The sequence below is a fragment of the Amblyomma maculatum genome, chromosome 7, assembly GCF_055883805.1.
Source record: "Amblyomma maculatum isolate TAMU_Amacu chromosome 7, ASM5588380v1, whole genome shotgun sequence".
NCBI classification, from domain to species: Eukaryota; Metazoa; Arthropoda; class Arachnida; order Ixodida; family Ixodidae; genus Amblyomma; species Amblyomma maculatum.
This window is the reverse complement of record NC_139350.1, coordinates 16015007-16087095: the sequence shown is the minus strand read 5'-3', so window position 1 is coordinate 16087095 and position 72089 is coordinate 16015007.

Below are 72089 nucleotides of genomic sequence, written 5' to 3'. Positions count from 1 at the left end.
GTGCATGTAGAATAATAAAGGTGCAGGAAAAACTTAAGGTAGTTTAGTACATACTCGTAAAGCGGCACAGTTACTGCTGCATATTGGCTGCCAATGCTGCATAATAACGTAGTTTTTAGAGTAGAATTAGATAGTCCTTATTCATGGCACGGTTATCCATAGAATGGTTTTGTGAAAAATCCAGAAGATGCAATTAGCGGCCGGTATACGACGAATTACATGAATAAAAAGGTGCCTGAAATATAAGGTGAAGACGTTTCAGAGCAATTAAGCCCGCCTGCGGTCAATTTGGGGCCCATTGCGGCCTTTCACGGGCAGCCTCAGTTGGGCTTACCTTATTTTTACCGCATGGGACTACGAATATATGTTGCAATTTCCCGCAATTAACCTAAGAAATACCCACGTGGGCAGCGTGGAGGCATGCCCGCTTTTCAGTCCGGATGCAAGCCACGCGGGACCTATTCAGTTTTTGAGTGGGCAGCCCGATTTGGGCTAGCCCGTCTACTATTCGCTTTAGGCCCACATTTGCATCGAATGTGTCCTAAAGTGTCCCGTAAGAGACCGATGCGGGCAGAATCAGGAAGGAGCACTTTCCTGCCCCGCTACAGGCCATGCGGAAATTATCTAGGTTTTTGGTGGGCAGCCCCATTTGGGGCAGCCCAGGAATTTTCTCCCCTTCATGGATCACTGCCTTGTCGTGGCGGAGGGGCTTGCGAAACTCGATGAAGTCGTGAGCTCTGCTGTGTAGGGCCACCCAAGATAGACAGGTCACGGCAGAGAGTTCTGACAAAATGTGATTCACTGGAGAAGGTAATGGCAACCCACTCCAGTATTTCCTGCCAAGAAAACCCTATGGCCAGTCACAATACCATTATCGATATGGCGCCGGAAGATGAGCCCCCCAGGTTGTAAGGCGTCCCACATGTTACTGGGGATGAACAAAGGGCGATTCCTAGTAGCTCCAGGACGAATGAAGCGGCTGGGCTAAAGCCAAAAGGACGCTCAGTTGTGGATGTGTCGGGAAGCGACCGGAAAGTCCGATGTTGCAAGGAGATATATCACATAGCAACATGGAATGTAAGATCTATGACGCAAGGTAAACTGGATATCGTCAAGCGAGAAATGGACAGATTGAACATTGATATCTTGGGTATCAGCTAGCTCAAGTGGACCGGAATGGGAGAATTTAACTCCGGCGACCATTATGTCTTTTATTGTGGGCACGAATCCAAGAGAAGGAATGGGGTCGCTCTCATAGTAAACAGAAGAATGGGCAAAGCAGTGCTAGGGTACAACCCCAAAAACGACCGAATGATTTCACTTCAGATCCAAGGTCACCCTTTCAACATAACAGTTATCCAAGTCTATGCACCGACCACTGCTGCTGAAGAAGCTGACGTTGAGAGATTTTATGCGGACCTACAATGCCTTTTAGACCGCACCCCATCATCAGACGTCGTTTTTCTAGTAGGAGACTGGAATGCTAAGGTCGGGAGTGAAGAAATATCCGGAATTACAGGCAAGTTCGGTCTTGGTGAGCCAAATGAAGCTGGGCAGAGGCTAGTAGAGTTCTGTCAAGAAAACAACCTGACCATAGCGAATACTCATTTTCAACAGCACACGAGGCGCCTGTACACATGGATTTCACCCGACGGTCTGTACAGGAATCAGATCGATTATATTATTTGCCGGCAGAGATGGAGAAGCGCTATACAAGCAGTAAAAACAAGGCCTGAGGCCGATTGTGGCACCGATCATCAGCTTCTTGTTGCCTAAATTAAGCTTCGATTGAGGAAAACGCAGAAAACTAGAAGGCCTTTCAGGTATGATCTGGGTCAGATTCCATTAGAATATGCTGTGGAAGTGAGGAATCGATTTCAAGAATTAGATCTAGAAGGCAAAGAGCCCGAAGAGATGTGGACTGATGTTCGTGATATAATACAAGAAGTTGCTACTAAGGTAGTTCCAAAGCAAAAGAAATGCAAAAAAGCAAACTGGTTATCTGAAGAGGCTTTGTAAATAGCTGAGGAAAGGAGGATGGCAAAAGGTATGGGGGAGAGAGAAAGATACAAGGTTCTCAATGCGGATTTTCAGAAAATAGCAAGGAGAGATAAGAATGCCTTCCTGAACATACAGTGTCAAGCAGTTGAGGACAACAGCCAATTAAGGAACACAAGAGCTCTGTATAAGACAATCAAAGATATCAAAGGAAGCTTCTGTGCTAAGCTGGGCGTGATAAAGGACAAACGAGGCAAGGACCTCACTGAAGCCTCAGAGATAAAGAAGAGGTGGCAGGAATACACAGAAGAACTGTACAAGAAGGACCCGGATGTGCAAACCCAACATAGGACGGTTGTGATTACTTATCTCGAGCCGGCCATCCTGAAGAGTGAAGTTGAATGGGCCTTAGCCAGCCTTGCTAAGAACAAAGCTAGCGGAATTGATGGTATTCCAGCTGAGTTGCTTCAAATCCTCAACCACGACGCTGTTAACACACTGCATACATTATGTCAAAAGATTTGGACAACCCTGCAGTGGCCACAGGATTGGAGAAGGTCAGTTTACATCCCCATTCCAAAGAACGGCAGTGCCAAAGATTGTTCCAACTACCGCACGATCGCGCTTATTTCGCATACTAACAAGGTGATGTTAAAAATCCTGCAAGGTAGGCTGCAGCAGTATGTGGATCGGGAGCTTCCGGACGTGCAAGCTGGGTTTCGCAAGGGCAGAGGAACTAGAGACCAAATTGCCAACCTTCGCTGGATCATGGAAAAAGCAAGAGAGTTCCAGAAACCCATTTACTTCTGCTTTATTGATTATGCGAAAGCGTTTGACTGCGTAGATCACAGCAGATTGTGGCAAGCTCTCCAAGAGATGGGAGTTCCAATTCACCTGATCTGTCTCCTCAGGAACCTTTATGAAGGGCAAGAGGCCACAGTCAGAACTGGGCATGGTCTTACTGATTGGTTTCCGATTGAGAAAGGGGTGAGGCAAGGCTGCATACTGTCGCCCTGCCTATTTAACCTATATGCAGAGTGCATCATGAGGAAGGCCGGTCTGGACGAGTCTTCAGGTGGAGTGAAGATTGCTGGAAAACGTATCAACAACCTTAGATATGCGGATGATACCACTTTAATGGCAGAAAGTGAAGTGGAACTCAAGAGACTTCTGATGCGCGTACAAGAAGAGAGTGAGAAGTTTGGGCTTAAACTGAACATTAAAAAGACGAAGATCATGGCGTCTTGCCCTATCAAGTCCTGGAGCATCAATGGACAAGAAGTGGAAGCTGTGACAGATTTTCTGTTCTTGGGCGCCAAGATTACCTCGGAAGGAGACTGCAGCCATGAAATTAGGAGACGCCTGCTTCTGGGAAAGAGAGCAATGGTTAGCCTTGACCGCCTAGTAAAGAGCAGAGACATTAGTCTGCCAACCAAGATCCGTATAACCCGTGCTATGGTCTTTCCAGTTGTGATGTATGGATGCGAGAGTTGGACTGTGAAAAAGGCTGACCGCCGAAGAATTGACGCGTTTGAATTGTGGTGCTGGCGAAGACTCTTAAGAGTTCCTTTGACTGCCAGAAGATCAAATCAGTCGATATTGTCGACCATAAACCCTGACTGCTCATTTGAGGGTCAAATTCTAAAGTTAAAGCTCAGCTACTTTGGTCATCTGATGAGAAGAGAGGAGTCGCTGGAGAAAGATTTGATGTTGGGAAAGGTTAAGGGTCGCCGGAGAAGGGGTAGGCAGCGAACGCGATGGTTAGATGGCATTCTCGAGGCATTGCAGATGAAGCTATGTGATGTTAAGAAGATAGTGAGAGACCGGAAAGCGTGGCGTGACATGGTCCATAGGGTCACGAAGAGTCGGACACGACTGAACGCCTGAACTGAACTGAGGAATTTTCTGCATGAAGCCTACATTTCCGTTTGACCTTCTCTCGAGAACCCCTCAAGGGTCCTATGTAGGAAATGCGTGGGCATATCCATATTTAGTCCCGCCGCGGCACATGCGGGACCTATTGCGCTTTTGAGCGGGCAGCCCCAATTAGATTAGCCCAGGAGTGTTCCACACAAAGCCCAAATTTTCTTTGCATCGGCCCTACAATTCCCCGAGCAGGATCCTTCAGGGCCGGATGTGGGAAAATGTATTGAGTTGGCCCTTTCGACGCCTATATGATGCCCAGTTGAAAAAAGAAGGGGCAAGCCCATTTTGGGCTTGCCCACATGATCCTTATAGGGGGCCCTCATGGGTGTTATCGCGGTTGCCCAAGCCCAACTTGCCTATACGGGCCCCAGGTGGGCTACGTATAGTGTGCTATTTGGGAGGTCTTCGCCGAGTCCTCCATGGAAAAGTAGACATGACGCATCTTCGCATTCGCGTCCCAGGCATTAAAGGTGGCCACCCGGTTGAACTGGTCTAGCCATTTCTCGGCATCTTCATGGGGAAGACCATGAAAGCGATTGGGGTCTCGCAGGTGAAGCAGGACATTGGCAGTCACCTCTTGCGTGTTCGTAATGATAGTCTGTAGACCGTAAATCAGTAAGCAAACCGAATTCGGAAGATAGGCCACATAGTTGCCGGCAGCCTTGGTGAACAGGCGTTTCTACCCTGGGAGTGCGCCCTTGGCTGCAGTCGTGGCTTGAGAGGGGCGTCCGGTACATTAAAAATCCACCCAGCACCTCCACCAAATGTCACGGTAACACAGATAGCCCATGTTGGCGAAGTCCAGGGATGTATAGTTTGAGCGCGAGAGGGGCATTACGTCGTATTTGGCTTCTATTCATTGTATTCATTACACTGGTATCAATATGGCGTTCCTCATAGCCCGAGTCGTGTTTGGACGTGCAAAAGAAACATGAGTATCATATAAACTTACATTTAGAAATGTTGCTTTGTAATCCGCAGGACATCATTCCTTTTCTGCAGGAAAATATATACATGGAATAGTGTGTTATGGTTTTAGAAAGAAAATGTTGGGTGCTCGCCTAAGATTGGAAATATCACCGACATATCGCCAAATCTTCGACATACTATCAACAGAGCAGGACCAAATCTAAAGCACCAAGAACAATTGCACGCTTAAGGACTAAACGCTAACCGGGTTGCTTCCCCAAAACATGCCCTTGTAGTCGCCTCCCTCTTTTTAAACGCGTGGAGACTGTTCCGAGACTTTTTAATGGTGAACAAGTGCATTGGTGTTACATCGCTATAAGTTCCAAAGGGTGCAAAGATGCTCGCGGAATTTTGAAAAACGAAGTTGTTTTCACGAAGCGTGCATTGAAACATTAGGAGTGCACTTAGCTTCGCCTTAGCAGCTCAAGCGATAACGCGTTTACCACGCTATTTCAATATGCGAATTTTGATTGTATTGTATTTACCTTAGTGATATTTTAATATACTGCACCGTCGGTACATATTCCAAATACAAGTTAGCAAGTCATACACATCACAATGCGTTCACTCCGCGCTTTATGCCAACGACCCTTAGCGGCATATGCGCTGCGCGCCCGCCTGGCATTAGGCGGCCATTGTTTTATTTAATTACTTCTGTTTTCTTATTTGAATTTCTGAAATTTTTCCCGACGGCCACAGGACGACGACGCCGGATGTCTAGCAAAACACGATGCCTTTGCGGTCGCCTAATGTGATGTGAAGTTGTCAAACTTTGAATTAAATTTAGTTTCATGTTTGATACCTGCAGATGTAACCAAGGTTTGTACGCAAACAATTTAATAAATGACCAAGTTATTTGCGTGAGTTACAAATCATCACCGATTCTGAACAGAGGGCTCGCTCAAACGGCACATTAGAATTGCGTGAAATGCACTTTGTAGGCAATTACAAAATACAACCAAGATGAAATTATTAAGAATTAACAAAATGAAATTAACAAATCATTTTTGCGTTTATTTTTTTTATTAGAAACAATATTAATTTCATCATCATCATCATCATCATCAGCCTGATTATACCCACTGCAGGGCGAAGACCTCTCCCATATTTCTCCACTTAACCCGGTTCTGTGCTAGCTGCATCCACTTGACCCCTGCGAACTTCTCAATCTCATCCGCCCACCTAACTTTTTGTCGCCCCCTGCTACGCTTTCTTTCCCTTGGAATCCACTTTGTTACCCTCAGCGACCATCGGTTATCCTCGCTTCGCACTACATGTCCTGCCCATGTCCATTTCTTCTTAATTTCCACTAGAATGTCGGTAACTTAAGTTATTTCTCTGACCCACTCTGCACGCTATCTCTTAATGTTACCCCTACCATTTTTCGTTCCATAACCCTCTGGGTTGTCCTCAACTTAAGTAGAACTCTCTTGATTAGCCTCCACGTTTCAGCCCCATAGGTGAGTACAGGCAAGATGCAACTGTTGCATACTTTCCTCTTGAGCGATACCGGTAAGCTGCTAGTCATAATCTGCGAGTGCTCGCCAAATGCGCTCCATCCCAATCTTATTCTTCTTGTTATTTCCTTTTCATGGTCCCGATCTGCGGTTACTACCTGTCCTAAGCAGACATATTCGCCTACTACTTCCAGTATTTCGCTACCTAATGTAAACTGCTGTTCCTTCCCGAGGCGTTTGAACATTACCTTAGTCTTCTGCATATTGATTTTCAAGCCTACCTTTCTACTTTTCCTGTCTAGGTCATCAATCATTAGTTGCAGTTCATCCCCCGAGTTGCTTAGCAAGGCAATGTCATCAGCAAATCGCAGATAACTGAGGTATTCTCCATCTACCCTTAACCCTAACTGCTCCCATTCCAAGTCTCTGAATACTTCATCTAATCAAGTTGTGAATAGTACTGGGGAGATTGTGTCTCCTTGCCTAACACCTTTCTTTATGGGAATTTTGTTACTTTCTTTATGCAGAACTATGGTTGCTGTGCAGCCACTATATATATCTTCCAGCACTTTCACGTACGGCCTGATTTCGCAATGCCTGCATCACCGCCGAGGTTTCAACTGAGTCAAATGCTTTTTCGTAGTCAATGAATGCTGTGCATAAGGGCTGGTTATATTCCGAGCATTTTTCTATCACCTGATTGATGGTATGGATATGATCGATAGTGGAGTACCGTTTCCGAAACCCTGCTTGATCCTTTGCTTGATTGCAGCCTAAGGTTGTACTGATTCTATTAGCGATTACCTTAGCAAATACCTTATACGTAAGAGACAGTAAGCTGATTGGTGTGTATTTTTTAAGGTCCTTAGAGTCTCCTTTCTTGTAAATGAGGATAATGTTCGCATTCTTCCATGCTTCCGGTACCGTCGATGTCACCAGGCACTACGTATACAGAGTGGTCAGTTTTTCTAGCACGATATCCCCCCGTCCTTCATCAAATCTATAGTTATCTGATCCTCCCAGCTGATTTCCCCCTTTTCATAGTTTCTAGTGCTTTCTTGACCTCGTCCTTCGTCACTGGTGGAACGTCTGACTGTTTTTCTCTACCGCCAATCTCATTACGGTCCTGACTATATTGGCTACTGTAGAGACCTGTATAGAACTCCGCGGCTACTTTGACTATCTTGTCCATATTAGTGATGACGTTTCCCGCTTTGTCCCTTATCGCATACATCTGGTTGTTGCCTATGCCCAATTTCTTCTTTACCGCATAAAGGCTTCCCACGTTCTTTACAGCATGCTCACTTCTCCATAATATACTTTCTTATATCGGCCACCTTGAGCTTATTGATTAGCTTTGATAGCTCGGCCAATTCGATCTGGTCTGTTGGATTGGAAGCTTTCATACTCTGGCGTTTCTTAATCAAATCTTTCGTCTCCTTAGACAGCTTACCGGTATCCTAACTATCCTACCCCCTACTTCTACCGCGCACTCAGTAATGGTATGTCTGAAATTATTGTGTATTGCTTTTAGAGTAGTATCGCCATCCTCGGTTAGAGCTGAATACCTATTCTGTAGCGAGATCCTGAACTATTCTGCCCTCCCCCTCGCCGCTAATTCGTTGATGGGTTTCTTGCTTACTAATCTGTTGCGTTCTTTCTTCAGATTTAGGCTAATTCGGGACCTCACCATCCTGTGGTCACAGCATCGCACTTTCCCGATTACCTCTACAGCCTGCACAATGGCGGGGGTTCAACACATTATGAAGTCGATTTCATTTTTCGTCTCTCCGTTAGGACTTTTCCATGTCTATTTCCGGTTCTTCCGTTTGCTAAAGAAGGTATTCATGATTCGTAAGTTATTGCGCTCTGCAAACTCAACTAGTAACTCCCCCCTGCTATTCCTAGAACCAATGCCATAGTTACCTACTGCCTTGTCTCCTGCCTGTTTTTTCCCTACCTTGGCATTGAAGTCGGCCATTAGTACAGTATACTGCGTCTTTACTTTTCGCATTGCCGATTCTACATCTTCATAGAAGCTTTCAACTGCCTGGTCGTCATAACTACATGTAGGTGCATAGGCCTGTACAATCTTGAGTTTATACCGTTTATTAAGCCTAATTACGATGCCTGCAACCCTCTCATTAATACTATAGAATTCATCTCTATTACCCGCTATATACTTATTGACAAGGAAACCTACTCCTAGTTCTCGCCTCTCTGGGAAACATCGATAACACAGTACATGCCCATCCTTCAGTACAGTACATGCCTCATTCGGCCTCCTAACCTCACTAAGCCCTATGACATCCCATTTCATGCCCTCTAGTTCCTTTAACAGCACTGCTAAACTATCTTCACTAGCTAGGGTTCTAGCATTAAACGTTGCCGGGGTCAGTTTCCAATGGCGGCCTGTCCAGCGGAGCGAGGCTTTCTTAGCACCCCCTGCTGCGTCACAGGTCTGAGCGCCGCCGTGGTCAGTTGTACAGCAGCCGCTGGTGACTGAGGGCCGGGGTCTTATGGAGCTTACCATGAGAGGTGGCGGCCAATTACTGCACCAGGGTGGCCAACTCCTGTTCTGGTGAAGGAGTGCGTTGCCGGAGGTGTTCACCGGTATCAGGTTGCACCCCAAACCTGTTTATGCAATTCCATCGACACGCGGATTTTTTTTTTTCATCCGGTGGAGAATTGCGCGGCACCGGGATTTGAAGCCCGGTCCTCTTGCATGCGAGGCGGATGTTCTACCGCTACGGCACCGCTGCTCCCTGATATTAATTTGCGGGATCACAAATGTCACCAATCTCGAAGGTGGGCCGCGTTTGTAAATTTTAAATAGCCACTTTGCTTCCAAATAACCGATAACTAATAACGAAATAACGAACAAAGAGACATTCATACCCTCAAAACATCCAGGCTTTGGGCGGCGCAGCCACTAGTGCGTGTGGCATTAGTTAACATCAAACATCCCGCTCACGTATGCTTCAATAACTCTGTATGCTTTTTTGAATGATACCGCTGCTGTTCACTTTCGTCCTTCTATTTACACCTATTTCCGGACAGTTTGTCAGTTTGCTGTCACCATTGCTCTTTAGGTTTTGCGTTTCCTTTCGACAAACAACTTTGTACAGCGTTTTACATCATCTAAGTGCCCTTTCCGTATTATTACTATGTGCTATGACTTCCTTCCCCATATATTTTGCTTGCCCTTCCCTTAATGTATTTTTATCGTCAAGGTACTCTAAATAAACAAATAAATAATTATTATGATGCTAAAGGCTGTATCATCTCCGTGCTTTTTTTTCTTAAATTAGAAAGTTTATTTTTCTTTATCCACCCAGCCGTATTCCTAATTGTAATAGGTTTTGACCGCACAACGTTAAAAACTATCCGGCAGTGAAACACGTTGCTTTACACTACAAAAAGTAGCAATGCAATAAGAACGAATTCGCCCAGCCACGATAGCGGTTCCAAGATATGTGCGCCAAAAATTACATTCCCGCCTCTGCCCCGAAACATTTGTGTACAGTATGATGAAAGCAGAAAAATGGCCACAGCGCAAAAACCTGATGAAATACAAAAATTGTCAGATCACAAAGACAAGGTGCACGCAGACAGAGTAAAATATGCTGATAGAGAGAAGCATTCTCCCAAAAAGCCGTCGTCAACAACGGTTGTCCCTCAGCATCGGCAACGATCGATAAAACAAAATTCCCGGAGATGGATCAAAAAGCTACCGTAGGTTTCACCATTACATCCTTCATGCACAAATGCATCATTAGCTGCTCTAAAATCACATCTGAAAATTTTGAAAACAGAAGCGCCTACAGGAATCAACAAAATATTCCTAAATTTATCCTACACCCGCCACGTGGTATTAGTCTGGGTCCCCGCCCATTCGTACAATACTGTTAACAAGGCGTTAACCAACTTGCGTGAGGGTTAGTTGTTAACTGGGAAGTGCGCTGCCCAGAGCTGCTATTGACGAAAGATAGATCGGCATCCTACAATGCAACTACAATTCAATTCAAGAAAGACCCAAAGCCTCGTATATCTATTAGTAATAGACAAGTGAGCTGACATCTCCTCTGAACGGGTACTTTGTTTAATTCGTACAATTGTTCGAAATGGTTCCCACAGTAGTACAGTCCTGTCTGTTATTTCTGCGGACACTAAAGGAGCGACTTGCCGCGCATCCGACATTAAACTACTCAACGCAAACTACCGCTGAGCTCTCTGAAAAATCGCTGTAAGAAGCCGCGCTTCTCAGCTCAGTCATCGGCAAAGGTTCAACTCCGAATCACAGGGCGGGCCGAAAAGAGCGACATCGTCAGTCTGTTATGAGTCGGTTTTTTGGATTCCGGCTAAGAAGAGTCCACGGCGGGGACGGAAACACCCCCCCCCCCCACACACACACACATAGCCTGCCCCTAAAACCTTTTCCCCAGTTAGGATTTCCTCCTCCTCACTACCGTATACACGAGGCCGTCTATTTCAAGGGGCCTTCCAGCGCTCAACAACCTATGCGATTCAAATGTAATTGAGTCCTGCTGCTTGCGTACAGTTGAAAATCCAACAAATAATGCTCAGCCGAGCAACGAGGGCGGAATAGCAAGAAAGAAAACCACCACCTCTTCCAAAGGGCCATGCTCAGCATAGCTTCTGTAAAGAACTGACGTAACCACACAAGTGGCAGTATATTGTGCAACAGGTATGACTCTGAAAAACCCTACATGTTGGGGCACTTTTAACGAAGCCAATGCATTAAGAAAAAAGCACGCCTTGAACATTTGGTATATTTAGCGGAGCGGAGACATAGCACAGTCGGATACAACTCGCCTAAAGTCACTGCCAATAATTTTTTTTTTCGTGCGAACAACTAGAACGCCACTAAAGTTTTCTGGTAAGAGATAAAACGCTGAGCACCAGGCTAGGCTATAGGTTTAATGCTTCAAGAGCTAGTAGCTTATTTCGTAGGATCTAACATCAAAAACTCGATTGTTTTATTTTTCAGTGGGGTAATACAAACTCATAGCAGAGAAGTTTTAAAATTTTATAAGTCTATCCCACAGTGTAGACGCACACTGATTGATTGAACTCTGGCTACGCAAGCGCAATAGCCACAAATGTGCATCTAAGCTTGTGAAAAAACATGTATAGCAATGGGTGTCGTAATCGAATTCTAATCAGTATTGAGAGAGGAAATCGGTAGCATCCCATGAAACTGATCAAATTCTTTCGACTAAGTTCGTGCACGATTGACGTAAGCAGCGTTTTCGAGACAAGTTAAGCTGGAAATCAGTTCGGAATTGGTTCAACGATAACTACCACACCCTCCTGTGTTAGTGTGACAGGCATAATTTGTACAAAATTTCAGGTAGTGGAATTATGCGCACAACAGAAACTAACCCTTCGGGCTTCATAACCTTGAATAAGAGTACAAAGTTCGAGCTGACTGGACTTCTGTACTCTGACCGGAAGCAAGATGAGGCCTACGAGAAAACATTAGGTTGATTTTATCGCCTCTTATTCTGCAATTGCTTTCACTTATACCTCCTCGGCATACAGGGTGTGAGGGTAGATTTCATGTATTTTTAAATATACTGGATTTGAAATAAAATAATATCTCTAGGAAAGATTGTTTAATTCGACGGCGACAATATGCTGCTAAACCTATCTGATATCCAGATAAACACTGAGACCGACAGTTAGGTTTTCGTTTATCTCATTTGGGTGGTTAGTCCCAATGCGGTATTTCAAAGCCGTGAACAAAACGATGTCATAACTGTTTTTGCAGCGACGAACAAATTTCTAAAGCCCTACAGCGGATGAAAATTCGCGGCATTTTTCCCGTACGAAAATGTCTGCAAGAAATGCGCGTTGTTTGTAAAGAAACGTCGCCTGTTGATGAGGTGGAAACGGCTCTCAGTTTCAATTGCAAGCGGTATTGCGCCAGGTCAAGTATGTATGTACAGCCTGTCAATTCTAACGCCTGAGCGTCGACTGCCCGATGCAGCGGCTCCGAGCCTAAGCAGAGTGGAAATTGGGAGAGGAAGCGAACAAGGGGGCGTAATCATGCTGGAGCGGGTGTCGTCTGCTTGGCTGTTCTGCGCCGTCGGACGCATCCGCTTGAATAAGTTTCATTCCCGTGTACTGCGGGCGCTTGTTGCAACTTCTGTATGATTTTGGCTTCGATTGGTGCTACTTCTCAACGTTTCAAGTATTACTTGTCCCTGGTTCCATCTGCCGGTACTGTCGCGAGAAGGTTTCTTTTGCAAGTCACCAAGGTGACGATAATTAATGTTCTCGACAATAATTTGTTCTCAAAGTAACGTTAGCAAAGTATTATTGAGCATGTTCGGTTTTTTATTGCGGATGTGTATACTGTTAAGATATTATTCGCACTATATGCTCATAATACGGATAAAAGTAAGCAGTGACAGCTGTTTCTTCGGGCACCGATGCCTACCAACCGATTGTGGCAGGCGTTGCTTCGTACTAATCACAACAGCCTATCAGGCGAGGCTCCCTGCAGCAGCGGGAATTATGGGCATGCCATTGCCCAGCTTGCCTTCTCATTTTCTGCATTTTCCGGAGCAGCAGCGGCGGGCAGTCGACACTCGCGTGGTACTGTTTAAGAATTGACAGGCTGTACATTATTTCTAAATTCAAATTCAAATTTTATTCTGCAAACAAAAGATTACGTTAAGGACAGATAAAAAAGCTGTCATACAGAAGTGCAAGGCTACATTGTTCGTTAGTGATTTCATTGTATCTCATAACACTCATGCACCCTATTACCAGAAAGCTATAAATGATTACCTTAAAGGAGTAAATATTTAGTGTCGTGTTTGGGTCATGAATTTAAAAGCGTCCAAATGCACACAAATATCTAGAACGTGGAAGAAAGCACAATTAGGTTGTACGTAAAAAACAAATAGTTAAGAAATTATGCGGGTTCAAATATCTGTGCGTAGCAAAGGAGTCATGAAAGACTTGGAGTGCTCGGGTTTAATACGTTGTTTCGGCATCGCTAAAAACACTGCTTGAAACACCGCACCAGTGTCGTTAAACTGGCTGCGTAGAAAGTGATTCTTACACTGTTTCTTGAATACGCCAGTGCTGTACAAAAGGCCCCACAAAAAGGCCGAAATCAATTTTGCAAAAAGCCCTTGAATGTAATTATTTCTCTAATAATGGAATATGATCCAGGCTCCTAGCGCTGGAATGATTGCGAAAACTACATCCCTTAAAAACTTTGTTTATTAATATGAATAACCAAACATAAGTGGCATCCAGTACATCCTTTAGTTTTAGCATAGCAAAACATATGTGGTGCAATAGATTAAAACTATGTGTCGCTTATTCTTCTCGTTCTTTCCGAGCAGGATAGTAGAGTGGAATGCTCTAAACAAGAAATTTTAACCTGCCCTCAGCCGAATCTTTTGTTTTTGCCTTGAAATACTTGTAGTTTGGTTTGGTAAAACTATTTCCCACAGTAGGGGTCGTGAAGGACACTTGGCTAGGCGCCAGTTGTAGAGGGCAGCTCCCCCATTTGCACAGAGAGCCCGAAGCTCTCCGCCGCCACGCGAGCCTCTACGACAGCCCGAAGATGATCATATAGTGAAGCACTTTCTAACACTTTGTCCCAATATTCCCTGTTCTTCGCGTAGGCGTCGCTCGATGCACAACCACACAGCATATGATTTAAGTCTACACGGTTACTGCACTGTTCACACACATATTGTCCGTCGTAGTCTGGGTCGATGTGTTTCATGCGCCAGGGGTTGGGGTATGAGTTCGTTTGGAGCAAGCGTAACGTGACTGACCAGCTGCGGGTTAATTTCTTATCCGGGAGGGGAAATGCTCGTCTGCCAAGATGAAAGTGCTTAGTGATCTCGTTGTACGTGAATAATTGATCTCTGTACTCGATATGTGGAGTATCGGGGGAAACCGGAGGGACGCGGTCGATGAGTCCTCGCGCCACCTCGTGTGCAATCACGTTGAGATTCCGCCGGCCGCCTCCTAAGCTGCCCACGTGTGTTGGGAACCATACGATGGAGTGATCGGTGATGTTACTTCCGCCCAAGATCCGTAGCGTCGTCTTGTCTATCCCGCCCTTCGCGAAAGCTCGAGTTGCTGCTCTAGAGTCGGTGTATACAGTTGCGAAGTTCGAGTCTTTTAGAGCTAGTGCTATAGCTGATTTTCAGCTACCTCTGGCTTCTTGGTGCAAAGTGCGAGTGAGTTGCGCGTACGCCCGTGTCCGTCGACTACTGCTACCGAGTAGGCATGCTTTATCGGTATGTACGCTGTCTGGTCGGGAAACTGTGCCGCGTCCGCCACGAGGGCTTTGGCACGGGCGAGCCTTCTTCCTTAATTGTGGATCGGGTGTACGTTTCTGGGGAAGGGGGACACTGCTTCTCGCACGACTTTAGGTAACTGTAGGACCGTGTCCCAGTCTGCTATGGTGTTCAAGACGAGCTTGATAAGAATCTCTCTGCCCGCTTTCGTGCTTGATAGGTGTGTAATCTGTGCCATGTGCTGTGCCTCGATGATTTCGGCAAGGGTATTGTGCCCTCCTAGCTGGAAGAGTATATTCAGTGGAGGCATTATCGTTGAGCCCCAACGCGCTCTTGAAAGCTCGGCGCATGCGTGTTTCAACCCTTCTCTGATGTTCCTTTTTCCAGCTCAGCATTGCAGCCACGTTTGTGATGTGACAGAGTACAAAAGCGTGGACCATTTGAATGGCGTTGTCCTCGCTCAGTCCCCTGTGCCTATTCATGATGCCCCGAAACATTCGGATCACGTTTGCAATCTTGATCGTGATGCTGTCAAACATCGCCCAGTTGGACCCATTGCTTTGGAATATTAATTCTAGAATTCGTATTTTGTCGACCGTAGATATGCGGTATCCATCCCTGTTGTGAAACTGTATGCATGGTGTGTGGTGTCGGCGCCAGTCGTTGGACGGGCGCCCTGGTCTTGGGAGGGTGGTAGATGAGTAGTTCAGTTTCTAGAAGAGCAACAAAGTCCCATCGGGGCAGGATGGGCCTCGGTAACCGCTATGGCTTTTTGCATGCGAGCTTTCAATTCAGTATCGCTGCCACCGGTGCTCCAGATGGCAACATCGTCTGCGTGTATGGTGGGCTCCACATCAGCAATTTCACCCAGTGCGCGAGAAAGCTTTGTCATCGCCAAGTTAAATAAGAATATTGAAGGTACTGAGCCTCGTGGCGTTCCCTTTTCGCCCAGAAAAGCTACCCGAGACGTGCTCGCCTATCCGGAGAGTGGCGGCTCGATCCTCCAGAAACGCCTTGACGTAGTGGAGGCAGCGTGTTCCGATATTGTGGCCACATATGGCTTTGAGAATGGCTTGATGTTGGATGTTGTCAAAAGCTTGCTCCACGTTGAGTCCCAGTAGCGCCTTGGTGTCTCGTGTGGGGCGAACCAACCCGCTCACGCTGCCGTCCCTGGTAACCAGGCGGCTCACGAGCTAGCCCGAGCTCTCTACTTCCGGATAGCCGTCGAGCCCCCCGAACACTGGGCATACGACGAGCGTCTGCAAAATTACGGGGAAATCATCGAACATTATAAATTGGGACGTAGACTGGTACCCCCGCCAGATGTTAGACTAAGAAATAGAGAAGCTGTCGCGTGGAGGCGGCTACAAACTAATACGTTCATGAACCCGGTCAGGGCGTTTCACCCGCTACCAGACCTTAGGGACAATGATCTCTGCAAACACTGTGGGACGAGAGGGACCCTCGACACACATAATTTGGGAGTGCCCACAATCTCCAGAGATAGGGCAAAATATTACACGTAGAGAAGCCTGGGATATACCTGCCGCGAAGCGCGGATCCTGCGATCCAGCAACCGCACCGTCCATCTGGCGGAAGAGGCCGCAACAAGCCAAGGGCTACCTGCCAGCCTCTAATCCGCGGGCGCACGACTCCTCATTTCCGATGGAATTTAAAGTTGTACAACCAACAGACTTTTCTTGATTCGTAGTACAGCGTCTTGCGTTGAGAGACCTGGTCTGTAGACGATCATACTGTAAGGGAAATACTCCTTTTGTTCTACGTATTCCGATAGTCTATTCAGGATGAGGTGTTTGGCTAGCTTTCCTAGGCAGGACGTTAGTGAGATCGGCCTCAGGTTGGGTAATGCGTGCTATTATTTGTCACCAGTTCCTTTGACTTGTATGCATTGTGCACTGATGTGATTCTATTGTTTACGTCACTAACTGACTTATCGCGCTTGGGCTACCTACCGGGTCGTCCAAAATATTTGCGAACGTGGCTCAACGTGAACTCGCTACATGGAGCGTCAGCGCGGGCCTCATAGCAAAGTGGAGCAGGCGCACAGGGGCCTGAATGCGGTGCTCAGTGTCGTCTGCTAGAGCACGGAAGCACACCGTGCTTCTATTGTTACGCCATTTAAATCGTTCAAAATTTATAATAGCAAATTTGCAGCAAAAATTTGGAATTGGCGCTTTAAAATTGTCAGCGCTGTCGTTTGTCAGACGACGAACATAAGAAAAGACGTATAATAGATGAGGCTTTTACAGATCATCCCAGAATCACTCGCTACGACAGACCAGCCGCTCAGTTTGGCACTTATTTGTAGGAGATTACCAGCCTCGACTGCAGCTAAGAGATTGCCGTGTACAAGCTAGCATGATCCGCAGGTTGTTAACCTTCCATAGGACAGAACAACACGCTGCGGTGAGTGAAGCGCGGCAACGCAATAGAGGCGAGTTTGGGTCCTTCCAGCACCCAGGTGGGCTTCCGCGCGGCGGCTTGAATGGTGAATGCTAGGAGCGTCCCCTTTGAAACGGGGTGGTGATAGTCACCACTCAGCTCAACCTTTCATTTATGATTTTTAACTCAGATAATCCTTCAACTTTAACAACTTTCCTTTTAGTCCCGTGTTATATTTTTGAGTACCCGTGTTAAATTTCGGCATATCTTGCCCGCGTTTCCTCCCTGCAATTTATCCACCAATCTCCCAGACGTCTCTTGCTTACCTCTACCGACCATTCCTTAAAGCTTGTTTCATTATCTCTAAACCTTAGGATCTCGGCTAAAGTGAAAATGTCCGCGTCGACATCTGGATGCATACTGCCCCACTCCTGTATAAGATATTCAATTCTTTCCGGGCATTTAACGCACATAGCACAAGTTATATCTTCTCGATTAAACTTTCTTCTCTAGCTTCGGGTCGTGAGACATCTTGATCTAGCTTCAAAAGAAGAAAGGAAGGCCGCTGGCGCTTGAGTTGTCATAGAAGGTTTCCTTCTTAATCCGAGCTTTCCATTTTCTATATGTATCTAAGGTCGGCTTCTTTTCCACCGAATTAATCATTTTTATAGCCTCTGTATTGTTTACCTGTTGTAAAAATTACTTATTTCTCCGTCGAGCCTTTCTAACACTTACTGGTTAGCTTTCTGGTTCTTTTCCGCCACTGCGAGTCAATGATTTTTCGGTATAAATATTTAAGTACTTCTCCCGCCCACCTATTGTCTTCCATTCTCCCGAGGCGGTCTACGTACAATATTTTCCTCCGAGCCTCTCGTGGCTCGAAAGACGTCCAGTCCATGTCTCCCTGCACTTCTTCGGTTGTAGTTTTGCCGTGGGTTCCAAGTGCTAACCTTTCCACATATCTTTCATTTATTTCTAATCCCGACTGGGCTTCTGCCCTCAAGCACAAAACCGCGTTAACGAAGGCAAGCCTTGATACCGTTATTCCTTTCCAAATACCTTTAAGTACTTCATATATGTCGTTCCCCTACAGTGCCCTATGCTTCATTATCGCTGTATCCATTGGCCCTTTCGGCCTTAAGTCCTGTGCATGTTTTTTCATGTATACCAGTCCTTTGCTTATCCATATCCCGAGGTAATTATATTCTACTGCACTTTGTATCTCACTCCCTTGTATTGTCAGCTTTTTATCACTGAAATCATTGAATACCATCGAACCCGACCTAAGTGCGCTGAAGGTAAAGCCGACTACATCTCCCTCGTATTCACAAATATTACCCATTGCTTGTAAATGTCGCATCGTACAATAATCCTCAAACTGTTTGTTGTACGTCCATTTTCACTTAGCGTAAATACGAGATTAAAAGCAAGGTTGTCTTCTTCATATTCTTCATATATTCATAAACAACAGCGCTGATAGCGAAAATCCTTGCCTCAGTCCTTTGGAAACCTCGATCCAATTTCAACTTCATTATCTCTCTATATTTCCATTAGTAATTCATTTACTTGTTTATCGATGCCTTCTGATTGGAGCATGTTCCACATAAGTGCGCTGTTTACGTGGTCGTAGGCACCGCTCATGTCTGGAAAGCCCTGGCTATTTCTATGCATTGGGTAATTACGAAAATGCTGTAGTCTAGGCGCCTACCACTCCTGAACCCGTTCTGCAGTTGCTCGGCTACATTATTACTTTCTGTCCATGCCTGCATTTTTAGTTTCACTGCCTGCATTTCCAGCCTGTATGTCACTGACGTTATCGCGATCGGTATAAATTATTTAATGTTCTTCATATCTCTTTTTCCTTTACAGACTAAAATCCTCCTACTCAGTCGCCAATAGTCCATCATTCATTTGTTATGACTGGTTTCAATGCCTTTAAAAAGGTCTCCATGCTTCTTGGACCAAGGCCATCAATTATTTTACTAGAATTTCGTCAATCCCTATCGCTATACACAAAAAAATATTTGTCTCTACCATCTTACAGTTAAGATTTGTCAATTGTAAGTTCATTTCCTATATGCTGTCTGATACTGTTTCTTCATTTGGGGAGATTACCCCATAATATCGCCTAAATAATAACGGATGTAATATAGCCTATAGCGTCATAATCAGCTTGACCTTTTCCCTCGGTGTCCTCAATCTGTTTCTTTTCCCTATGGTTTCTCTTGCCCAGGCAGCTTATATGGCTCCATACGTTCTTTGCCGCCCTTTAGTTGAGTCGTGCACTGCAGCCATCCAGCGATCAGTGTGCTGTTTTATTTTAATCAGTACCAGTGTCTGCACTTGCAGATTCTTTTGCCGACAGGATTCACGGTTTCTATTCCCTCTTGAGATAGCTGCGCTTTCTTAGCTTTTCTATATTATGTGGAAGCCACCATCCGTCTTCGCTCCATTGCCTGTTTATTTTGACTATTCCACCAGCTTCGAGGAGTCCTACTACCCCTCCAACCATTTGACTCTTATTTTTCCAATATTTCTTTTGTTTGGTTTGTTGGGTTTAACGTCCCAAAGCGACTAAGGCTGAGATGCCGTAGTAGAGGGCTCCGGAAATGTCGACCAACTGGGGGTCTTTAACATGCACTTACAGATGAGTTGTGCTAACGTATTGTACTTCCACTCCTCCATGAGGTGTTTCTTTATTGTTCTCTCAATTCCCGATGCTATAAGCTCTAGTAGTTTGCCGGTTAAATTTTGATTTGATCTTTGTGCTTCCTGGGTTTTTTCTTTCGACCAAGTATGCCATCTGCAAGCTAGTACGTTTATGGTCACTAGCCAAGCCGTACGCGTCTTCCTCATCTATTTCCATCCTCAGGAGATTATTGTAGATTCCTGGTAACATCAAGCAGTAATCAATGGTTGTTTGTCTATTCCGGATTTCCCATGTGATCTGGCCTTGTGTTTTACATTTTATTCTCTTTTCACACGTTCTTTCTGAATTTACATTTCTTTCTCTATTCACAATAACTAGGCGAGCTGCTCACAGCATTATTTCCGGTTGTCGTTGGTGTATTTTTCTAGGTCCTCAATGGTGTCCATTAACATCACTCAAATATATTATCAAGGCCCCGTCTCCAAACCGTATGATATTTTTACTGAGACATTTAACTAGATTCCTGTTTTCGCGTTTGCATTTGTCACCTGTCCACAAAAGCCTACCCTTTGCAATACCATTTCACATGTTAATGTCCCTGAAACCCAGACATGTTCTTCCCAACGTGGTTTTAACCTATGCCAATTTGTCCTTTGGTGTATCAGCGTATTGCCCCGCCGGGGTGGTGTAGTGGTAAGACGCCCGACTACTGTGCCCGAGTTCCTGGGTTCGAACCCGACCATGGCGGCTGCATATCGATGGAGGCGAAACGAAGTGGCGTCCTTTTACTGTGCGATGTCAGTGCAAGTTAAAGAATCCCAGGTGGTCGAAATTTCTCCGTAAACCTCCACTAAGGCTCCCCTTTCTCTCTTTCCACTTTAAATCCCACCTTCTTCCCTTCCCTTACGGCGCGGTTCAGGTATCCACATAGCAATTGTGACAGATACTGCAGCTTTCCCTTCCTGTGAACCAATTATTAATAATAATTTTATTATCATTATTGTTATTATTATGAGCATACCGATCCCGCCCCCCTTCTTCATTGTTCTGTTGCATCCTCCCCAAACATAGTCTTGTATACCCGGTGGTTCTTCCAGGTCCCTGAGGTGTGGCTCGCACATAGCATATACAACGACTTCACCATCTCTTAACTGCTTTTATATTTCTACCCACTTCGCTTTCCTTCTGCCGCCTTGCATATTTGTGTAATGAATGATGGAGTTAAATGAATTTTTCTTAGCTTTCTTCGTGCGTCTTCTTCTGATCGATTGGTTGGAGTTTCTCTCTAGCCTGTCATTTTCTGCTTCACTGCGACGCCCTACGCTCGGAACTCTCGCGGACGCTCTCAAATAGCTACCGCACGACCTGCCAGGTGGCAGCCTATCTCAGCGCCCATCTTTTCCTTGAAATGATGTTTCATTTAGCATAAATTCCTTGCCAGGGCCTGTCCTATGTACTTTCTTGTTTATATCAATTACCTCGAAGCACATTTGTCGGCTTACCTATCTAATTTCCTGGTGGACCGTGGCCGACACCATTTCCGCGTTCCTTCCGGGCACCTCTGGTACTGTGCATACTACTATCTTTACACTTGGAGGTACTGCCCGCAACTATTCCACTTCCTGTGCCAACCGCTCCGCTACTCTCGCCCCATCACCGTACCAAACACCATTTATTCCTGCCTCTACAATGACCATCCTGCGCTCCACAGATTCCTCTGACAGCTGTAGCACTTGGCCTAAGGTCTTTCTTGGAAACACCCCGATCCCAACTCTGCTGTCTTCTTTAACCCTTTCCCTGATAGCTCGGCTGCACCGTTTCATGTTTGAGTCACCGCCGATGAATACAAGCTGGGCTACGCTTTATCTCCCTCTCTTCTTCCACAACCAGTTCGCGGTCCCCGTTCTGGCATTATTTACACGCCCCCTCACTAACTCTCCTCAGGACACATTTGAAGGGATCCGCCCTGCTATTGTGCATGTCTTCGAAAGATAACCTTTGTTTCGTCTGTGCCTTTGGGCATTCTGCCCCTATCCTGCTCCCTCTTTAGGCCCTTAACTACCCCGAGGCGATCCTAACCACAAGGAGAACGCTTTTTGTTTTCGAGGACGGGCTCTGCCGTTTTTTCCTTCATATCGGCCACTTGCCTCCTTAGCTTACCCTTTTCCACTGTTTCCAGCTCCAGTTGCATGCTGCAACCAAACATACACCAGCGAGGCATTCTTCCCATCTAGTCTTCCTGGGCGTACGCAGAGCACGCAACATCTGCACGAGAACTGGTTATCCGCCTCGTCTACCGATTTGCATCGGATGTCATCAAAAATCACCCACACCTTGAAATCCGTGCACTTCATCTGTTTCTTATTACCCAGTTACCACACAACATTAGACAGGAAATTATCAATAACGAATTTAAAACAATTTCAAACCTGCATCTTCCCAGCAATGTCGAGCAACCAGTTTAACCTAGGTGCTAGTGCACCTACTGCATCCTTAGCTTACAGCTAACTATAGGCAACTGTAATTAAATCAAAGAAACAACTCATCCATACGGTGCTGTTACGTTGGTCCGCTGTTTCAACCCACCTGGTCCGGGTCGCGTAATTCCGTTTTCTCAACGGTAGGGTCCCGCAACTTCTTTACCCTCATTGGTTGTCTCTCAATGAGTTAAACAGGGATTTTTGCTGAGGGGTACGTATCTCTGAACGCAACCAAAAGGTACGATACAGTCTCTGAAGGCAGGAAATGATTACGGTGAAGGCATTTGCGCACTGTAAACGTGGCAGTAATGCTACCTTCTGCCTCTGTTCGCTGCTCGTTTCTAGGCTATTGAGAATAAAAAACATCACATAATGAACCCTACAGGGGAACACACCCGAAAAAATATGTTAGCAACTTATTTTAACGTCCCGAATTAAAAAGATGGAAAAAATGAACTCAAAATATTCGAATATATATTTCAGTGCTGAGGTAAGTAGTATTAATCCATTGCGCCTATGAAGCGATGGGAACGGCAAGCTTTAAATGCGGTCTGATTAGTGTTCGCAATATTTCCGCTATCTGTCTCCAAGTGATGCTGCCCAGAGGACCCTACCGTTGAGAGGACGGAATCACGCGTTCTGATCGGCACGTGCTGTTTCTAGAGCGCCCCAATATCTGCAACCACATCGCGCGAAAACAAACTCCAGTACTTCGGCAGATGATACAATGCACTCCCTTCCGGCCCATGTGCGCCTGCGCCGATCTGCTTTGATGCGCAGCCGCACCGGATGATCTGAAGCTTCTTGGAGGGAGACCCCGCTAAGCCGTGTTCGCACATATTTTGGTCGGCCCTCTGCCTATACTAATATTTTTCTGGCTCATCTTGACATGAGGCGCAAACGGTTTTAATAGACTCACTCCTGCCGGGACTTATATGAGGCAAATTGGAAGCATCAAATAAATAAAAAATTTGCTGATGGTTCAAGAGTTAACCCTAGAGCGAAGCGAAAGATTCATGTGTGTGGCTGTGCTCATTGTCAAGCTTGGCTTAATCATTGTGCGTTTCACCAAATGTTCTTTATTGGTGTCTTCGGCACGCAGCCTTTTCAGTGCCTAATTCCGACAGCCTTCTTGGCGTCCCGACGCGATACTGTAGCAGGGTGTTCTTCCTCCTCAATCTTGCACAGTTTTGACCTAGGCAGGAACCTGAGGGCTCCCATTCATACAAGTATTGCCCTTATAAGCACCCTCTACTTCAACGTCACACTGACATCACCTCACAATAACCTTAACAGTGGTCACGGGCCATTTGGTGGCCTACGTAACTATGCCCCAAAGTCACCTTGCAATCACCAGGCTTAAAAACGAAATGAGAACTGCAAATCTCCTTCAAGGTGAAATCCGTGCATACCAGACGACTCGAGCTACCTGGCGTAGTAAAGCTTTCGCTTTAAAAATAAAGTGATTCATTTGCAAGCTGCACGTAAGTTACATTTAAAGGCAACGGAACCAAATGTGCGTGAAATGTGCCATAATAGCAGGCACGAATTCGAATTTTGCGTCATTGCTAGTGCTTGAGGTCATCACCGGATGTCGCTCCTGTACCGAACTTCCTGCTCGTCTAGCGCTGTTTCGGTTGAGGAAAACAAAACACGTCGAATTTCCTCGCGCTTCAAGACAGTAGAAATTGTTTTTACTTTCCAAAAACTTCTATGGCATCTTCGTTTTCAAGGCTTCGCACTCTCCATAGGTATTAACGACACAACTGCAATTATTAGGACGATAATCAGAACTGTTTAGCCTTTTTCAGATAATTAGAGCAATTTTAAGGAGTATTGTGCGCGTCACAGCAGAGTTTGTTCCTGGAGATATTTTTTTTCGTTTTGAACAAGCTATTTGTCAAATACTTCGCATTCCTTAAAACATCAATTATATCAGTGAATCACTCAAAAAGGATTCTTCTTTATTCTCACGAATCCCGAAGAGGACGCCGAACATTGCTATAATTCTATCGATTTTTTTATATATACCTGCAGATGATCCTAATATTATTTCCCCAAGAAAAACTAAAACTATACATACACATTCTGCGAGTTCATGTTGTATTTTCACGAGTAGCAATCATAACAAAACAAAAAAAAAACAGAAGCTTCATATACCCATATTCACCTATGTAATAGTGCTGGCTGGCATAACAAACTGGTGTAGGATCTCCTTAAAAATCTAGCGCTTTGGCGATCACTTTATGAGGGCGGTCTACACGGGTTCGCTCCAAATAGAATGATGTTTAGTATTATATAGAGAAAGCTTCTTAATTTGATAAATTTCATTGTACTTAATGAATAAATAACGAATATAACTTCAACTGCAGAGTCCCTTTTGAAGGAGGCAGGCAAATCCGTTTGTCCTTCTAAGCTATTCGCCTCAGTGCATGCAGAAAACCTTTCGATGCCTGGTGTGTAGGAGAATCGTGCATGCTGGTCCTGCCATAAGCCAGCCGTACTCACTTGGCGGCATCGGAGATGGCCCGCGTCCTCTTCAGGCTCTCCTGCTGTAGGGCACTCAGCCTCATATCCGAGCAGCGCAACATGTTCTGGTGGTGCTGAATTTCCTCATCGATGTCGCGCACTTGCATTGCCTGTGGCCGGATTTGGGCCTCGAGGTGATTTAGCGAGTCCTCTAGGGCAGCCACGTGGTTCATGCCGCTGCGTATATCAGTTCGCGCATGGCGTTATTGCTCCGACTGCTGTCAGAAAGTGGCTGGGCAAGTGTCATGGTTGGTGCGATTTATGGGGGTTAACACCTCAGAGTGACGCACGAATGGCGAGGGCCGGCTCAGTGCGAAGCTCCTGATTAATTTTGAGCACCTGCTCCACATCGCACACCACACGGGTGCATTGTGTTCCGCCTCCGCCAAACGCGGCCACGCAGTCAGGGGCATCCAATAAGGCAACCTTTAAAATTTCCCCTATGAAATACTAGGGCCCCTGTGCAACCATTGTAGATACTTTCCTGCCCCTTTAGATAGGCCACGTCCTCACCCTTGTTAGACAACTGCTGCTTACTAACTACTGTTGCAATGCAGGCGGAGTCAGTGATAACTCATTATTTACAAAGAAGGTACCTAGAGATTGGTTCTCTTCCGCACATCTCTATCAATTGAATTATCGCGTTAACGCTCTTGATTGTTGACTTGCTTTTCTTGAATCCAGCCTTGTCCTTTTGTTAACCGAATTGAAAAGTTAGTCTAACTCGATTAGAAATTATTTTAGGAAGTATCTTTCAAACGACAGCAGTTATCTAGTTTCTAGTTCACTTCTAGTTTCTAGAAGGATGCGTAAGAAATTTTCCAGTCTCTTACGCCCCCTTCTTTGGGATTAAGATTATGGTAATGTGCTTATAAACTCCCCTCTTTTATCTACGTCTTCAGCAACTACGCATACAGGGCATCAAATTTTCCAATTCTAGAAATCTGCATTTATCCTGATGCTCACCAGCCACTTTTCCCCTTTTACATTGTACGTATCTTATAATTCTCTATTTCATTATCGACTAGGTTTTCTGCTCATCTGCTTTACCGGATACCTCTATCAATAAGAATCTTGTCCTATTGGCTACTGTATATACCTGCGCAGAATTGTTCGGCTATAGATATACTCGTATATTATCCATGTTGGTAATGACATTACCCTCCTTGTTTCTTATAGTGTACAGGAGTAAGCAAAAGTTGAAAAATCATAAGGACGCTGGAAATAATTTTTCAGCGCTATCAGATGGTGCATGGATGCTGTCGAGATATGCTTCGCGCTCCTACAGAGTAATTCGCACTTTCCTATTCCCTGGAACTTTGGCACAGGCTTTTCGCTCGGATACAGATTTTGTAACAAAAAAGGCGCAATTGACCGTTATCCTCTTCCGCGGATGCAAGCTGTCTTGGTAACAGCGGCTGCACGCATGAGCTGTTACATCAGATACCTTCCACAACAAGCCACTACCTCGCATAACTCCTTATGATCTGTACTCTCTATAAAAGACACCACGACGTTGACTCTCAAGAGTGAACGCTATAGTGGGCAGTTTCTAGTTGAGTGTGCTCTCCTGCAAAAATGCCGCCGCCTAAGCCATCCAATCAATACTAGTTGATCTAACCGTGTGATATGTCTCAAAGGAGCAAAACTGGTTATCGCATCGATGTCCATGAAGTGTGTCGAGCCGGATTATTCTCTGCAGATAGTTGCGCCGAGGTCATGACTGGCGATAGTTACACTGAGAGAGACTAGTAAAGCAGCTGTCGCGCCTTATTCCGCTCGCCCCTACAGCCTGCAACTGGGAACGTCTTGTAAAGCTTAGGGTCTTTTTATTCGAAAAAGTAGCGTCAAGGTGAAATCAGTGGGCGCACAGGCCAGAAAATTAGGGAGAGCTCAATGGGCCTCCACAATATAGAGCAGGCTCTCACAGTTTTCGTCAATCCTCCACATCTATTTTCTTTTTGAAAGAACATTTTTTCACTTGTACCTGTTTGTCGACGTGATATTTCCTTCTAATATTTACTTCAGACCTGCTAATAACCCTATGACGATTTGTCTGCTTTATTATGTTAATGTGGTATGATTCTTCCAACTATTGGTGCTTCGTGATCGGGTTGTGCGTCTCCTGAGAGCTTGTCAGTACGTTCTCTAGTTATTATTTTCACTTCCTATTTATTTAAACCGCCTCAGGCAGGAAAGACCTTTTCCGCGAGATCACTACTATTGCAGGTCGATCTTCATTTTTACCGCTAATTGTACCTGCTCGTTTCATTCAGAGAACACCCTCCATGATTTCATGAGTCTGCGTAAAAACTGACTTGTGATGTAATGGTGGGCGGATGAGATTAAGAAGTTCGCAGGGGTCAAGTGGATGCAGCTAGCACAGAACCGGGTTAAGTGGAGAAATATGGGAGAGGCCTTCGCCCTGCAGTGGGTATTATCAGGCTGATGATGATGATGATGTGATGTAATGCACATTTATGAGACAATTTTTAACACCACGAAATGAACTGAACTGAATAGACGAGGCAGCCTCTAGAGGCAATTAATCACAACACATTTTCTGGACGAGATAGCATTAATTCTGATTTGAATTTTTTTTCTTGCAGGAATATCTGTGCAACATCCAACTTTGCTGGAAAACGAGAGTAATTCTCGGCAGAACACACACATGAGCGCGCGGATACTTCACATCTACATGCACATGCAAGTTTGGTTTATATTCATCTACACATCCCGAACACGTCCCGTCCATCTGTAAGGACGCTTTACGCGTCCTTCCTGCTCCGGCGCACGGCAACTTTCGCTAGTAACTATGCCGGTCAGTAGGGCGCCTTGAAGATTGCCTCCCCGGCGTTATTTCAAGCAGGTTGAATAATTGTTAATCTCATCAAAACGTAACTAGTTCGTTTCCAAGAAGAAAGCCGGTCATGATTGCCTTGAATTCAGGAACGCTCCCGACCATGATGTACTGTGCAGATGATAATCTACGCCTCAGGGCACATATATTTCTCCCAACTATAAACCAAGAACTTTTTTCATGCCTGTAGCCTCATTTCTATGAGCATTCCATTTTATAACGTTTCCAGATTACGCTGAAAAGAGCAACTGCTTGCGCAAAAAAGCACGCTAAGCGATGCCCCACTAAAGCCTGCCCTAAGAAGGTAATGGTTTGGTCCTGTGGGAATTCCCTCACCTTTCTTTAGTGATAAGCGCCGTCTGATGCTCCGAGTTCTCCCTGTGGATCTGCCTTGTGTCGTTTTCGTCTTCTCTCAGGGCGATCAGGTCAGCACTGAAGTACGAATTCTCCAGCAGTGTGATCGAGTACATCGCGTTGGATGTGCTTGTGATCCTTTCAATGCGGTCCAGGTTGGAGCGAAGCTCCGCCGTCACCGCCTCTTGCTTCCTGTCGGCCACGATGAGCTCCGATCTGGCTGCGGTCAGTTCCAGCCGCTCTGCCTGCATCTCGCTGCCATCTGCAAGCAGCTGACAATCTTCGCTGTCCACGAAGAGTCGAACGACCCGGTCTGGGCGGAGCTGATTCAAGCAAGTCGGGCAGTTCCAGCCCTTCTCCAGCCAGATCTGCAGACAGGCCTCGTGGAAGACATGGCCGCACACGGTCAAGCTCACTGTGCCGCAGTGGCGGCTCCTTGGTTCGCTGTATTCACTGCTGCCCTCCAGGACGATGCCTAGGCATATGCTGCAGACCGTGCACATAGCTGAGTGGAGAGACTGCAGGTGGGGCCGGCGTCTTTCCCGTGCAGTCAGCAATAACCAGCGGTGCTGTGAAAGGTGGTGCGCGGAGCAGCGCGTGTCCGCATATCCGAGGTAGCACGCACCCACGTGCCACACTTATGTTGTCTTCGCCATCGTTTGTGCGGCGCTTCTGTTCATGCGCTATCGTCTTTTCACTGGCGACTGATTCCTGTTGTTTGGATTAACAACATGTTTTCACGAAATTATTGTGCGCGCCTACCAGCCAATTAATACATAATAATTAATCTTACAGAGCTGGTTAGAAGTCTTCAGTGCCCGCTTTTCCAGCTGTGCAGTAGCTTTCAAGACAGAAAGCTGGGCTTTGTTAGTGTGTAATGATTATTAAAAAAAGACAAGCTCCTGGACAAGTGGATAACTGCATCATCACGCATTCACTTGCATTGCCAAATATGACAAAAACATTTACCTGAGATAAAGTTTGAATAATTTATCGCCTTATCGTATTCCATTGTGCGCATGCACCACTGTGCTGTATTTATCTATGTACATGCATTATCGCAGTAAAACATCAATGATGTTTAGCGCTGTTTATGTTTTTATTTGTCCTAGCCATGGCTGCTGTTGAACGACTAGAGGACGAGTTGATGCCCGCCTGCCAAAACTCCACTGGCCTCCCTCTGACGACAATGTGTCCCACTGGACAGCCGTTTGGAACATGTACCACTATACCGCCCACACTAACGTAGACCAGAGCAATATAGATCGGTTTCATTAATTTAAAAGCCTGCTCAGTGCAATGGTGGCGCAAACAATCAATGGAACGCAAGTGTCATCAACATCCCACGGCGACGCCATCAACATACTTAAGACCCACTTCGGTAATCGACATATTATTAGCCAACGGTACTTGGCCAACCTCCGGGCACTTAATCCCGTCAAGACTCCTGCCCCCGTGCTTGCGTTGTGCACTCTTCTGGACTACGTTAACATCAACATCAGAAGGTTGCATTCGCTTGGTGTGCCTGAGTCTGCCATGCTGGAAGATCCTTGGAAAAGTAAGGCCGAGTGAAGTCGCCATAGGCTACTACAAGCGGCGAAGCATCGAACCAAACTGCACTGAACTGCTTTCGTCAAAAGCGCGAGCTTCAATAGTTGCTAGAGGACTACGCATCGAAGTGGAATATCGAAAATAACTTGATCCATTGGACGATGGAGCAGTCAAGAGGCGGGTCACAGCTTGCCGGTCGTGATGGCACGTAGTGGTAAAGATAAAGCATGCGGCTGGCGTCGGAGCTCCTTGCCTTCGGCTTCTGCTCTGCACAGCGCCACCTCTAGGCAAGGCATGCAGTGAGTGCTTCTGCCGTTCGACGATGCACTCACAATGTGGCATGAGTCTGCCAGAGCGGAGTAGCGTTTTAGCCAGATCCTTTCATTGTTTTCGATGCACGAATCCAGGGCATAGATCAAAATAGTGACGTCTAAACATTCGCTGTTTGCAGTTCTGTTGCTGGCATGAGACTTCAGTGTGCAATTATGCCGATCATTCCCGGCAAGCAGCTAGCACTTCAAACGGCGTCAGCTTGCATGCCGTGGGTAATGGTGTAACGGCAAGTAACTTGAAAAGACAAGGGCTATTTATTTATTTATTACAGGGCGTTACAGATGGAATGGGTGCAAAAATAAAATAAATAGATATTAAAAAGGACCGGCAAAAGGCAAAAATTATTATTCAGATGCTTGTTCTGTGACGTACTTGGTAATAATTGCTTGAAAAATGACGTGTCTGCAATGCAGGCGATAAAGGGTGGAAGGTGGTTTCACTTAGTGCTAGTTTTAGGTAAGAAAGAAGTAAAAAGCACATTCGTTTTACAAGTTTTCATGCAACTTTAGGTAGCTGAAGAACACGTGATGACACGTAGGATGGTACAGAAGAAAAAAGGAATTCTGTTTTAGTGTCCGTTATGCAAGAACATACTGTGAAAAAGACTGCCGCATGAAATATTTGTAGGAACTGCGAGATTAGTCACGCCAAGTTTAGATTTCAATAAAGAAACACCAGACATGCGAAAATAATTGAAAAAGACGAAGCGAGCTGATCGATTCCAGCATCTTTTAACGTGAGTTGCGTGGGGTCCCATATTGATGACGCGTATTCTAGCTTTCGCCGTGTTAGTGTTTGATATAAAAGTAACTTCAAATGTAATAGAGCGGAGAGAAGTTTCTGCGTATGTAACCGAGGGCACGGTTTGCATTAACATATTCTGTGTGTATGCGTCAGATTATGTTGTCAGTGATGTGAACACCCAGATATTCAGAAGATAAAACGTTCTCTAATGAAGCTCCACTATTCTCGTAATTGAACGTTTTAGACGGGTTATACTGGCGTGAAATAGACATCATGTTGCATTTTGATGGACTGATAACCATAGACCATCCCTGCCACCAAATTAAGACGTTTTCAAGATCGGACTAAAGGAAAGAACTCTCGTTAGCGTTATGTATTACACAAAAAAGAGCCCAGTCATCAGTAAAATACTTAAGGAAAGCGTTAATGCCGTTCAGAAGGTCATTAATATATACAAAAAGAGTGTAGGACCGAGAACGGAGCCTTGGGGAACACCAGATGTCACGGTACATAGGGATGCTAGAGAGTCATTAGCTGATACAAACTAGGTACCATTAGTCAAGAAACATTCAAAACATTTCGGATTAGGGTCAATACTCAGGGAACTCATTTTAAGAAGGAGTAAGTGATCCGATACCTTATCGAAAGCCTTATCGAAGTCATGAAAGATGGAGTCGATTAGTAAACCATTATCTAAAGACGACGCTGTGATATTATTGAAAGGTAAAGTTGAGTCACGCAAGAAACATTTCGGCGGAAACCATGCTGACACGAGCTTAAGAAGAGTTACCTTCCAGAACAGAAGCGAGGTTAGAATACATTGTCAAGGGGCTAGTGTGTGGAACGCGAGGGCACAGCAACAACAGCGAGGACAATGAATTGTGTGTGGATCGTGTTGGGTGCCACTGACTTGAAGTCGTTCGTCTGCGGTTTTGTCAGCTAGCCGTCTGTCAATATCTGTAAATATATCCACTGTTTGTGCGCGGGCATCTACGTTACATTATTGGTAGGAAGTGCGGTGTACGTGATCCCCAGCCTCACCTTGGAGCGTCGATGCCATCCGTACGCCAGGACCATCGGCCGAGAGCCCGGGGATATTGCCGCGCAGCTTCTTTCCAGCCCTTCTTGCCCAGACCACACCAGCCTTAATTACCGCCGACCCGCCTCCAGCCCGGATCTGAAGACAAGGCGCACAGACGTGCCAACCAGAGTCGAGATCACAGTAACGCCCAGAAGGTCATGTAGGAACCCAAGGACACGTACACGCAACCCCCGCCCAGCCCCCCGACGCGACCTCGAGCCATCAGTCCCTTGGACATAGGTGGCGGATCGTTGAGGAGCACCAGGGCAGCCGGATCACCCAAACATCATCGTGGTCATAGTCATCGTAGTGGCACCCAATTCATTCTCTTCTATATTTTCTTCAACATCTTCACTGCCAAGTCATCGCCGCTTTCAACGAACCGATCAGGAGGATCGCTCGGCGGCGCCGCGAAGAGTTGCGAAGAAGATCGGCATTGGCACGAGAGAAGCCCTCACGCTAGGCCAGCCATAAAATCACCTTTCACCCTGTCACCATTTTTTGCCGTCTTCTTGCTTCTCGCCACGTAACAGTACAATGTGCTCTAGAAGCTTACAAGGAATGCTTGTTAATAAAATTGGTCGCTAGGTAATGGGAGAATTCGGATTACCTTGCTTGAAGACCCGCAATACCCTCCAGTCAGCTGGCATTCTGGCATGTTCGAGAGGCTGGGTGAAAAGGTGCGCTAAATATATGCTGGAATAGACACAAGTGTTCTTAAATAACTTCGAATTCTCGTTGTGGACACTGCAACTGGATGATAACTTGATGCTCTGGAAAGCCGCAAAAATCCATCACAATGGGACCTATCGTTGTGGAGCAATCTGGAAGGAACAGAACACGATTTTGCAAAGGCAAGTTTTAAGGCAGCACAACATTTCTTCATTAGAATTTTATTCCCAGAACTATCAGAAAGTTGCATGTCTGCATGGTCGTTCTTTGTGCCTGATAATGTTCCAGAACTTAGATGGGTTAATAGAAAGGAGGGCTGGCAGTGTGTTATTTATGAACACGCGCCTGGCTTCCTTGATAGCTATGTGGTAAGTTCGGAGAAATCGCCGCATGCGGACCAACGTTCAGCCGTTTTTGCATGTTTTGCAAAGAAAATAAGCATTTTTTATTCAAAAGTCGTTTCGTGGTGACGGTGAACCATGGTGATCATAATTTGTATTTTAAATTTGGTCGCACTTGTCGACTAGCGACGAAACTGTACGTTTAAATAGAGCCCACTTTTGTTCAACGTGTTTCTCAAAAAAGGTAGGCATGCAGCTATCTATGAAGAGCGCTAGTTCGCTGTTCATTGATGGGTAGTAACCTTTGCAATAATCTCTCTTTCTCTTAATTCTTCTAAATTTTAGTATTAAGCGCCGTTATTTTGAATGCAATAAGGTAATGATCACTTGTTTAGAACATGTTTAGAGCAGGGTTGATCAGAGACTCAGTCGATGTATATCAGTGGTGTGTTTGATAACAGGAGCCAACGGACTTTCATTAGAACCGACGGCTCAAAGACATTAGGACTAAAACAAGTGAAGACTATCGATTTGAACATCAAAGCTTTCGGAATAGCTACGGAATCACTGCCCTGTCATTTCAGTTTGGTGCGCCTACATATGCAAAACCAATCAAACACGTAATCGAGGCCGTCGAAGTTTCGTTTATTTGCGGCGCATTGGCTGAATTTCCTAGTGCCCACGTGTTTGTTAAACAGTTGGTGGGGGCAAAAAATATTCTTGCAGACACGATGGTTTTCCCAGGCTTGAATGGCGGCAGAGAAATTGATTTGCTTGTCGGGGCAGACCAAGTCTCCAAGTTCCGTTCTAATAAAATTTGCTCTCATGACCAGGAAAATATCCTAGCAGCCATCACAACGGGACTTGGTTAAACTTTGCAAGGCCCTGTTTGATATAATGGAAGTAATGTATCTGATGTCGGGATAGTATGCGTGCGTCGAACGGGCTCTGTCGATGCAGACGTTTCGAATACACTCCAACGTTTCTGGGGGCTGGACAGCACTGGCAAAGAGCGCTTGTCATGACAGTGTAGTTTTAGAAAGTTTTCCCAAAAAATCCAGCTAAGACACGTGCGGTATGAGAGTATTTGCCGGCCATTCAGGAGGACAACATGGCGCGTGTTCCCTCCGGAACGACTGGAAGCTCGTTTCTTTTGGGCGCAACGTAACTCCCCCATTTACAACACGTTGAGGCCTTTTTGCAAAGTACAGCTGATCTACTCCCCACTTCCATTTAAGTCGATTACCTCGTAACCAGTGTTTCGAGTTCCAAAGAAGCCTTTGAGGTATACAAAGAGGCAAACAATATCTTCAGCGGGGCTTGCATGACGCTACAAAAGTGGGCTACGAATGATCCCCCACAACAAGAACACATCGATAAGCATGCATCACCAGATTCACCTCCTGCACTCACGAAGAGGCTGTGTCTCTTCTAGAATACCGCTTCTTACCGGCTTCCCCTAATTGCTGACGCAGTGCTATAACTGCTAACTCGCGAAGAAAACACGAAGGTTCACGTTTTAGAGACTTTAGCACGACGTTTTGATCCGTTTGTGTGGTTATCCCCATTCTGCGTCAAGATAAAGCGCGAAGTAAAGACTCTAGTGAATGTGACCACTTTTAACTAATTCGGTTCCGCATTTTGAGCAGAACAATTCGAATAACAGCACGGATATCGCGCTACATCACTAAATGTTCAACGATCACTGGTCGTACCGTTCCCCTTGATGCGCAAGATCTGCGAGAGGCCGAGATTTTCTGGTGCAACTAATTTCAGAAAGATGTTTTTGCTGTAGAACTTTCTCCTGCTCACGAAGGAAGAACGCCTTGACCCATCCTCAAAAGTACGAGGTCTTCACCCTTAAATCGATGACGCCGCTATGCGCAGAATCAGCAGCGGGCTTCACAACGCTGCAGCAACGCCCACAGAAGTAACGCCCGTGTTGCTCCCTTGTGAAGACCCGTCAACAGCTTTTGGTGGTTCATGTACATTGCAAAGTATCCTCCATGGCGGTACAGGCGCCACAGTAACCGAGCTGCGATGAAGTATGCAGATGGCACGAGCTCGTGAGTGTGTTAAATGCGTCCTGGAAAAATATGTGGTGTGTACACGCTTTCTGATGAAAGCAGCTGCTGCTCCAACAGCACCTGTTCCACGCGAATATTGCAGAACGCTCGATCTTTTGAAGCCACAGGTGTTGATTCTCCTGGTCGGTCAAAAAATCATCTAGGGATGTAGCAAAGCATCAAATTTCTATTAGACAGCAACATGTGAAAGTCTACAGTGATAGAATTTTATGACCGAGACAGTTGCCTGTGGTGGAGCGGCAAAATTGATCAGAATCATAAAGATGTGCTGCGGAAAACGTTTCGAAATAGACATTTTGATGCGCAGCAGCTGGAAACATTACTATCTGAAACTGAAGCTGTTGTATATTAAGATCAATCACCTTTATTTACTACAGTCCTAATGAACCAGGTGTCCCTCGCATTTCTTGTTGATATATCGTCACTTGTCTACGCCAGAAAGTCGTGATGAACCGCAACAAACAGATGTTCTAAATCTGTCACAGTGGACAGTGCGCGATAGCTGTTTGGCGGAAAGGTGTTATCGTGTTATCGTGTAATGTATAATGTGTAAGAATAGGATAGCCTGCTCGTAACCAATTTGCTTACAGCAAAGATAGGAGGAAGTTAGGCCTATTTATTAACAACCCTGGGCCCGGAGTGTATTGACGATTTGCGCCTGACGCATGAGAAAGATCAAAAGGAAGAACCGAAAGAGAGTGGGGCTCGAGCAAAAGTGTGAGCGCCATGTTGGGACGTCAGTAAAGATCAGCTAGAATCAGCTGGTGTCCATTCCTTCTACAGCATGTGCATCACATAGGCGATATTCTTACAGAAATGTTTTCTCTAGCAGGGGAATGGCAAATGCATTACCTTCTATCATATTTCGGCAAACATTGTTTGGTGGTCAGTATAGTAAGTTTACGGGGCCTTGGCGTCTTCCACAAGAACAGTTTTATTCAAAATACGACATCTATACAACTGTTCATTTGGCCTACACCATCGACTTCTTGCTCACGTTTTTTCTGCTACTTAGTGTTGTTTCCATCATCGTGCATAAGGTTACCGATCGCCACACTGCCCGGACGGCCCCGGGTTGCTCTCCGCGCTAAACCCAAAAAGCTGAGACCCGGAAGAAAGTTGTTCATCAGGCCAAGCTGCGTTTGCCAAGTGACCTGATTTCCTTCTGCCCCTTCCAGGCATGTGATTGATCATCGCGACGGCTCCTTCGAAGCAGCCTTCTCGATTCACTTTTAGACTGGTTTCTTACAAGTGAACGGCGCGTCCCTTCCTCCCCGCCCACATTTCTCATCCAATTGAAAATGTCTCGGCAGTCGGTACGCGTCGCTTCCTTTCCTTTCTCACCAACAGCATATAGTATTTATTTTGCTCACCAAATCATCCACATGTCCTTGATGTAGGCAAGCGCTGCTTTTTACTGGAGATATTTTAGTTTTCCGTCTTTTCCACATCCACACTCACAAAGGTCAAATCGCTTTCAGACATCGGAATCTTGCTAGATTGCGGGAAGTAGCGCTGCAGAACTGAAAAATCAAGTTCTTCGAAGAGAGCAAAAGCAACAGGCAGACTCACCCCGCCGGGGTGGAGCAGTGATTACGACGCTCGACTACTGTTCCTAAGAATGCGGAATCGAATCCCGGCCTCGGCGGCAGCTTTTCGTTGGGAGCGAAAAGCAATGTGCCCGTGTGCTGTGCGATGTCAGTGTACGTTAAAGAATCCCAAGTGGGCGAAATTTTTGTAGTCCTCCACTACAGCGTCTCTCATAGCCTGAGTAACTTTGAGACGTCAAATCCCACAAACTAAACCAGGCAGACCCGCTGGAGGCTTGCGAAACAAGGCCTATACACGATATGGCTGGTTATCATGTATACAAAAAGCCGAACACCACGGCGGCTGCGTGTAGTAGTGTACCCAAGAACGCTATACCAAATTCCAGCCTCGGGAGCCTATTTCCGATGGAGACGAAGAGCGATCCGCCAATGTGCTACGCGAAGTCAGTGCATGATAAAGGAATAATAAACAAATAATAATTGGCTCAGAGCAAGGGCTAGGCGCAGTATCTGTCACACTTGTTTTTGTCGACGCCTTAACCGCGCCGTAAGGGAAAGACGAGAGTTGCGTGTGGAAGTGGGAAAAGAGAAATAGAAGCAGTAGCGGAGGTTTGCGGAGTAAGTTTGACAACCTGGGGGAACCTGGGGAGGACAACGCGCCCGCCAGTGTTAGGGACGGAACGCGCGTAAAGAAATCCAAGTGGTCGACATTTACTGAGCCACACTACAGCCGCTAGAGCCGCCGCGACAGCTAATGCACGTGCGTATTTCACAGTCTCAGTCACTTTCCCTTAGAGAGTAATAGCCATACTAAAAATGTACTTCAACTGCATTGTGTTTAATTTCTTATTATTTCGCATTTTTCTCCCCATAATTGAAATGCAAAATAAATACGTTGTAAATATATTAGGTGCACAACACTGCATATTTTTACAAATATGTTAAAAATATGCTTTTTGACTGTCGAGTATATTTCAACATGCATACATTTTCATTCTTGAGTTTGGCTTGTTATGCAGGGTTCACAAAATCTTCCACCAATAGAGTGATAATGTGCTTTCAAAGGATTACTATTGTACTCGACCTATTTTTCATGCTGGCAGAAAATAACCTTGGAACGCATTAAAAACACATAAAAAATAGGATGCGCAAATATTTTTTAAAGCATTACAAATATGTTGCCGTTATATTTTCAAAACCAAGAGAAATAAACTAATAATATACTAAAAGTATAAATTTATACCGTTCTCGGAATTCACTAAAGATACATGAAAAATGCGATGCGCTTATGTTTTTAATGCATTGCAAAAATGTTGCGAAAATGCACCAAAATATAGCTGTCAAATACTGAAAATACGTCCGACATTTTGAAAACTCGTTACCGAGAAACATAAATGAAGGGCAATACCGACAAACACCTCAATGCGACATTTGTGTCCATTGTCATGACCCTTTTTCATGCTCCTTGGTTGACAGTTTTCAAAAGTAAATGTTACTGGAGCTGACTTACCTTTATTTCCGTCCTTGTATTTTACCCACCCAATCTTATTATATGTGACACAACTTCCTTTATATCTTTATTTGAAGCATTTGAGTACAATGAGCCGCCGTGATGGTAATGTGGTTAGGGCGCTCGACTTCTGGGCCCCAATGATACGGGATCGAATCCCGGCCGCAGCGGCAACTTTTCGATCGAGGTGGAAAGCAAGGCACCCGTGTACTGCGCAATGTCAGTGCACGTTAAAGAACGCCAGGTGGTCGAAATTTCCAAAGCCCTCCACTATGGCGTCTTTCATAATCTGTGTTGCTTTCGAATGTTAAACCAAAAAAAACCAAACCAGTTGCACACAATTTGCCTCACGACGCATAAAAAGAGCATGAAAACCTGACATGGCTATGTCCCCTAGGCAGCACTCGTAGCTCTACAGCACTATCTGCCATACCATATCACACATCATTAGATCAAAATACGGTCCATGGAAAGGAAATACGCCTGTATCAATCAATATCTATTTGCAGAGCTTAAATATTCAAAAAACAGTGCTACAATACACAAATATATATAGTAACAAAACACTGATCTTGTGCTAAACCAAAGCAAGTAGAAATTCCGGACCACTTATCTGGATAAGTTCCAAACTTTGGACGCAACGTGGACTGAAAAGGAAGGGAACAGGACACAAATTAAAGAAGGCTTTTCAACATTCAAATTAGCAATCATATACATTTAGAAGCACTAGCCTTAGAAACTAGGTGGTTCGTTCCTTCCTAACATGGTTATTAATGACGACGAAACAAAAGTGAAAACAGCTGAGCTGGAGATGGAAACTGCGATGTCTGAAACGCAGTATTTGAAATGTAGACTATGGCAAAGCCATCAACATATTGTCACGACTGAAGTCAGAGGGAGCCGTGAAAGTACACGTAGCCGAGGACCCGAGAATAAGGTCGGCTTGTAGTTCCGAACACAGAGTCACAGAGTCCAGCACCAGCGCGCCGCTCGTGCCAACCACCGCTTCGTCGTCGTCGGCACCAAACACAGCTGTCGCGCGGCGCTAGGCACGTGGCATTATTCCCCCCCGTGAAAGAAAACATCGTCCCGATGACAAGGTGAGAGGAGAAAAAAAATTAGGCGTGAGGTGAACTGTACAATAACGCAAGGTTTCACTTGCAGGGAACGCTCAGTCACGCGAAAAGTACGGCTTTAAGCGCGCCACATGCACAATTTCAGGCCGCTGGCGTCGAACACTGACGGTCACAGTTCATCTGGAATGACTTCGTAATTAACGTTGTTTAAGCGGCGCAGGACTTTATAGGGTCCGAAATAGCGGTGGAGTAGTTTCTCGCTCAAGCCTTTGTGACGCACGGGGGTCCACACCCACACTTGGTCCCCTGGTTCGTAGTGGGCCTCCCTGTGCCGAAGGTTATAGTGTCGAGCGTCGGTGGCATGCTGCTCCTTGATGTGCAAGCGGGCCAGCTGACGGGCTTGCTCGGCCTGTTCTGCGAAATGGGCGGCGTCGGGTTCGACCGCTTCTTCCCCGCACGGGAGCATCGCGTCCAACATCGTGCGGGCCTCTCTGCCATATACGAGACGGAACGGCGTAAACTTCGTGGTTTCCTGCGGCGCCGTATTGTAGGCGAAGGTGACATACGGCAGGATCTCGTCCCACATTTTATGCTCAACGTCGATGTATATTGAGATCATGTCCGCCAAAGTTTTGTTTAGTCGTTCCGTTAATCCATTTGTCTGAGGGTGATACGCTGTTGTTGTGCGATGCTCGGTATGGCTGAGAGTTAAGGTGTCCCGCAGTAGCCGAGCTGTAAACGCCTTTCCTCGGTCAGTAATGATGGTCGACTGTGCACCGTGTCTGAGCACAATGTCGTTCATAAAGAATCGAGCAACTTCTCCGGCAGTACCTCGGGCAAGGGCCTTCGTTTCAGCGTAGCGTGTTAAGTAGTCTGTGGCGACTACGATCCACTTGTGTCCGTTCGAGGATAAAGGAAATGGGCCTAAAAGGTCCATGCCCACTTGCTCGAAGGGTGTGAGGGGTGGTTCAATAGACTGTAACATACCGGATGGCTTGAGCGTGGGTTTTTTTCGCCGCTGGCATTGTCGACAAGTCTGTACGTAACGTCTAACGCTCGGAGAAAGATGTGGCCAGTAGTAGTTCTGCCGGACTCGGTTTAGGGTGCGTGTAAAGCCAAGATGCCCTGAAGTTGGTTCGTCGTGGCAGGCCAGGAGGATTTCATGCCTTAGATCAGCCGGTATGACTAGCAGGTATGTTTTCGCACTCGACGTAGAATTCTTCTTATAAAGCACCCCATTGCGGAGGCAATACGACGACAACCCCCGAGCAAGGTATCGGGGTATTGTAGGATGGTCAATAATCAGTCGCAGCTCGCCGTCGGCACGCTGTTTGGAGGCGAGATCGGACGTAGTGACTGCTCCGAGGAAGCTATCGTCGTCGGTGGCATCTGATGAAGGAGGGCCGACGGGCGCGCGGGACAGGCTATCAGCATCGGTGTGCTTTCGGCCAGACTTATAAATAACATCGAAATCGAACTTCTGTAGGCGCAATGCCCAACGTGCTAAGCGGCCACGAGGATCCTTTAAGTTTTTCAGCCAACACAACGAGTGATGGTCAGTGATGACGCGAAACGGTCGGCCATAAAGGTACGGGCGGAACTTGGCAGCGGCCCATACTACCGCCAAACATTCTTTTTCAGTGGTGGAATAGTTATACTCAGCACGGGAAAGTGCACGGCTGGCGTAGGCAATTACTTTCTCGACCCCGTCTTGGTGCTGAACTAGAACGGCACCAAGGCCGACGTTGCTCGCATCCGTGTGTAATTCTGTGTCGGCAACATCGTCGAAATGTGCCAATATTGTCACTCGCCTACCTCCCGAGGCGCAGTATACGTGCCCATGTCACCTTTTCCCTCCCTTCCTGACGGCGACTACGTTGTCAACCCCATCACCGACGTCACTCTACAGCGCAACATCGTCCTACCTCATAACATTGTACACGTCGAGAATAACCTCACCTACATTCCTGTACTGAACTTAAGCATGTCTTCACAAGTACTCCCGGAGGGCATTTTCCTTGCCGAGCTGTCGCCTTTGTCCAGCTTTACTATTTCTGCAGTGCTGTCCGACAGTCACGCCGACGTACCTGCACAACCTGTTTCATCACATAGTCCGGAGGACCGCATCTCAGCCATGGTTGCCTCTGACCTGCGTCCCGAATATGCCAGTGCCCTTGACGGCCTTTTGCAGTCATGCAGCGACATATTTGATTTCGGTCACGGATCCCTGGGCCAAACGTCCGTCGTCACACATCGTATTGATACTGGAGATGCCCGACCTATTCATCGACGGCCTTACAGAGTTGCTCTTTCCGAACGCAGGATCATTCGAGAAGAAGTAGAGAAAATGTTGGCAAGCAACATTACTGAGCCGTCGAGCAGCCCCTGGGCGTCTCCGGTAGTATTCGTCAAAAACAAAGACAACAGCTGGAGGTTTTGCGTTGATTATCGACACCAAAACAAGATAACAAAGAAAGACGTGTACCCTCTTCCAAGGATCGATGACGCTCTCGACTGCCTGCATGGTGCTAACTACTTCTCCTCCATCGATCTCCGTTCTGGATATTGGCAGATCGCTGTTGACGAAAGAGACCGTGAAAAGACGGCTTTTGTCACCCCGGATGGCCTCTACCAATTCAAAGTGATGCCTTTCGGCTTATGTAATGCCCCTGCGACATTCGAGCGTATGATGGACTCCTTATTACGCGGGCTCAAATGGACCACATATCTGTGCTACCTCGATGACGTCATCGTATTTTCATCAACCTTTGAAGGCCATCTCCATCGTGTTTCGGCTATTCTCTGCGTCTTCCGACGAGCTGGCCTTCAGTTGAACTCCAAGAAGTGTACCTTTGGTCGCCTGGAACTCAAGGTCCTAGGACATTTAGTCAACAGCCATGGCATCCAGCCGGACCCCGACAAAATTCGCGCTGTAAGGGATTTCCCTATACCGAAATCTAGCAGCGACGTGCGTAGCTTCCTCGGACTTTGCTCATATTTCCGGCGATTTGTACCAAACTTCGCAGAAATAGCCCGTCCACTCACGCAGCTTCTGAAAAAAGAGGTCTCCTTTACCTGGGGCCACGAACAATCGGCCCTCTTCGTCGCTCTTATTGCCCACCTCATCGGTCCGCTAGCGTTGGCTCACTTCAATCCGTCAGCGCCCACAGAAGTACGCACCGACGCAAGTGGTCATGGAATTGGTGCCGTTCTCGCACGACATCAGCTCGGTTTACCTCGCGTCATCGCCTATGCCAGCTGACTCCTCTCTGCGGCCGAACAAAATTATTCCATCACTGAACGTGAGTGCTTAGCCCTCGTTTGGGCCATTACAAAGTTCCGCCCTTACTTGTATGGGCGGCCATTCACAGTAGTCACTGACCACCACGCACTGTGTTGGCTTTCTACACTCAATGACCCTACTGGCCGCCTTGGACGTTGGGCCTTGCGCCTTCAGGAGTACAATTTTTCAGTAGTTTATAAGTCTGGCCAGTTGTATCGAGGCGCCGATTGCCTGTCCCGTCATCCAGTCGACCCGCCAAGTCAACCTGAATGTGACAACGACGCTTGCGTGCTCTCTATTTCTGATTTCTCCAACATTCGCCGTGAGCAGCGCCAAGACCCTCAGCTTCACAAAATTATCATTCACCTTAGCGCCGATCGCCATGACCCTTCCCTTCGTTTGTTTGTGCTCCACGACGGCACCTTATATCGGCACAATATGCGACCTGATGGCCCCGACCTTCTACTAGCAGTCCCTCAGCACTTACGCTCAGCCGTCCTTCAACAGCTTCACGAAGTTCCTACAGCGGGTCATCTAGGCGTCTCTCGCACATACGACAGTGTGCGCCGTCGGTTCTTTTGGCCAGGCCTATATCGCGCAGTCCGCCGCTACGTAGCTGCTTGTGACCGCTGTCAACGCCGGAAAAAGCCATCAGTTTTACCAGCTGGACTTCTGCAGCCAATCGACATCCCCATAGACCCATTTTCTCGAGTGGGTCTGGACATTCTAGAACCTTTTCCACTGTCCGCATCGGGGAACAAATGGATTGCGGTGGCCACTGATTACACCACACGCTACGCGGTCACACGAGCAACAACAACCAGTTGTGCAACTGAGGACGCTGCTTTCCTCCTCAACGACGTTATACTCGTCCATGGAGCTCCCCGCCAACTGCTCACCGACCGTGGCCGTTGCTTTCTGGCTCGTATAGTCGACGAGATCCTACGGCTGTGCAACGTTCGTCATTCTTTCACGACTGCCTACCATCCACAGACGAACGGGCTTACGAACACTGACTGACATGTCTATGTACGTTTCTCATGACCACCGTGACTGGGACGTAACGCTGCCATTTGTGACATTCGCTTACAATTCGTCGCATCACGACACTACCTGCTACTCCCCCTTCTATCTTCTATACGACCGTGAACCTCTGCTTCCTTTGCATCCCGTCCGCCATGCCTCTACACCACGCACCGAGACGGTCCATGTTGCACGCCTAAAGCCATACTACATGGACCCTGGTTTGGACGCTAGTACGCACCGGGATGGTGCTTTTCAGCCGGCGGGGTAGTGTCACATTAGGCGGTGCATACGCATAAAGAAAGAAGAAGACTCTCGTGAGTTGGAGAGAAGACGACGTTCAACAGCGTCGGCTGGTGCCTGCAGAGAACGTCTGTTTGAAAGCCTTGTCTTCGGTGTCCGCCCTCTGCTACAAGCTGAACTACCCCGTAACAATATAATGAAAACCACAATGGGGCATTTAGTTTTTTTATCTTATCCTGACATGAATATAAAAGTTCAATTTTTCAGAATAAAGGAACGCGGGCTAGAATCTTGGAAACAGAATTTGTTTTTATCACAGAATGAGAAGTAAATCATACTTCTTATTTATGCATCAGGTTCCATAGCGCGCCTCAAAGAAGGGACAGAGCACGAGCGCTCGTTTCTGTTCCTTGTTTAATGTGCGCTATGGAACCTCATGTAGATTATCCACTAGCCCAAACCCTGACCCTTCCTATTTATGATTCTTTACTTGCTTTCTTCAATGCACTTGCCGCATTGTTGGATTTGTGACGCAAATCCTCCCGACCATAAAGTAAGGTAGAATTGGAAATTTGGACATCATATGAAATGAAGAGGAAGGAAACAAGACACAAATTAAAAAGGGCTTTTTAACATTAAAAAAAACAAAAACCCTGTAAGCTATAACAAATATGGCAGGCCCTATTAACGAAAAATAAGGGAATAAAATTCTCAAACGCAGCCCGAATCTGGCCAGGTTAGATATAACAGTACCACCCTTGCATTGTAAATAAGCACTATTAGCATCGCTGTACGACTGTGAACATAGCATAATCGAGCAAACTTATTGCGAAGACGAATGTTAAATGGATTCCTTTTGTTCCCTGCCAAGGTAGGGAGAAAACAGGCAGGAGACAAGGCAGTAGGTGACTATGGCATTGGTTCTAGGAATAGCAGGGGGGAGTTACTAGTTGAGTTTGCAGAGCGCAGTAACTTACGAATCATGAATACCTTCTTCAGCAAACGGAAGAACCGGAAATGGACATGGAAAAGTCCTAACGGAGAGACTAAAAATGAAATTGACTTCATAATGTGTTCAACCCCCGCCATTGTGCAGGATGTAGAGGTGATCGGGAAAGTGCGATGCAGTGACCACAGGATGGTGAGGTCCCGAATTAGCCTAAATCTGAAGAAGGAACGCAACAGATTAGTAAGAAAGAAACCCATCAACGAATTAGCGGTGAGGGGGAGGGCAGAAGAGTTCAGGATCAAGCTACAGAATAGGTATTCAGCTCTAACTGAGGATGGCGACATTACCCTAGAGGCAAGGAACAATAATTTCAGAGATATCATTACTGAGTGCGCGGTAGAAGTAGGCGGTAGGATAGTTAGAGAGGATAGCGGTAAGCTGTCTAAGGAGACGAAAGATTTGATTAAGAAACGCCAGAGTATGAAAGCTTCCAATCCAGCAGACCAGATCGAATTGGCCGAGATATCAAAGCTAATCAATAAGCGCAAGGTGGCCGATATAAGGAAGTATAACATGGGCAAAATTGAGCATGCTCTAAAGAACGGGGGAAGCCTTAAAGCGGTAAAGAAGAAATTGGGCATAGGCAAAAACCAGATGTATGCGATAAGGGACAAGGCGGGCAACGTCATCACTAATATGGACAAGATAGTCAAAGTAGCCGAGGAGTTCTATACAGATCTCTACAGCAGCCAAAGTAGTCAGAACCGTAATGAGATTGGCGGTAGGGAAAAACAGTCAGACGTTCCACCAGTGACGAAAGACGAGGTCAAGAAAGCATTAGAAACTATGAAAAGGGGGAAATCAGCTGGAGAGGATCAGATAACTACAGATTTGCTAAAGGACGGGGGGGATATCGTGCTAGAGAAACTGGCTACCCTGTATACGCAGTGCCTGATGTCATCGACGGTACCGGAACCATGGAAGAATGCAAACATTATCCTCATTCACAAGAAAGGGGACTCTAAGGACCTTAAATATTACAGACCAATCAGCTTACTGTCTGTTACGTATAAGGTATTTACTAAGGTAATCGCTAATAGAATCAGGACAACCTTAGACTGCAATCAATCAAAGGATCAAGCAGGGTTTCGGAAACGGTACTCTACTATCGATCATATCCATACCATCAACCAGGTGATAGAAAAATGCTCGGAATATAACCAGCCCTTATACATAGCATTCATTGATTACGAAAAAGCATTTGACTCAGTTGAAACCTCGGCGGTGATGCAGGCATTGCGAAATCAGGGGGTAGACGAGCCGTACGTGAAAGTGCTGGAAGATATATATAGTGGCTGCACAGCAACCATAGTTCTGCATAAAGAAAGTAACAAAATTCCCATAAAGAAAGGTGTTAGGCAAGGAGACACAATCTCCCCAGTACTATTCACAGCTTGTTTAGAGGAAGTATTCAGAGACTTGGAATGGGAGCAGTTAGGGATAAGGGTAGATGGAGAATACCTCAGTAATCTGCGATTTGCTGATGACATTGCCTTGCTAAGCAACTCGGGGGATGAACTGCAAATAATGATTGATGACCTAGACAGAAAAAGTAGAAAGGTAGGCTTGAAAATCAATATGCAGAAGACTAAGGTAATGTTCAACAGCCTCGGGAAGGAACAGCAGTTTACATTAGGTAGCGAAATACTGGAAGTAGTAGGCGAATATGTCTACTTAGGACAGGTAGTAACCGCAGATCCGGACCATGAAAAGGAATTAACAAGAAGAATAAGATTAGGATGGTGCGCATTTGGCAAGCACTCGCAGATTATGACTAGCAGCTTACCGGTATCGCTCAAGAGGAAAGTATACAACAGTTGCATCTTGCCTGTACTCACCTATGGGGCTGAAACGTGGAGGCTAACCAAGAGAGTTCTACTTAAGTTGAGGACAACCCAGAGGGCTATGGAACGAAAAATGGTAGGGGTAACATTAAGAGATAGAAAGCGTGCAGAGTGGGTCAGAGAAATAACTCAAGTTACCGACATTCTAGTGGAAATTAAGAAGAAGAAATGGACATGGGCAGGACATGTAGTGCGAAGAGAGGATAACCGATGGTCGCTGAGGGTAACAAACTGGATTCCAAGGGAAGGAAAGCGTAGCAGGGGGCGGCAGAAAGTTAGGTGGGTGGATGAGATTAAGAAGTTCGCAGGGGTCAAATGGATGCAGCTAGCACAGAACCGGGTTAAGTGGAGAAATATGGGAGAGGCCTTCGCCCTGCAGTGGGTATAATCAGGCTGATGATGATGATGATGATGATTTTGTTATATGCGAAGTTCATAGTAAAAGGACTTCTCTGACTACAGCAAAAAACATAATTTAGGAGCAAAAAGGGTATTTTCCCTTTAAACATTTTGTGTGCATGCGAAGTTTCTTCGAAGCTGACTATCAAGCCACAGTCTAAGTTCTCTGAGCTGTTAGGGCATGATCGAGGCCCTTTCAGAGGACAAGTCCCTCTAGGGACATGATAAGTGATTGAGGTGTTCGCAAGAACCAGTTGTAAATCTGCAACCTTGCCTCCGATCCTTGACAAAATAGCAAGGATGCAGTGACAACCAAAGCTGCCCTAACACATACCCCTCTATTCAGGACATCCAGTATGCATCAGCTTTGTGAAAAGCGCTATATCTCATTCATTTGGCTCCAAATAAAGTGACACCTTGAAGCAGCCACAAGATTACTGATCAATCTTTCCCCTTAAATATAGTCACATAAACCTAGGAATCAGGTTGGGAATTAGCACTCTGAATGAAAACCATCCTCTATACTGTCTTACCACAGTCTTCAATGACTGGTGTGCACATCTGGGCCCTTCTACACTAGAATAACGGAGGCTGCTGTAATCTGATTGGGCATTTGATGCAAGCAACATCATCACGTTGACCAACAAGGCGTGTCTCTTGTGTGGTACTGAAAGCTTCGCACCTCTCTCAGAGATTGATCCCCGTAGCACACAATAGTTTGTGTCAACGCTACCGTGAATTCCGCTTATCACACTTGTTCCACTCTAGGTGGCTTACCAAGCTGGCACATAAGGACACTGCAATGGGTCTTAAGGCAGTCAAATGCAGTTTCAATAAACAAATTTCAGTTCCTTCTCTCTTTTTGCAGGTGAGAATGAGTTGTTTTCTTTGAGAGGTCATGAGAGCTAAATATTCTATCTTCGTGCAGGAATGTGAAGCATGTCTTTTTTAACTATGGCGGCAAGTTCACAGTATCTAGACTAGTGCAGTCACAGTTAATTATATTTGAGACGCAATGCCATAGGCCGAATATATATTTTCGTGATAGATCCACCCATACTTCATAATAGCAAGCATTTATTATAATTGCGGCCTTTATAAGTGGGTTTGGCTACATACTTAACACACTGCATATGATTACATAATGGTATAAGAATGCAATGCTCACTCAGTTTGGAATAGGGGGGGGGGGCAAGAAACCAGTTAAGCTTTTCAGTTTGTGACACATGTAACTGCATCAAGTAGTGCTAACTAGTGTGTACTCAACTTAGATCTCAGCTAATATGCGGAGTACTATTTTAAGAAGTGCCCCTAATACCATAAAGAGAATATGCTTAGTCGAACTCGGATATATCGAACTCAAAGGGGATCATGAAATAGTTCGATAAATCGATAATTCGATATACAGAAATCTGCTTGAGACGCCGCTTCCGATCTTGAAAAATGAAGTCGTATTTGTTGTGTAATCAACTCACTCGCATAATAAACCCACCCTCCACCTTTACCCTCCGGAAATATAAAAAAACAAGCGGGTTGTTGGCGCGACCCTTCGTTTTGGTAATCGCATCCGCAGCTCATTTATTGGTAGCGCGCCAAGATGCTGCGCAGCAATAACGTCATGGCATGTGTACCTTTGATAGCTCCTGCGGTGATGGGGAGCGAACTTGGCAGAGTGCCCGTGTTGGTTTGATTGCTCAAGCCTATTGCGTTTTATCACGCCACACTTGGGGCGGACACAGTCCACTGCCACGAAATCATTGGAAAGCGTAATAGCTGCAAATGCCATTTGAGGCGAACAATGCTAAAATCCGGTTTAGTGATCACAGCTTACCGCGTGCCTTTGTTTATTCATACACACAAGAATGGACGACTCTCGCAGAAAAAAAAAAAAGATCTTCCGCTTCTTAACATTCGCATCCGCCATAGCTTATGCTACGCTGCACGTTCAAATGGCAAGGATGGCCGACTGTGGCAAAAAAAAAAACGAAAAAAAAAAGACGACAGATCTGCCGCTTTTTAACATCGGCCTTAATTCATCGTAATTTACAATCCAATTTTATTTTTACGCAAACGTATTTATGGAAAAGAAACACTGTTTTATTACGAACTTTACTGCATCAACAGTTTTGTCTTTCAGCGGTGTAGAAAATACAAAACCCAAGTTTTCGAACCCTTTCCTTTTTGCTTAATCTTGAATGCATGCATTTGTGACCTTAATACAAGCGAATTTAGAAGAAACAGCAAACGAAACAAGTAAAGCTTTGGTAACATACAATTGCATACCTCAAAATATCAGTACAGTTGAAATGTTGTGTGGAGCTGCTCCAACAGGTACTCTACAATAATTTTACCCACATAAAAACCTTTCACCAAATTGGGGATATCTCAATTAAAATCCTGACTGACGGCTGGACGTACAAACATTGCCATCGAAAATTATCAGTAGCTTCGTGTGTTGATACAACTTTTTTTTTATTTATTTATTGATACCTCAAAGGCCCCATTTAAGGGGTATTACATGAGGGAGTGGTTGACGAATACATGAATATTTCGATGGATGATCTGAAGGTTGATGGGTCGGAATGAAGTACGACGGTATTTGCCAAGTCATTTCAGTCCCGTGGGGTGCGAACAAAAAAAGATGACAGATGCGCAGATGTCCGGGCAGGTGGAGGGTAAACGGTCTTTTCATGGTGCGTGCGGCTGGATGTATGGTGGGCGGGGATGATGACAGACTTAAGCGGGGGTGATGGTGAAACTTGTGAAAAAGCCAAAGTCTAGCAATTTTGCGCATGTGCGCTAAGTTAGTAAGGTGAGCATTTTGTTTTAGTTCAGTAACACTTACATGATAGGAATAAGCCGAGTATATGAATCTTGCCGCGCGATTATGTGTAGCTTCTAGTATTCTGGAAAGGTTATTTTGGTAAGGATCCCAGACAGCGCATGCATACTCTAGTTTGGGACGAATAAATGTTAGATGAGCTAGTAACGTAACTGATGGGGGAGTTGCGCGCAGTGTTCGCCGAAAAAAGCCGAGCACGCGATTAGCATCGTTTGTTACTTGCGTTATATGGTGGGACCAATTTAGATCGTGGGTTAAATAAATGCCTAGTTATTTATACGTTGATACAGCGACGATTTCGGTGTTGGAGATAAAGTATTTTGATGATGGCAGGGAGCGACGACGATGGAAAGATAGTAATGTTGTTTTCTTCGTGTTTAATGACATTAACCAATTATTGCACCAGGTTGTTACGCTTTCGATGTCCAGTTGAAGGGTTTGGGGGTCACTGCTATTAATTATAGGACGGTAAATAACGCAGTCATCTGCAAACATCCGGATGTTAGAGCGTATGTTAGATGGTAAGTCATTTATATAAATAAGAAAAAGCAGAGGCCCCTGGGGAACGCCGGACATAACAGATGTACGTGAAGATGAATATTTATTAGCTAGAACAAATTGCTGCCATTTAGTGAGGAAGTTGCGAATCCATTCTAAATTAAAGGAATTAAGGTCCAGGCGGGTAAGTTTTAATAATATCTGTTTATGAGGAACTTTGTAGAATGCCTTTTCAAAATCTAGGAACAGGGCGTCAACAGGAATGTTAAGATCAATGTTAGAGCTTAGGTCGTTAATGAACAATGCTAACTGAGTGTCGCAGGATACACCTTTAAGAAAGCCGTGTTGACTGGGGTCAAAAAAGTTGACCGATACTAGGAAATTCATAATATGAGAAAAGAGGACATGTTCCATCCATGAAATGGGCGCTCCCAGTGAGTGCGAAACGAAGTGGCGCAATGAACGTTTGAACGGTGCCATGAAAGCCTGAAACTGCACTCGCAGGTATAACAGGAACGGGATGTGCAAGCTGAAAGCCTCAGCAATATAGCCCAGGAAGTTCAGTTTGATTTGTGTAGTGTAAATTCTCAACGGTGATCTCACATGAATGCCTACTGGCACCCAAATTCACAAACGGGCCTTGACTTGACGCTACACCACCTGTGCGTGGAGCCGAAAAAACAGCCGCTCCTCCACTCCAGGGCCAATTTGGATGAATGAATCCCACTCGGTGTTTCCTCCGACAAGTTCTCCTCGAGAATGCGTTCTCCACTGGAAGCAGTGCAAATGACGTATGGGTATGAGATTAAAGTGTACTTTTGACCCGAAAACTCTGTGCTGAAGCAGCACGCTTAGTTTTTCATGTTGAGTCTTCTAAACAACCTTCGCAAGCATGTTCAATGCTAACAACATAGTGACACTTGTTTTGCGGGCAGGAATAAAAGAGTGGTTGTGAAAAATGGCCAAAAATGCTTTTGTGCCTGGCAACAGTCGCTCCTGGTGACGTAGAGTTTACGCAGAACATATCATATATGCTTTGAGAAATAGTGTGAATACTTCGGATTATTTGTTTGGTGTTAGACAATTCTCGCCCTTTGCCGCTTCGCCTTTTTTTTATTGTCAGGCTTTGACAGATATCAAAATACATTGGCAAAAAAAGTAAAAGCCACAACTTTCTACGAACATGGCTTTGGCCTTCAGAAGGCTCGGGGCCAAGCGGTGCAAACCTGAATACTGCTTCACACTGCGTTTCAGCGCATGCACACTGAATTCGGAGCCCTATTTGAAAACGTGCTTGATGAGTCATGTCTTCGCTGGCTGCGAATATCCTTCCGTAGGACTAGCACACTAATGCGCTCCCTCGGCAGTGCCACGTGTCCGAAGACGCACTGCGTACCCTCAAATAACGGGCAAGCCATTGATGCCGGGGGTGAGCACAGATTTCCGCACAGCCCCATCGCGCCTTCGGTGCCCCCAGCTTGCTGCTTGCGACATGTTGTTCCCCCCTGACAGTTTCGCCTCCGTTCATCACAAAGGACGAGCTAAGGAAGGTGCGCTTGTCCGTATGCAGGGGAGCTCACCATTAAAAGTGAAATACGCGCCTCAACTCTGCACTCAGTATGCTCCAAAACGTTGTTCACTTCATCGGCAACGACTTGAAATGTACCCACACCACAGAAACGTAATGCGATAATCAATTACAGTACTGGTAATGGTGGCTGATCACAACTTATCAAAGCTCGGCACGTGAGCGGCACTGGCAGCAGGAGGCCACGGCCACACCTGTAAAACGATAATGTTCCAGATGTCCCGGTGTCACGAAATCGGCGCACATTTTCATCAAGCCGGTACGGCGCGAGGCCCGCACGGCGTCGCGTGGAAGGCATGGAGAGAAAAGCCCCTTCCCCGCGCGGGAGAGCGCGTAGCTTTGTACGCGTTGCCGTGACCCTCTTTCCCATTGCCCGGGGAGGACGGTGGTTCATCGGCCTGGAATGTGCCAGGCCTTTCGAGAACTTTCTATGGGACCTGGCCAATGACGACGCGCGGCTCGACTGGAGGAAAAGAGGGAGCTATAACCAGCGAAGCTATGTGTGTGTGCGCGCTAGCTTTGACGCGTGCTAACTAACAGACGTGGCGCGCCCTATTTAAAGTGACCGCGCCACTTGTTGAGTCAGTCAGTCAGTTCGTCAGTGTTTTTGCAACGTGCTAGCCTGTGCTTCGGCTGGACTCCCGGGGATCACCCGCTGCTGGCAAGCCCACGGACTTTCAAGGGAGCGGCGCTCGTCTCGTATGGCGGCCACATCGTTACTCTTGAGGCGTCGGACTGCAACAGTGCCCGGTGAACAATTTGGTGTTTGTTTATGTAACTCTCTCGGGTTTGATCTGTCGTAAAGCCTCTGTTATTGAATCATTCTGTAGTTGCATGCTTAGCGTTTGTATTCTGTGAACCTCTCGTCTGTTGTATTTCAAGTGACCTTGTGTATTCCTTTGTATCGTCTCTTGCTGTGCATAAATTGTGTTTTGTTTGTTACTTCTGACTCTGATCGTTACTCTGGTTTGAACCGGCGACCGCTGGGCACCAAACGACCACCCCCTTCTGTCACTACAAGGTAGTTGAATTCCGGCTGAGCTTGCCACGCAAGTCGAGGGCATCTCCTTTGCGACCGCAACAGCTACCCCCACTCACTTTAAGGGTGTCTGGGAGTGTGCGCACCGTTAAGGGCGCATCGTTAATAATAATACCTCATAATTATTAACGGGTGACACCCGGCTCGCCGTCACTTACAGCCAATGCTTTAGAGAAAGGTTTGGTGTACCCTCGTCGATCCACTTTCGTGAAAAGTTTGGTATACCGTTAGAACAAAGTCCACACAGCGAGTAAACGATGCGATCTCCTCAGAGACTACAAGTGGAGTGGCAGTCGAGGAGCGGCCAAGGTAGCGTCGTTGCGGACTCAAGATTCTTAAGAAAACTCGAGTTCTCTCTGCCACTGTGGCAGTGATTCGAGTGGAGGCTGTTTTCTGAAACGAAAAACGGGCCACGGAGGCCGCTTAGAGTAGAAGTTCGAGTGAAGGCATGGTCATGAATATGGCGGAAAGCCTAACTGACATATTCACAAACAGGCCTTCACTGAAACTTATACTCCAAGCGGCCCCCGAGGCCGCTTGGAGCGGCAGGTCTGTTTATTTTGTTCTTTTTGTTTGTCAGAGTCTACCATCCTTGTCGTCTGAATGTGCGGCGTAGCCTAAGCTTTGATAACTGTGATCAGCCACCGGCACCAGTACTGTAATTGATCATCGCATTACACTTATCGGGCATGGGCACATTTCAAGTCGTCACTGGTAGCTAAACGTTTCGTGGCTCATCCTGCGCAATGGCTTCCCAAGACAGCGGCGAAATTGTGCGGGAACAGTGTGTTGCATGCAGTAAATTGGGGGAACTGGAGATACGGTGAGGCTGTGCGGACGTCTGTGCTGCACCCCACACATCCGTGGCTTGCCCATCAAAGGGCATGGCTTTTCAAGCAGGTTTTCAATTATGGCTCCGAACTTGTTTGGAAACCATAGGAGGCATTTGCTTCTGGGAGAGTCGAATTGAGTGTACATGCGCTACAGTGCGCTGCGAAGCAGCATGCATGTCTTCACTGCTTGCTCCTAAGTGCCCTGAAGGTAAAGGGCATGCGTAACGGCGATTCCATGGCAAATTTGAATTTAATAAATTCAAGAATTCAAATCTTTCGCAAAGCCTACATTATGTTGTACGTAAACTCTGCGTCACCTGTGGTGACTGTTGCCAGACGCAAAAACCTTTTCGGTCATTTTTCTCAGCCACGTTTTTTATGCAGCCCGAAACGCAAGTTTTACTATGTATAATTGTATTGGTTGCTTAAAAAGATTGTTTTAAGACTCGACAAAAAAACATGAAGGGTACACACTGCAGAATGCAGTTTTTAAGCCATATTTTGCATAAATCTCGTCTCCGTACACCCCTTGCGCTGCTTCGAGTCGGGGAGCTTTTCTCGAGGAGACCTTGTCGGAGGAAAGGAGTTCATGAATCCGAATCGGCCCTGAAGTGGAGAAGCAGCTGTTTTCTCCACCCCACGCAGTGGGAGTGGAGCGTCGAGTCGAGGCACTTTTGTGAATGCGGTGTTAAGAAGCACGAGCACCCAAACCACATTCCCACTGGCATTCCTCTCGTGCATTAGCTACAATTTTGCATTCATTCGAGAATGTAGCCAAGCATTTGGCTCAACTGTATTTCAAGGAAGTAGAGTTGGGGTGAATTTTTACCAACCCTTGTCAGGAACATGCTCAAGCAGAGCCAAAAACCGAAACGACGCTTGTGTTCGCCTCACCCTCCAAACCGCTTTTACCTCGATGTCATTTGCTCCACTGAGAGAACACATCATCATTCCAGTCTCTGATGCCACCATGCTCGCCTCCTCGGCTCTTCTCTCAACGCTTCTGCTGTACACCCTTCTTAGCCGTCTGTCTGATATTGCTGTTGTACCTCCCGCCTTTGCTTTCGTCCTCCCCTTCATTACTGCTGTACTTTGACCTTCCTCTCATTTGTTGCATAGTTACCACAGCACCCCCGAAAAGTTGCACTTTAAAGCTGCCCAGCACAGAATATTTGTCCTTTTTTAAATATCTTGTGCAAAAATTTGTACATTACATGCAAGACTACAGAATGCGCAGCACAAAATATGGCGATTGGGCAAGCAAGAACTTTAAGTTTACCAGTCCTGTTTATAATTATATTTTACTTTCATGAATTTACATGCAGTGAAAGGTCGTTATTCAGACTTCAGTAATTATTTAAATTATTCCATAACTCAGTTGCAAGACTTGTTTCAGTATACCTCCACACGGGTTCATGCATAAAAAGACTGTTTGTTCAAGTGTGTGAGGGTTCCGCAATAAATAATTAAAACTGTTCAATGCCCTGTCTGTGCACTTGGAAGAAAAAAAAACAATAACAACAAATCATGGTAATATATACCTGCCAAGCATGGCATTATCTGAAGAAATTGACTCAAAGGGGAACCAAAGTAGGAAGTAAATGGAGGGGGGGAGGGGGTACATCAGATAGACAGGGCAATCAATGAACAGAAGGGTAAATGGGCATCGAGCAGACACAGGCAAGAACCTCCCAAAAGCAGTTTTCCAGCATTTCAATCAGATGGGTCATAAGGATGAGGAAATTTATTTATTTATTCTACATGTTGGGCTTCAAATCTTCAAGGTGCATAAAATATAGGGTTATCTAATCCATAAATGTATAACATTCGAACCAACAGGAGTAAATATTGTTATGTGGAAACTTGATGTATTTACAGTATATTTACAACAGCCTCAACTGGCATAGCAGCGAGCGGCAACAAGAAACCAGTCCCACGTTGTCGTCATTTCCTTATCCCTTCCACGAGGCCAGAGAAGGAAACACTTCGTCGTCGTTGTCTTGTAACATTGTCTTTAAAGAAGCATTAGAACTCCTTTAATGTACTTACTGTCTGCCACAACTAGTCAAGAAAACAATCTCATAAAGTGCAAATAGTACAGTTTATTCATATCATGTATGTATAATCTGAACCCCCGTCCCCCTCCTGTAATAGCATAAGCTCCAAGTGTTTTTTCAAACATGTTCCTTTGTCATTACTTTTTACTTTGGTTCCCTTAAAAATAATGCCATGCTTCGCATGGCATTATCTCCATGCTATGCCAAGTTTGTTGATATTTTCATCTTTCTTTGTCCTTTTCTCCTCTTTTCAGAGTACCTTTATAATTATTCCCATGCAGCTGTATTGCCTATCAGGTCCTTTTGGAATGCTTGTTGCCTTTCAAGAAACACGTGTCAGCATCGAAACTGCTTTAGGTGCTGACAATCATCTACGTCACATAGTAGATTTATTTGCTGCTGCCGCTTTTTTTTTCATGTGATGATAGAAACACTGGTTCTATGTTCATCAAAATTCATACCCAAGGAAACATTCTTTCACTCTTTGCACTCCTTCTTTCTCCTTCCCCCTCTCTAGCTTTTCTTCGGAAGCAAAAGCGTATTTAAAACCCCCGCCAGGGATTAAGCTGCCCAGAAAAATACAAGTCCCCTTGTCGAAATGTTGGCTCTTCTTGCTAACTGAGGCTCCCCCAAAACTCCTGTTCAGCGCTCTTTCATTCTACAATATTGGCTACGTTTGGGCGAGTTGGTTAGACATGTTAAACCTGAAAAGCTCATATAAACACACGGACAACAACAAAGGACAGAAAAACGATTCTTTTACTGTTGTCCGTATGGTTTTTATGCGCTTTTCAGGTTTAACATCATCGTACAAGCAAATGAATTTCATACTTTGGTCTAATAGATGTGCCACCTTCAATGTCACAGCAGTGCAACAAACTTTGTCTCGACGATGCTAAACTCATCTGTTCATAGCAACCTCAAGGTGTATCTAGGGCGATTAGATTTCTTACTGCTCAGACTGTGCAGCTCTGTCAGGTCAATTTTCAGCGTCCAAACGAAGCATATACATTGCCTAACTTGACACAGAGCACTTTCTGGGAGAAGCATGTTTATCAAAGGGTAAAAAAAGTTTGTGGAGAATACGTGCCTCTTATAAAGGGCTACAGCTTAACTTCTAGCAACTTCTTAAGTTCTAGCAACTCTATAAAACAGAACAATAGAGAACGAAAATATGAGCAACACTGCGCATCGGAGCTTCAGATGAGTAAAGATTGAATTTCCCATACTTATTTAGCTTGCGACAGCACAGAGCAACACAAGCATGCTACTCAGCCAGAAATAATTTGTACTGTCTCGTGCAGCAACTAACAATGCTACTGAGTAGAACCTATTTGCTCTTACCTGGGCCTTAGAAAAGAACAATTTTTTCATTTGCTCCTGGACAAGGTCTGCACACATAATCAAAAAGGTATCACTTGCAGAGTTTAGAAATTGTCTTTAAGGTGACTACACAAAAGGCAGGCATATTTTGCTCTTTCCACGTGCACCTTGTCTTTGTGAACTGACAATGTTTGTATTTCATGATGTTTTTGCGCTGTGGCCATTTTTCTGCTTTCATCATACTGTAGACAAATGTTTCGGGACAGAGGCAGGAAAGTAATTTTTTGCGCACTTATCTTGGAACCGCTATTGTGGGTGGCCGAATTCGTTCTTATTGCATTACTATTTTTTATACTGTAAAACGACGTGTTTCAGTGTCTGATAGTTTTTCATGTTGTTCGGTCAAAACCTATTACAATTAGGAATACGGCTGGGTGGATACAGAAAAATAAAATTTCTAATTTGGAAAAAAAGATACGGAGAAGTTACAGCGTTTAGCATCATAATAATGATTTATTTATTCATTTTAAGTACCTTCACGATAAAAATACATTATGGGAAGCACAAGCAAAATACATAGGGAAGGCAGTCATAGCACATAGTAATAATACTAAAAGGGCAACTTAGGAAATGTAAAACACTGTACAGAGTTGTTGGTCGAAAGGAAACGCAAAGCCTAAAGAGCCATGGTGACAGCAAACTGACAAACTATCCGGAAATAGGCGTAAATACAAGGACGAAAGTGAACAGCAGCGGCATCATTCAAAAAGAGCACACAAAGGTATTGAAAGGGATGTTTAACGTGTGCGGGATGTTTAATGTTAACTAATGCCAGACGCACTAGGGTCTGTGCCGCCCAAAGCCTGGATGTTTTGAGGGTATGAATGTCTATTTGTTCGTTATTTCGTTATTCTTTATCGATTATTTGGAAGCACAGTGGCTATTTAAAATTTACCAACGCGGCTCACATTCGAGATTGATGACATTTGTGATCCCGCAAATTAATACTGTTTATAATATTACATAATAAAATACAAAATTGGTTTGTTAATATCAGTTTATTAATTATGAATAATTTCATCTTGCTTGTATCTTGCATTGCCTACAAAGTCCATTTCGCGCAATTCTAGTGTGCCGTTTGAGCGAGCCCCTTGTTCAGATTCTGATGTGATTGTGATGTGTATGACTTGCTAACTTGTACTGGAATATGTACCGACGCCGCAGTATGTTAAAATATCACCAAGTTAAATACAATACAATTAACACTCGCAGATTGAAAAGGCATGATAAACGCGTTATCGCTTGAGCTGTTAAGGCAAAGCTAAGTGCACTCCTAATTTTTCAATGCACGCTTCGTGAAAACACCTTCGTTCAAAATTCGACGAGCATCTTTACACCCTTTGGAACTCAACACCATTGCACTTGTTCACCATTGAAAGGCCTCGGAACAGAGTCTAAACGCGTTTTAAAGAGAGGGAAAAGACTACAAGGGCATGTTTTCGGGCAGTAGGGCAGGTCTAAGCGAAGAAGACCAGTTAAGCAATCTATCAGGGCAGAATGGGTCGTTAAAAAGTCGATGCCAAGGATCACGTCGTGAGGGCAGCGGTCGATAACAGTGAAGAGGACAGGGGTAGTGCGACCGGAAATACTCATGCGCGCCGTGCACAGTCCCACGACGGTAGCGACGCTTCCATCGGCAACACGAACGGCGGATGAAGCGGCGGGTGTGACAACCTTTTTGAGACGGCCGCGAAAGGATGAGCTGAGGACTGAAATTTGGGCACCAGTGTCAATGAGGGCAGTAACAGGGGCACGATCCACATAGATGTCTAGAAGGTTGCGGCGATGTGCGAGGGTCAGCAGATGATTTTCGGGCCGGGTCGTCAATGCAGCGTCACCTCCGGGAGCTGCATTGGTTAGTTTTCCGGATGAGAGCCGGAGAAGTGGGGAGATGAGAAACTACGAGATTGGGGCGAGCGGGACCTCCGGGTCTGAGGAGACGGCGAGCGGCTGGGCATGCGCGCGGCTGGCGAGTTAGTCACGAGTGCGCGTATCACGGACATAGGTTGGGTGTGGAACATATTCGGCGCTGCGATCAGAATAGTAGCGAGGTCGAGGTGGCGGAACCCAACGGCTGCGGCAATGGCGAGAAATGTGGCCGACACCTGAGCAGTTGAAGCAGATTGGTCGGTCATCCGAGGTTCGCCATTCGTCCGGGTTCCGGTAGCGGTAGCGGTACCGCGTCTGAAAGGGTGTGGTAGCAGCCGCAGCAGCTGCGACAGGAACATTAGGTTGGAGCGAGGGCTGTGCGGAAGGTTGGCCCGAGTCGAAGCCCACGTTTGCGTTGAGGCCCACATTTGCGAACTCCTGGCGAACGACAGATTGAATTAAGGCTATAGTAGCATCCGCTGGTTGAGGAGCGAACGCAACGGGTGTCATAGCCTCTATCTCTCGACGAACAATCCTGGTCAAGTTGGAGGGATGAGATGGCTGCTGTAAGGTTGGACTATCTTCGCACGAGGACGTAGCAGCTGTGTTTGGGAAGCGTTCGAAGCGGTGAGTAATACGGCGGTGTTTTGCTTGTTCAAACTGGCGGCAAATTTGGATAACTGAGTCGACCGTTGGACAATCTTCGCAAAGCAGCAGATTATAAACATCGTCTGCAATTCGCTTTAATATGTGGCCCACCTTGTCTAATTCGGGCATGGCGAGGTCCACCTTTCGGCATAGTGCTAGAATGTTTTGAATATAAGACAAGTACGATTCCGTCGAAGACTGGGCACGGGATTCGAGGTCTTTTCGTGCGCCAAGTTTGCGTCCGATCGGCTTGCCAAATAGGTATCGAAGCTTCTCCTTGCACATCTCCCACGATGTGATATCGTCTTCATGCGTCTCGAACCAGACGCGCGCCGTACCTGCCAGATAGAAGATTACGTTGGCGAGCATGAGGGTCGCGTTTCAACGGTTGTGCTTGCTAAACCGCTCTTACCTGGCGAGCCAGTCTTCTACGTCGATGTGGTCGGTGCCGCAAAAGGTGCCTGGATCGCGCGGCTGCGTCATGACGACGGTGGGAGCTGATGGTGCCGCTGAAGAAAGTGTCGTGTCGGATTGCATAGTGGTTGTACCAATCTGGTGGTCACTACGGAGATCAAGGTTGGGCGACTTACGTACTTCCAGCAATCCTCCACCAAATGTTAAGAAACGAACACACTGATAAACGCTAGTTCACTCTTAGACGCACACCACACACCGCACACCACAGAACGAAGTTAGCTAGGCCTGAGCGTCGTCTTCTTCACTACTTCACATCAGTACATCGTCGTCGTCTCGATATACTGTGCTCCGTAACAATATTTCCAATCTTAGGCGAGCACCCATCATTTTCTTTCTAAAAAAATATCACACTATTCCATGTATATATTTCCATGCAGAAAAAGATTGATGTCCTGCGGATGACAAAGCAAAATTTCAAAACCTAAGTTTATACAATACTGACGTTTCTTTTGCGCGTCCAGACACGACTCGGGCTATGAAGAACGCCATGTTGATACCAGTGTGCTGAATACAAAGAAGAGAAGCCAAATACGACGAAATTCCCCTCTCGCGCTCAAACTATACATCCCTGGACTTCGCCAACATCCGGCTATCTGTGTTACCGTGACATCTGGTGGAGGTGCCGGGTGGATTTTTCATGTACGAGACGCCCCTTTCAAGCCACGACTGAAGTCAAGGGCGCACTCCCAGGGTAGAAACGTCTGTTCACCAGGGCATCCGGCGACTACGTGGCCTATCTGTCGAATTTGGTTTGCTTACTGAATTCGATTTGCTTACACAGACTATCATTACGAACACGCAAGAGGTGGCTGTCAATGTCCTGCTTCACCAGCGAGGCCCCTTCGCTTTCATGGTATATCCCATGAAGACGCCGAGAATTGGCTGGACGAGTTCAACCGGGTGGCCACCTTTAATGCCTGGGACGCGAAGGCGAAGATGCGAAATGTCTACTTCTCCCAGGAGGACACAGCGAATACCTGGAGCGTCAATCATGAATCTCGCCTGCAAAAATTGGACACGTTCAAAGCAGAATTTCTGCACGCGTTTATTATCACATTCGGTAAAGAAAAGGCCGATATTCTACCTCAGAGTCGCATCCAGCATCCATCCGAACGAAAGCGTCATGGTGTACGCGGTGAAGGTGAAGCTCTGGTTCCACGTGCAGATCCAAACATGTCGGAAGAGCGGAAACTGCGATTATTAATGAGAGGTGTGAAAGAACGGCTCTTCGCCGGCCTCGTTCGCAGTCCGCCAGCGACAGTAGATGCTTTTTTTTTCACGGGAGCTATTTCCTTTGAGAGAGCGCCTGACATGCGAGCACGGCAGCACTAGCGCACGACTGTGTCGATGCTTTCCACTTGTACTGAGAGATCCACCGTGTCATCAGGAGACTCAGTGCGTGAGACTACTCGAGCCATAGTGCGCGAAGAGCTGGCAAAACTCTTGACTACGCCGGCGCTGCCGCAAGTTGCATCGGTCACCGGTGTTATTTGCAAAGAAGGGCAACACGCTTGGGTGCCACGCCGCTTCTTGCAAGCCCTCCACAACCACCTACAATTAGTTACGCCGCCTTCGCAAGCCGTTTTCCGCCTCCTTCAACACCACGTTACGAAACGCATATGCCAGCCGCTCCCCAAATGCCACTTTCCCAATCGACATTCCTCCAGCGACTCAGGCGCCGCAGAACAGACATATGGCGAACTGCGGACTACCAGCCGTTGTGCTACCATTGTGGCGAGGCCGGGCAAGCTTGGCTTCGCTGCCCGTGCAAAGAGATGGGTCTTCGCGTGTTCCCCTTCGGTGCTCTCTGTTCGCAGCCGGAAGAGCCCCCGCGGGAGATTGCCGTCTACTTTTCTAACCCCTAATCCGTCCAGCGCCACCGATCACCTTCGCCCCGCCGCTACGATTACTCCGAGCCGCGGGACCAGTCTAGAAATTCCCTTAGGGGAGACTAGACGCAGCGGCATCTGGAGGTGTGACGGAGCGACGACAAAAATTACAATACCCTCCATTGACGCAAACCACTTCGCCGAAATCGAACAACCATGAGACGACGACGACGATTATCAAGCCGCTGTTACACCTGTTTCCGACCTGGACATATGCATAGGTCCTGTCCTTTTACAACACCAGATGACGCTATGCCAGAAGAAACAGTATCTTAGCGATGCGGACTTTACAAGCTAATGACCATGATATCACCTCTCCAACTTGCCCAACAAAGCAGAAAGCAACTCAAAAGGTCGGTCGTGGGATACAAAGGCAATGGTCTCAACATGTTACATCACCACTGATTCAAACATTCAACAGATTCGAGGCTCTCCAGTTGGACGACGATGAATGGCCACTGCTATCTGAGACAGATCCACCGGCAATCTGTACACCACATGCTTACAGCGCTAATGTGAGTGCACAACGTAGTCACAAACAGAGTACAAACGTGAAGGATATGCCGGAACCTCCGCAGGATGATGTGACAGCAGTTGACGACCAAGTTGAAAGGCTTTTAGCGGAGGTCGTAGGCGAGCAACGGAGTCCCAGACCGCGAATAACAAAGCTGCCTCGCAACGATTATGTCCCATACTCCCATGCCGTTCACTGATTCCGAAAAGTCTTCTGCTGCCTTGCCTGATAACTCTTCGAAATCGTTACTGAGGTTTATGGTCACTCAATTATCTAACCTGACATCTGTGCTTTTGCGATATCTGGACTCATAATCGAGATGGCGACTACAAGATATCGTGGTGTGCTTCAGTGGAACTGTAGAGGGCTCTCCACAAAGGTTGGAGAGCTCAAATCCCGTCTTCGCATGAACAAGCTTCATGTATGGGCAATGCTACTGCAGGAGACCAACGCGTTGCCACCCATTCCTGGTTTCAGCGGATACGTGTCTCCTTCCATGGGCGACCGACGTGTGCACACGGATACTCCTCCGGGAAAGGTGGCTGTGTATGTTGACACACGGTTTCCTCAGGTACGCCTTGCTCTGGAAAATTGGTGTACTTCATATCAGGAGGTTGTTGCAGTGGCAGTCAAATTTGGTAAGGCAACTGTTGTAGTTGTGTCAGTCTATGTAAGACTTGGTGGTGGCTCTCCCTCCCGCATAAACCTGGGATGGTTATTGAATGTTAGGCAACAATACCCGGGATGTCCAGTTTTAGTTGGTGGTGACTTCAATGCGCCTCACCCGGACTGAGGATACCCCACCTTAAGTTCTCGCGGCAGGAGTGTGCGAGACGCCTTTACGGATGCGCTGTTTATTCTCCTGAACCATCCAGATACACCAACAAGGACTGTGCTTCATACTAGGAGTGGAACATACGCTCCAGATCTTACGTGGTGGTCAGCAACCGGCACCCCCTCGTGGCATTTACAGCCACACTACTGGGGCAGTGACCATCATCCTATTGTCATCGGTCTCTATCCATCACAGGCCCGACGATTACGCCGCAAGTGTACAGTTGTCCATTGGGACAATTTCCGCGCTATTCTTCAAAATCACTCTGTGGAGTCGGCACCATCGCTTTTAGACCGCATAAAAAGCGCACTAAATGAGGCTACAACCATTACCTGGGTGGAGGTTGGTCGACCAACACCGGATGTGCCACTGCTCAACTTGTGGGCTGCTCGTCGACAAGCGGAATCGACTGCAACCAGAGACCCAACTTCTGCGCATGCACGTACAAGACTAAATAACATTACTGCTAAGGCTCGAAGGTATGAGCGTGATCTCTCACGACGACAATGGCACCTGTGGTGCGAGCAGCTCTCCACACAGTCATCGAATGCTCATCTTTGGCGAACTTTCCATGCCATGGAGCACGGTTGTCGTCGTCCTGATGCAGCGGCCACAGCATGCTTTGCAGCAAACTTGTCTCCGAATGATTTCGCAAGACAAGCAACGCGCAACTTTTTCCCCAAGTACGACGTGTTGCCTGCACCAGTTACAAGAACTTACTTGTGGGCCATGCCAGCCCATGTCGATAAGCTGCCATCTGCTGCCAACACCGAGGGAATCGCGAGCCCATTCTCCATGCCCGAATTGCTTGCAGCTATAGATGAAGCCAACCGAAAGACAGCGCCCGGTCCGGACTCCATTACGTACGAGGTTTACAAGAACCTCAGTGGTGATGCACTTCCTCAACTCCTTGACACCATTAACAAGGTATGGCTAGACGGCGATGTACCACACAGCTGGAAATCGGCTATTGTGATGCCCATTCCAAAGCCGGGGAAAGCACCAACAGACCTAAGCAACTTTCGACCTATTTCCTTAACGGCAACAATTTGCAAGCTTGCTGAGAAAATGCTCGCCACACGAATCTCGTGGTGGCTTGAACATCACGGTTTCTTCCACCCGGCCCAGACTGACTTTCGACCATCTATAGGCACAGAAGATGGATTGGCTGTCTTGGCGTCTTCAGTATTATCATCAACACGCAGCCACAATGTACGCACCGTCCTCGCCATGGATGTAGAAAAGGCTTACGATAATATCAGTCATGCTGCCATTCTGGATTCAATTGACATGCTCCATTTACCACTTAGAGTACGCAATTTTGTAAAATCTTTCCTTGAAAGTAGACAATTTGCAATACGCCTCAATAACGAGGCCATAGGATCATTTGTCCCTCTTCGCGGCGTACCCCAGGGATCTGTGTTGTCACCAACATTATTTAATATTGCGTTTATCTCACTTGCATGGCAGTTACATGAAATTTCTGATGTTAAATTCTTAATATACGCTGATGACATCACGGTGTGGAGCACACACAACGACCTACTGACTCTATCATCGGCCCTGCAATCAGCTTTAGATATTACGTGCACATATGCATCTTCCATTGGCCTTGAACTTTCCGCCAGTAAAACTACGTTCATATCAGTCGCCAACCGCTGGGGCCGCCGTAAACTATCGGCCACACCTATTCGTCTACATCTATCCGGAACCCCACTTCAGGAAAGTTCATCAGTAAAAATATTAGGCTTAACTGTTCATGAGTCAGGAACTGGAACTACATGGCTGTCTGGCGCTAAAAAACAGGCGTTACAGACACTGGGTCTGATTAGACGCATTGCTCCAAAAATGGGCGGCGCTCGCTCAGATGTTGCGAGACAGTTGGTGCGGGCAGTTGTGCAACCGCGCCTTGTTTATCAAGCCCAATTTCAGCATTTGACAAGGGCACAATGGGATCGACTTGAGGCTATAAATCTAGAGGCAATGAGGGTCATCACCTGCCTCCCTCGCATTACACCAATCGTGACGCTCCAAGAAAACGCACAACTAAACACAATAGATGAACTGGTGCAGCAAAGACGTGATGCACGCAAGCTTAAGGCCACACTCTCTCACGCAACGTGCGCTCTGAAGGCTTATGCTTCGACACATTCACTACTACCATCGCCGCTGCCAGTTCTTCCTCCTTGGCGTTTTGTACAGCTGAGCGATAACAATCCAACTGATTTACGTCGACCAAGAACACAGGAAACGGCGTCGTCACTTCGCGACCGAATTATGGAACAAGACGCCCGCTTGCCACATGGTTCCATTATAATTTACGTCGACGCAAGCATCAAAGCCTGTGAAGTGATAACAGCAGTTTACTGTCCTAGCAAATCTTCATTGAACAAGACGTCAACATTTCAATTACCGGAACCTCCATCTTCTTTTTGAGCGGAACTTCTTGCAGTGCAAGAGGCGCTTCGCTCTGTGACCGCCATTCCCATGCTTCCCACGGCCCGTATTATGATGCGTACAGATGCCCTCCAGGTGACAAAGCTACTTAGACGCGTCAGTAGTAGCCCGGAAATCTGTCAGAACATACACAGTCTAGCGGCTCGCATACCAAATCCAATTCGTATTGAATGGACACCGCGAGACCTTTTAAGTGCTCAAAGCCATGTGGATTCTGCGACCCGCCTTTCAAACTCAACCTCGACATCGCCAAACCTCATAAAAATTGTACAATGCCAATCTCCTTCTAACAAGAAAGGAGCACCTACGGGGCCGTACACGTGCTTTTATACCTCCGTGTACGGTAAGCCTCCCCCGCGGTCTAACCCGTGCCGAGGAGGTGGCGCTTCGGAGGATTAGAGTCGGGGTGGCCCTAACACCAGCAGTGATACGAAAGTGGCCACAATTTCGGTATTTATATCCACACCCTGGGTGCCCCATCTGCAAGTCTAGAAATATAGAAGCTGACATCCATCACCTACTGTGGGATGGTCCAGCGTTGAAGCTTACGCGGATCCGGCACCTGGCGGCAGCTGGCCTCTCCCCCCATAATCCGCAGTCATATGCTGTTTGGACACTGGGACCGCATCATCGTTCACTCCTCGATTTCATTGCATCAGCCAACCTTTTTTCATTTATTTGACCACACCTTTCATCCATCATAACATTCCTTTTATGCCCTGAGGCAATAAACTCCGCCAAAAAAATGCGTAGCCCGACTTCTTCTTTACGACACCGCAGCTCTTCGACGCACCGAAGCCGAGACCAGACACCTCGACATTACCGCTGCGAGACGTTATCGCTAGCCGCCGATTTAGACCTTTCAGTTGACGACATCACCGTTAACGCTTTGGTGGATACTGGGGCCGATCATTCCATACTCAGTTGGTCATTCGCTGCGGCACTCAAGAAATTTATGACAGGTTGGGACGGCCCACAGATACGTACCACTGGAGGCCATTTGATTACACCTAGAGGAACGCGCACAGCGCGAGTCACAGTTGAAGGGTGAACATTACTGGCAACGTTTGTTGTGATAGCGCATTGGCCCTCGAAGTTAACTGTGATCTGCCGGCGCCACTCCATATTATCGACGAGCATGTGGCTGTTCCTCCCCGCTCCAGTGTAATGGTGCTGTCGGTGCGCACACCCTCTGGGGAGTGGTAGATGTCGTCGAGAGCAAAACGCCTTTGCTTCGCCACCATGGCATTGCTGTTGCTCGGACTGTCGTCATCCTCGAAGATGGCAAAATCGACGTCTCACCAATTTCACCAACGAACACCGGTATTTCAATAAGGGAGCAATGGTCGCTTATATTGATTCCATTGCTGAAACTAAGTGCTTGCACAGTTTAACTTGTGATTCTGGACGGAACAAAGGAAGTCACCGACCTGCAGTATGACATCAACCCGGCACTACTGCAGACGGAGCAAAATATCAAGAGGAACCTCCTCAATCTCTACAGAACTACGTTCTCGTCGCTGCCACGCGTCGGTCGAACACACCTAATAAAACATCGCATTATTACGGGCGATGCTGTACAAACACTCTGCCAGCCACCCTATTGTGTCTCATATAAAGAACGTGCCGCAATTTAGTGTCAAGTTATGGAAGTGCTTGATCACGACGTTATTCGACCATCTCAGAGCCACTGGGTGGCACCTGTCGTCCTTGTCAAGAAGAAAGGCTGCAGGTTATGGTTCTGTGTTGACTACCGGCGATTGAACAACGTTGGCCACGTTGTCGACAAGAAAGGGGTCCTTTCTGGCCCCTAGAAAATTGTTGCCATCGCGAATTTCCCGCCACCTCGAGACTAGAAGGAACTTCGGCGCTTCCTCGGGTTATATGCCTATTACCGCCGCTTTGTGCCAAATTTCACAAAATTCGCCACGCCCCTTACGTATCTCACCAAGCCAGATGCACCGTTCCAATGGGAAACACCCAAAGGCAGGTATTTCAGGACCTTCAACGCCGCCTTCAGTCACCATCCGTTCTGGCGCAATTTGATGAACACGCTGATATGAAGGTACAGATCGATGCCAGTAATTTTGGTTTGGGCGCTATTCTTGTTCAGGTCCAAAAGGGTCAACAACGTGTACTTGCTTACGCAAGTCGTTCTATGTCGAAGAACAAGGGCAATTATTCTCCCACTGAAAAAGAGTGCCTCACCATTGTGTGGGCAGTTATGAAGTTCAGGCCATACCTGTACAGGAGACCTTTCAAAGTAGTGACGGATCATGACGCACTTTATTGGTTAGCAAGTATCAAGAATCCATCAGGGCGCCTGCACGATGAAGTCTCTGCCTACAAGAATATGACAACACAGTGGCCTACACATCCGGTCGTAAACATTTGGACGAAGATTGTCTTTCGCGGGCTCTTGTCGAGCTTGCCCCAACTGACGCAGTCGAAGACGATGCCTTCGTCAACGCAGTAAGCTCTGCAGACGTCGGCGTGCAACAACGCACCAATCCTAATCTTCAGGCAATAAATGATTATCTGCAAAGTGCTAGCGGCAGGGTTCCCATAGCTTACCGGCGCGCTTTATCCTCTCCCTGCCTATGCGACGACGTGCTTTTCAAGAAAACGTTTGCCCCCAACAGTCCACATTAATTGCTTGTCGTTCCTACGAACCTACGCAACGAAATTTTGCATGCTTGCGACGACGAACCAGCTTCCGGCCACATTAGAATCACTAGAACGTAATCCAGAATTCGAGCAAAATACTGCTGGCTTCATCTGGGACATCACCTTACTAATTACGTTCGCGCTTTCCGTGACTATCAGTGCCGCAATATTCATTCCTTCTGTCAAGCCAGCCGGCTTCCTAAAACCCATAAAGCCTCCCTCTCAGCCGTATAAACAAATCGGGGTGGATTTGTTAGAACCATTCTCTACCTCTTGCTCCTGACAAAACTGGATAAAAGTCGCCACCGACTACCTGACACGTTACGCGGAGACAGCGGCTCTTCCGAGTGGAACTGCTATTGAAGACGCAAAATTTTTGAACTGCAAATCCTCCTGCGCCACGGTGCTCCTCGGATTGTGATCACGCACCGAGGTGCTGCCTTTTCTGGTGAGCTTATGCAGCATATGCTTAAGTTACGTCACACGTCACCGCAGGACTACTTCCTACCACAACCAGGCGAACGGATTAACCGAACACTTGCCGACATGATTTTAATGTATGTGGACGTACCGCGCAAAACGTGGGATGCTGTCCTACCTTAACGTTCGCGTATAATACAGCCGTCCAAGAAACGACCAATATGACGCTGTTCATCCTTGTTTATGGCCGCCAAGTTACCACCACACTCGACGCCATGCTACCCCATGTCGGTTACCATCCCAATGATGACGTTGCGTACTTCTCGCAACGTGTCGAAGCAGCCCGCCAGCTCGCTAATCTGTGCGTACGTGAGCAGCAGGTGCAAGATGCGCGACCCTACGACCTGCGTCACCGCGAGGCTGAATACCAGACGGGTGATCTTGTCTGAGTTTGGTCTCCAGTTTGACGACATGGACTTAGCGAAAAGGTCTTGTGTCGCTCGGACCATACGTCCCTGGACTTCGCATACACAGGGCTCTGAGTTACCGGCTCTACGGCCTTCACACGCCTTTTTGCCAACTTGACAATATTAGATTACCCCGGATAGTTTAGACCACCTTGGGTCTTATCAATGCACATGACATCGCGCAGTACACCACCACCTTCTTTCCGCCTTCTTGAGTTAAACAGTCGAGCGCCCTAACCTCTGGGCCATCGTTGTGAGGAAGTCAGTGCTTTCACAATGTGGGTGATTTATATCGCACACACGCTCGGCTGTTTTCAAAGGATCGCTCATTCTAATAGAAGTAAGACTTGGATGCGCAAGTCTAATTTCAGCTAATACAATATTATAAATACGCTGTCTGCTCTTCCGTAATTTTCATATTTTGCTATTGAGGCTGGGGCATTAAAATGCTCCTCCTATGTCATTTAGCTATCTAGTTATTTCTTATTCTAGTCGATATTACTTACTTTAACACTTTTAAGGCTGCCGTATGTAGCCTCTTTCTAAATACATGTATTTAATTGAATCTGTTTGAGCTGTGTGTATTTTAGCAGCAAAATGCGTTTGTCTTAGTTTTTGTTTTGCTGACTAAATCCCAATATTTTTCTGTAGCTGTGCTGTATCATGCTATGCCTTTCCTCCCAATCTTCTCTCTAATGCCTTCTGTCCCCGAATGTGCCTGACTCAATCAATCAATAAATATAAACAATTTTCACGGTGTACATTACAGAAGTGCGCCAACCTTTTAGGACCACCCCGCTGCTGTAGCAGAATGGTTAAGGCGCTTTACTGCTGTACCCAAGGGTGCGCGATCGAATCCCGGCCGCGGCGGCTGCTTGACGATGGATGTTAAAAGCAAGGCGCCCGTGCGCTGTGCGGTGTTACTGCATGCTAAAGAATCCCAGTAGATTGAAATTTCGGAGCTCTTCGGTACGGCGTGTCTTTGCCTTGGCTTCTTTAGGACGTTCATCCCCATAAACCAAACAATCCTTTGAAGAAGATTCGAAAAAAAAGTTTTCAATTCAGACATTCATTTTTTTAATTTCGGCGTCCCTAATTATGGAAACCAGACAACAATACTTCGCGGAATTAACCCCCAACGACGACTCAAACGTGCAGGAAGCAATAAACGAAAAGACAGCCTTGAACTTACGACCATGTTCTCGTTGCGTATTTCACCATTTTGGAAGAAAATCGTTATGTGATGATGGTGATGTTGCGATGGGGCGATGAAAGCGGCACTGTTAGACTAATTCCGGTGACGGGTATGGCAGTGACAATTCAACTGTAGTTAGGTGAGTAAGCGTTGTCACAGTGTAACTTTGGAACTGTTCTCTTAAAACGTTAGCTTCGGCATTAGGACCCCGTGCATAGCACCCCTGAAATACAAAACAAGCAAAACTGAACAGGACAGGATGTTTTTTTTTTTTTGGGGGGGGGGGGGAGTAGGGGGAGAATGGGAGCTGACAGCGAGATAAAAATACGAAAATGAATTCACCTCACCATACTATAATGCATGAGCATCAGTAACTCCAGATCGAAAAAAAAGGTTTTGGCACAGTCGCCGTAGACATTTTGAGGGTTGCAGCCTCCATAACCTCTGCATGGCTTTGGCACAAGGTAGATGACATGCCACAGCGCACTACATGATTCGAAAACAGGCATTAACAACTCTCTCATTTCTTTATATAGGCGACACGACAATAATTTAGCATGCTGTTGAGAAGCACACTGACGATGATATCCCGCAAGAAAATTACGCCTGGACTGCGAGTTCTGTACTCCATCCTTTTTCAATCGAGATGGACCAACAAAATTCTGCTCTATTATGCAGTGTTTCGAATTGAAAATAGAAAGCATAATAACACGTAGGCCGGTAACGATTGACCGCATTTTTTTAGGGAGGGGGGATGCGCAACCGGGACTCATATTACTAGATGAGCTTTTTGCGCTTCCCTGGCCCGCATAGAGCATTGAGTGTAACCAACTATAACTGGAGGTCATTTCATTTTCTAGCTCCACTGTGTATGAAAAAAAGCAGTAACCACTAAAATCCTCTCCAGAACTTGTTGGCGCTCCCTTGCCTACTTGCGATTTGCAGTGCTCAATCATTCTTTGTTTATTAGTGTGCTGCTAAATCTTCATAAACTTTGTTGTGTGCTCCAAATAGCATCGCAGGTGCAGCTTCGAAACGTCCACGTGTGCTTTGGTGATTGTAGCACCCGAAACGAAAACGGCATTCACGTGCGTAAGATTATTTTCCTTTTTTATTCTCTTACCGTCATCGTATAAAGCGCTAGCAACTCCGGCTGCTGGTAGCATGCCCAAAGCGAATTGATATCTACAGCGAGCACAGGCGGCAGATTTGACAGGTGCCGGATGTGCATCTGCAGAGTGCATGGTCGATAACCTGGTAGTATATGGGCTCCAAGAACAGCGATGTGCATTAAAGTCAACTGCTTGTCAGTAAGCGGTACAAGTGACGTCAGCGCCCTTTCTCGTGCGCTTGTATGCCTTTTAGCTTCTGCATGCAAGTACGCGGAAAACAAATACTGAGTAAGACGCTCACAAAAAGTATAACAGCATACTGCAAAACTAGTGGTGATCGGCAGTAATAGGCGAGATAAAGAGGGCGTTAGCAGGCCACCTACGTTCGGCGCAAGAGTAAATTCTCTGTAAGTAGCCAAGGCAGAACCTGAGGCGAAGGGAGCTTCAGCAAAGTACTCTTTTTCTCTTCGGTGACATAATCAGACCCGCAATTCGGAAGGCCCACACTCCACTTTGAATCCACAACCTTTCCATTTAGTATGTGTCAACATATTTGAGCTGAGCCACCATCTAGTAATTTCAAAGCGATTGATCATTATAGGTTAGTTGAGTCCTGATGACGCCTTTTGT